At 35.7% G+C, this 59,051-nt stretch overlaps 3 protein-coding genes across 4 annotated transcripts in view; 1 reads left to right on the forward strand and 2 right to left on the reverse strand.

Moving 5' to 3' along the window:
• The window catches only part of LOC144446518 (uncharacterized), a 29,321-nt gene extending 14,441 nt beyond the window's left edge, over positions 1–14,880 (reverse strand). For both annotated transcript variants that reach the window (XM_078136297.1, XM_078136295.1), the window contains exons 1-12: positions 14,526–14,880; positions 10,874–10,981; positions 9,921–10,253; positions 8,698–9,033; positions 8,054–8,323; positions 7,632–7,673; positions 6,727–6,946; positions 3,623–3,891; positions 2,531–2,754; positions 2,187–2,310; positions 1,166–1,465; positions 241–526 (exon numbers count right to left, since the gene is read on the reverse strand). In XM_078136297.1, coding sequence (XP_077992423.1) covers positions 241–526; positions 1,166–1,465; positions 2,187–2,310; positions 2,531–2,754; positions 3,623–3,891; positions 6,727–6,946; positions 7,632–7,673; positions 8,054–8,323; positions 8,698–9,033; positions 9,921–10,253; positions 10,874–10,981; positions 14,526–14,799 — 2,786 coding nt within the window. In that variant the 5' untranslated portion in view covers positions 14,800–14,880. The remainder of the gene's footprint in view (positions 1–240; positions 527–1,165; positions 1,466–2,186; positions 2,311–2,530; positions 2,755–3,622; positions 3,892–6,726; positions 6,947–7,631; positions 7,674–8,053; positions 8,324–8,697; positions 9,034–9,920; positions 10,254–10,873; positions 10,982–14,525) is intronic.
• Positions 14,881–29,967: 15,087 nt separating this feature from the next.
• LOC144446192 (uncharacterized) lies at positions 29,968–40,345 on the forward strand. The gene is made up of 10 exons (XM_078135946.1): positions 29,968–30,065; positions 31,586–31,940; positions 32,766–33,037; positions 33,806–33,888; positions 34,713–34,761; positions 35,185–35,418; positions 36,080–36,304; positions 37,469–37,624; positions 38,348–38,530; positions 39,088–40,345. The coding sequence occupies exons 2-10, from the start codon at positions 31,640–31,642 to the stop codon at positions 39,214–39,216; spliced, it is 1,632 nt and encodes a 543-aa protein (XP_077992072.1). The 5' UTR covers positions 29,968–30,065; positions 31,586–31,639; the 3' UTR covers positions 39,217–40,345.
• A 2,762-nt stretch (positions 40,346–43,107) lies between these two features.
• Positions 43,108–58,646, reverse strand: LOC144446545 (ciliary microtubule inner protein 2B-like). Its single transcript, XM_078136331.1, has 7 exons — positions 58,459–58,646; positions 58,234–58,309; positions 56,705–56,879; positions 47,786–48,016; positions 46,603–46,786; positions 45,984–46,105; positions 43,108–45,518 (listed from the first exon to the last, which is right to left on the reverse strand). Exons 1-7 carry the CDS (start codon positions 58,548–58,550, stop codon positions 45,385–45,387), a joined length of 1,014 nt encoding a protein of 337 aa, XP_077992457.1. The 5' UTR covers positions 58,551–58,646; the 3' UTR covers positions 43,108–45,384.
• Between the last annotated feature and the right edge of the window lie 405 nt (positions 58,647–59,051).

Consider the following 59,051-nt stretch of genomic DNA (forward strand, 5'->3'; position numbering starts at 1 on the left):
AGAGAGAGAGAGAGAGATGGGGACACACTGAAATGCAGCCATGGATGGATGAGTGAGTGGTTGGGGATCTATGGTGGAATGGATGGACGGATGACGGACGGACAGACTACATTAACGGTTTTGTGGGTGGGTGGGTGGGTGGGTTGGTATGCGGGTGGGTGGATAGATGGATGGATGGATGGATGGATGGATGGAAGGATGGAAGGATGGGCGGACAGACAGATACCGGATTTAACCTACCGGAGTTGGAGACACCTTCCAGAGTTATTTGGTTCTCCCTCTGCCCATTGTTGTGTCGTTGGAAGTGGTCGATTGTCGTGGGTCTTCCATGTTGACCAGCCATTATTGTAGCCATTAATCCAGAAGTCAGTGCCTGCCAACCCAGCATTGACTATCTTAATAGTTGATACATAATTGAGTAAGTCGTCATTCAGTACTTTAACGAGGACTTTACCTTGACGTAGGCAAGAATCAACTGCCTCTTGCCAGGTAAGTTCGTCTTCAGAAATGTCAAGACCAAATTCATCTTTTGAGAAATAAAAGAATAGCAAGCTTGTGAAAGGTTTACTAATGATTATAGGCACACTGAACAGCTATTCATCTCTGTCTGTCTGTTTGTCTGTCTGCATGCTCGTCTGTCGGTCTGTCTGTCCGTGTGTGTGTCTCCCTCCCTCTCTCTCTCTCCATACATACACATTAATATATCCACATTAATTGACTATATGTGTAAAACGCACAGGGAGAATGAAGCATTTAATTTATGGGGAGATCAGCACGATTTCTTATACTTTTATGGTCAATGAAAAATAATATTTATTGCATTTTATTCCCAATGCTTGTCAATAATTGTCAAAGAGTACATATAAGATCTCAATTGTTCCACTTAACACATCTATTCCTTCTGTAAACAGTTTCGCCAGCTACCTTATTGTGAGAAGGTAACTATTAAAGCTAGACGGTGAATGTTTACTAAATGGAGAAATGTGTTGCACAGCAATTAACATCGTATGTATGTGTACACTTTGAGAAGAAGCCAATAGCACCTAAAGCAAGCATTAGGAATAAAAGGCACTCAACATTTATTGAACATAAAAGCAATAATCAATTCCGCAAATCTCCGCATATATGCCTCCTGCTCCCTGTGGTAAAAACCCCCTCCACATACCGTTTTCTTCTGCCTGGCGTTTTTGAATAGATGAACTAACTGGAAAGGGATTTAAAAAATTAGCATTTATAAAATCTATAAGAGATAGAATAGTCCCTCTTCCGGCACCTGCGTCAGCATCTTCTTCGGATTCTTCTGAATCACCCAGTATAAAGTGTGAAGGTAAAATATCCGGCATTCCTACTGTTATCAATTGGGGCGTAAGAGGACACCAGCCAAAGAAAGCTTCGTTGGAAGTACTAGTAAACGACAAAGATGAACAAGTGAAGCCAGCAAAATCAGCAAAAATGGTTGTTGTCGCTGAAAGACAATAGAAACAGACAACCGTGTTATTAATTATTATCATATATGGTTTATTTATACTATACATAGCAGCCTACTGTCAAAATTGTGATAATTGTACAGTTATTTATTTTACATCAATTTAAGAAGGGAAATCGTGAATTGATACATTAAAATATTAATAAAACTAGGGTACAGCAAAATGACTAGTGTAACGCAAGACGATGGTTTAAAATGCTTTACAGAAAGACTATTTGTGGTAAAATTTAAAAGCCAATTTATACTTCGCTAGGATCCTCATTCCATACTTTGATCATTGCACTTGTTAGCGTAATTTTTAGTGCGCACCCTTCTACATCTTATCATCTGACATGGCAAATATGCAACTAATTTATGTATGTCTAAAACAAATACACGTATTTTTAACTGGGATAATGGTAGCTCACGCAAAGCAATGTCGGTTATAATTTTGTCATATCATCCGATCAAAAGATCGAACCAGTGCTCAGTAAGATTTGTGTTGAACCAGACGATAAAATTTAACGATGTTAATGAATTTTTTTGTTGAGTCGAATGGCGCTAAATGCTTCAAGTCAGCTTCCATTGTGGTATGTTCAAGTATTCACCCAACAAACTCACGTTCGCTATTAACTACATGCAAGTCCACGCGCTGCAAACGACGATTTGCTATTAAAATCTTCACAAAGTAACATTTTCTTGACATGGACTTTCCACATACTTGGTAAAAGAAGTCTTGTGTTACAGTGTTCGTTCCCACCAAGCGTCCCCTTCTTAGCACATATCGTATCAGGGCACCAATTACATTCAAATGAAGTGACTACACTCTCCATTTTGATTTCAACCTTCGGAAAGAAAACAACACATACAGAAAGTTGAATAACCTTATTATAATAATGACAACTAATTTCTCCATTAAAAACACGACATGCTGCAGTTTGTAAAAATGTCTGATAATTTGTGTATCAAGGCATACAAAAAAACATATATAGTTCTATGGCAAGGAGATAATTTGCATAATATACAGAAAGTTGCATGTTAAGTGGCTCATTTGCATAATATTACCTGTGTAAGAGTAATTTCAATTCCAATCTGTCCAGTAATTTTCAAAGCTGTGACAAATCCAACGTTTCTTTTTGATACAATAAACGACTGGGTGCCTTCAGTAACAAAGAGATTGATAGCTGGGGTAACGTTGGAAGTTCCAATGATAATCAGGGAAATGTATAGTCCACTGGTAGCTCCTTTTATGTCAGCAACATTCAGGGTAATTGTATATTTTTTGTATGCTAAAAAGGCAAAGGAGAAAAAACATAGAAATAGTATGAATACGGGAACACCACGAACATCTCTACCGACATGTAAACCGAATCCGACGTGTACAGTTTACATCATTCTTTTGACATAAACGTGTACATAGCAAATAAATATACCACACTAATATTAAAAACATATTCAACGAAATCATTATTTTACACATATCCGACTTAACCTTTCTAAAGTGATGAAATGGCTAGACTATAGAATTCGTTGAATTTCTCAATCAGCTGTACAAACTGCTAGACAAAACTTAGTTCTCGCAATACAAAATAATGTCGGGGGAAAAATAATAAAATCGCGAAAATTGTGTGAAGTCTGGCAAGAAATAGTGGATGCCAAAATTGACATCAACTTAAAAAGACAATATAAAACCGTTCTTCCAATCTGTAATTGCTGTATATCTGATGAGAAGAAACTAATAACACAGAGACCATATGGAAAACAACGGAAAACATAACTACCTGAACTAGACACTCAAATATGAAAAACAAATCTCAGAACATACAATTTTTTGTTAGACCTTGCAGTAGAGAGTTTGGAGTACATCCCACAGGCTTTATCACTAAGATTTTGTTGTTAAAATGTGTTCATGGTTACACCTGAAAGTCGATATTGTAAGCAGCATTGACAGAAAACAGAAAGTAATTCCAAAAATACATACTGGGTTCATCTATCATGTAGGGACAGGTAAAATATGGTTTCACATCCCACAGTGATTTTATTATTATCTGCGACCATATTGTCGGCTTTTTTCTACCTCTAAAATCTTGTAGTTCTAGCTTGGCCTTCATTAAACAAGTTACGTGGATATTATTGTTACATGTAAAGAATCTTTACTTGAATCTCTAATAACCAGATTGTTATCAAGGTCCACGTCCTGCCACTGTTCTCTAGGGTTTCTTGGGTCGTCTGCCGGCCAACATCCCCATGACAGGGTGTACTCATCGTCTGGAATGGTCTGGGACAAGTATTTGGTCCAGGTATCCGCATTCTCTATCCTCACTGCTTTGTCCATCTGACTGAATAATGTGCACACTCTTCTATCTGTTTCGTTTGCGAACACGTTGTATCCATTTGTCGAATAAGTAAACGCTTCACATTCTGAGCTGCAAGAGATACAAAGTTTGAGACAAGTGATAAATATATTGTACTTCATGAATGGAATAGGAGGGAAATGGTTCAAAGGGTATTGAAAGAAACAAAAAACTTGTATTATTGTCTGTCGTGACAAGACCCCTTAGGACACTCGTATTTTCCATGGCTGAATGAAGAAATATTGTGGAATAATTGTAGAACATATTGTAATGTGGTTTCTTTGTTGTACTGTATTGTATTGCATTGTATTCAGCTATTACTTTGTAGTATTGTGCAGCATAGTGTAGTGCAGTACAATGCAGTGTAGATGAGTACAGTGCAGTGTAGTGTATAGCAGTACATTGTAGTGCAGTGCAGCGCAGTGCAATGCAATACAATGCATTGCAGTGTGGCGCGGTGCAGTGAAGTGTAGTGCAGTGCAATGTAGTGCAGTGTTGATTTCACTAGTGTAGTGTAGTGTAGTGTAGTGTAGTGTAGTGTAGTGTAGTGTAGTGTAGTGTAGAGTAGAGTAGAGTAGTGTAGTGTAGAAAGTTTCAAAGCAAAGGAATGCTTCCTGGTTTAATGCTGTTCGCAATGAACTCAGAGAAGCAAAGCAACAACGCCGTCGAGCAGAAAGGCAGTGGCTGAAAACTGGACTTGAAATTCATAAACAGATATACAACCATGCAAAGAGAACTGTGACAAACTTAGTTCATTCAGCAAAGACCAATTATTACTCTAAACAAATTAGTGAAAGCAGATCAGCAAAGCAACTGTTCAGTATCACAAATCGGTTGCTTGGGAGTAAGAAAGCTTCTCCCACCCCAACAATATTTCCAGCAATTGAACAACCTGAGCGTTTTGTTGACTTCTTCAATGATAAAGTTAAAGCTATACGATCTAATCTTGACACCCAAAATGCCCATCAACCTATGTGTACTGAACATTGCTTTCAGGGTCAACCTCTCGGTTGTTTCAAACCTGTTGATGCAGAAGTTGTGAAGAAGGTCATCTTGGGTTCTGTTGCTAAGACATGTGATCTTGATCCTATGCCAACTAACCTGTTAATTGAATGCTTAGATGTCCTGTTACCACACATTACATTAGTTATCAATCATTCTCTTTCATCTGGTACATTTCCAGCTATCTTCAAAACTGCTCTTGTAAAACCATTGTTGAAGAAACCATCTCTTGATCATAACGATTTGAAAAACTATCGTCCTGTTTCTAACCTTCCATTTCTCTCTAAAGTAATTGAACGAATAGTTCTCTTACAGTTAAATGAGCACCTCCTTTCTAATAATCTCCTTAATCCTCTCCAATCTGCTTACAGGCCTTACCACAGCACTGAAACCGCTCTTCTCAAAATCATAAACGATCTTTTAACTGCCATTGACAACGGTAAAATCACTCTTCTTACTCTCTTAGACCTGTCTGCTGCATTTGACACCATTGATCATAATATTCTCCTTAAACGACTTCAACACACTTTTGGTATCACAGAATCTGCCCTATCCTAGTTTAACTATTATCTTTCTGAAAGAACTCTAATAGTCACGATAAATGGTTTCCAGTCAAATGCATCACCCCTCTCCTTTGGTGTTCCCCAAGGCTCAGTCCTTGGTCCTGTCTTATTCGTTCTTTACACCGAGCCTCTTTTCAATCTTGTCAAGAAGCACTTAATTCATCATCATGCTTTTGCTTTGATGATAACCAACTTTATAAAGACACTAATCCGCATAACATAAACCAAACTATTGAAGATATGCAAAACTGCATTACTGACGTCAAAATGTGGATGACTGCAAATAAGCTTCAATTAAATGACTGTAAGACAGAAGTCATACTAATCTCATCTCCTAGACTTTCCACTAAACTTGCTCTTCCCCCTTCCATGCATGTCGGAAACTCAGACATACTTTTACAAGTGTAAAAAATCTTGGAGTCACACTTGATTGCAATCTCAATATGGCCGAGCATGTGCAACGCACATGCAAGGCCGCCTACATTCAACTGAGACAAATCAGCTCTATTCGTCACTTTCTCACTTCTAGTGCCACTCAAACACTTGTCTCCACACTCATCCTGTCTCGCTTAGACTATTGTAATGCTCTTCTCTCTGGTTGTCCTAAACACCTCACTGACAGACTACAGCATGTACAAAATGCTGCAGCTCGGCTTGTCTTCAAAGCTAAAAAGTTCGATCATGTACAACCTCTTCTTAGAAATCTTCATTGGCTGCCTATCACTTCACGTATTCAATACAAAATTTCATCCATTTGTTTCAAGTCAGTTGTAGGTATTGGCCCACAATATCTCACGGATCTTCTACATCAATACATTCCTCGAAGACCACTTCGCTCGTCTTCTGATTCTCGTCTTCTCTGTGTTCCAAGGGTGTCAACCAAAACATTTGGTGAAAGATCCTTCTCTTACATTGGCCCTACTTCATGGAACCACCTCCCTTTTGATCTCCGCCATTCCAAATCTTTGTCAACCTTCAGACATTCTCTCAAAACTCACCTCTTCAACTGCCAATAACTGTTTTTTATTTAATACACATTACCTTGAATTCACATTTCCATTAACTATTTCTGTATCCACTCTTCCTCTGAGCTTCGAGCTCTTCGGAGATGAGGCGCATTACAAATCATCTAATTATTATTAGTATTATTATAGTGTAGTGCAGTGCAGTGTAGTGTAGTGTAGTCTAGTCTAGTCTAGTGTAGTCTAGTGTAGTCTAGTGTAGTGTAGTGTAGTCTATCCCGTCGAATCTTATCACATTGCATTATGTATGATGAAAGTGAGCTTTCTTCATGTAATTTACGTTTATCACTATCCTACAATGCACTCAGTAGCTTATTTACCTACGTATGCATTCTTCGTAACATACATCAACATCCATGTTGTATACATTTTCTACCAACAGTTTCTCTTTCATTCCAACTGCATGTGCGCATGCTCTCGTCCAACCAACAAACGAATGGGGTGTAATGTATACCCCATTCGATCCCCTAAGAGCACAAGTACAGACTTCACCATCGGTTAATGGAACCTTCTTGTGTGTCAAACAGACGTCGTCTGGAACTAGAGTAAAAAGTCGAACATTTCATGAATACCATTCAGATAAACTGTGGATAATTTGCTCTCGGGAAAATAAATGTTTCGTTCAATGACTAAACTTTGTAGTGTCACGTATATGCCACAGTATGTGGGCCACCGTAACTTTATACATCATTCTATGACTTCAATCGAAATTTAAAATTCATTTGGGTGTTTTCCTCAATTTTAATAGTATAATTTGACTTTACTCACAGTTGTGTTTATGGGTATACAAGTGGTAGTATTCTGGATCTCGTAATTCATACATTATTTCTTTTAATCTCAAGTGTGGTCACTCGTCAGTATCACGTGACATTGAGATACATCACGATGACTAGTCTGACATCCAACACAGAAACCACGTGACGTACGAGTTGTAGATTTCGGAATCGAAGGTAAAATGTTCTCGAGTTGAGGTGGGTCGTACTCATTGTCACACTTTTTGTCAAAGTATTTGTCGCTATTTGTCACAATGTTTGACACTATTTGTCACTGCTTGTCACTTTTGTCACACTATTCTGTCACATGATGTCACGCGTTTTGTCACATTATTTGTCACAAGTTCCTCACTAGTTGTAACACTATTGGCCACAATATTTGCCAAACTATCTGTCACACTATCTGTCACACTATTTGTCACGGTGTTGAAACACGGTAAGACTGTACATACCACAATCCCCTGTATCAGACAGCCGTTGTCCATGAATGCAGGCTGTTAGGGATAAAATAATGGAAAAGGTGAATGACGGGTTTACAATAAGTTTTCGCCCAAAGTGAAAAAAAATTCGTACGGTAAGCTTAAATCTTGCTTGAATCTCAAAATGAAATGTATTATTTGAAATATTTCATGTAGTTGATCAAGAAGTGCATTCTCAACTGCAAGGATCATACAGTCACGCTGCATCCGGGGTATAGGCTTTTCTTTTGACTGATGCTTCATAGGTCTGGATAAGAACTCATAATATCCCCAGCGAATATTGGACTATCTACTGATTTTATTTTGTAATTTCTGTCTCAATTATAAAAAAAAAAAATATTGCTACATATTCTAAAAATATCTAATGAGTTAAATATGTGATGGTGGTCACCTACTTCGATGGCAGCTGTCTGTAGGCTGACCAATGTCACATTCATCCCATGGAACATCCGGGTCAGTTGTATAACACCAAGCAGTTTTGCGACTATTTGGATTACGACAAAAGTTATGGTACCCTAACCCGTAGCCTGGTCTTTCCTCTGGTGTAAGCCCGTCTTTTTGTGCGTCATTGCCGGTCCAGTTTTGACACTCTTTCATACGTTTTGTGCTTGCCTTGGTTCCACGATAGTCACTGCCATCATCTTTGCTATAACATTCCAACATAACTAGAAAAAAAAATGCGTAACTTTTTTAGTATATACAAACCAAGATGGCGGGATGATGGAGTTTCGTACGGTCTTTTTGGAAAATGAAGACTTGGGTATTACTCATTACTCTTACCGTTTCATGAGAAATAATAAAGAATTGTCATCGATGCACTAAAGTACTCGTGCTTCGCACTCGCTGGGCGACTCTTCTGATCACCCTCTGCTAGTGGTGAACTTAGCAACAGCGCCAGCAACTGTGGACCCCTGTGTGTCTATACGCTCTCCCTTCAAGAAATCAGATTAAGAAGGCAAGACTAATCAAATATTGGAGTCGCGTCTTCTTACCTTGCACTATTAATAGACTTTGCAATGGATAATGATGATCCACTTACTTGCTCTACTCGGCAATATTGCGGCTTTCTCGGCTGACCATTTTCCTATTCCCAACCTATTTCTTGCTGCGATTCTAAACCGATAGAGGGAGCCATTTGTCATATCGTCTACGCTGATGATGTTGTCGTCGAACTTGGCATCAGCATATGTAAACCAAGGGTCAATACCACCCGTTTCATCGCCAAGCTCCTGGTAGTATTGGATGACATAACCAATAATGTCTTGGCCGACGTCAGTGTCTTCGTCTTCCAAGTCGAGCGGTGGACTCCATCGAATCGAAATAGAGTTGCCCTGGATAGCGTAGATGGTCAATTTTGATGGTTCGTCAGGAGTGCCTTCGAACATACAAAAAGTTAACTTAATATCTTACAGACTGATGCGCCGTCCGAAACGACATTTAGTTGGAATTGTGTAGCTTGACCAGCCAGCTTGTATAGACGAACAGGCACAAGGTTTCGTGGTCATATGACTAAAGCCGGAAGCATGCATTAGGTTGGCTAGTTTCTTGCTGCGATTCTAAACGGATAGAGGGGGCCATTTGCTAGTTTTATTTTAGCTCATTTGTATAACATTACGTATATTACAAAACAAAATGTAAAAAGAGAAGAAAAATCAAATATTTCATAGAAAAATTTAACTATTGTAAGCCATACATTGTATCTTTATCCCAAGATCTGACTTCAGTCGAAGGGTATCGTATGTAGCAACATGCAAGGTATATGATGTTCAGTATTATATATACTTCGGGTAATTGTATCAATTGTAAAGGCCAGGATTTCAATCCCAGTTTTTCGTATTAATCCTATGTTATCACTGAAGCCATAACGTTTACAACATTCTTTTATTCTGCACCAACTTTTTTCTATAGCTTTGTCAGACAACGGTTTTTACATCTAATTTGTTACACTAATATCTGAACTGGGCCTTTGAATTAAGTGGGCATATGGACGAGAATTGGGTATTCATATTTTGTGGGCCTTTAATTGATAAAGCGTACGTGTGCAACTCTAATATAATGTTTTCATTCTGTATAAAACAATGTGATACAACATATACTCGGTCCTTTTTTTGTAACTCATTAATTAAAATTGCAAACAGTACTAGTATAGTTAAAGCAAAACCTTGTATTTTAAGTTATTTTAAAATTGAAAATCCAAAATAAATACCCGTCTGTCATCTGTACGGCCAGTACTTTAATAATGCGAAAATCAGCAATACTTACCAGGGACTTTTATAGGACCTGTGGCTATACCAGTTGTAGTGCCTGCCCGATTGAAGTAATTCACTCGGAATTTATACCTCGACACTTCATCGCCGTTGTAACTGCAGGGGTAATCATAGTACGTCTCGTTGGCTTGGATGTCAGTGGCGGTTTGGGTCCATTCTGTGTACGAGGGCGCCCCCGCTCGGGAAACTTTGTACTCGATCTGATACCCAGTAATTGGGTCGGATGGCTGCAAAAGATGTTTCCACGAAAGCAGGATGTAGTCTGGCAGTAGACTGATCTTTGGAGGAGGAAGATTTTCATAAAGTTGGTCTTCGATATAAGATCGTTCTGTAGATGATCAAAGAAAAACAGTTTAATTCAGTGATGTTTTTTCATCTAACATTCTTCATCAATGTAGTATTTATGTAAACAACTGTAATATTACACTAGTCTCGGTTACCCAGACTTCGCCGCTGGGGGGCTTAGCCTACGAGACCTCCCCAAGCGTCTAGGTGGTCTCATAGAAGAGCCCCCTGGGTAACCGAGACTAATATTACAGTCGATTTCGCCTAACCTAGCCGAAACTCGTAGTGTGCGTCACACGTGTGTTTTTATCTTGGTTCGTGCAGTGTTGGTAGATAATGAGAAAATTTCAGATATGCCGACTCATTTACATATGAAAACAAAATACAAGTAATTGTAAGTCATTGCCATTGTAGATTATATGTCTGAAGTGTTTGTCCTTATCTACAAATATTGTTTGAACCAAGATAAAAAATACATTTCTGACACATTCTATTTCGGCGAGGTTAGGTGAAATTGGCTTTAAAGCAAAAAAACACCAACGCAGAAGGGAGATAAGCGGGAATGATGCATGATGTGTACGACACTTTGAGCTCATTGCCTTCTGGTGACGACTGAACATAAAGCCCAAATGCCACTCGAATAATTTTCAAAGATACACTCACCGATCAATTCACAACGTCCGCCGGACATGAAATCGTCGTCACTATTACAGTGACATTCACCGTCGCCATGGATACCATCATCACATGGTTGCAGGCCACAATTGCATTCTAAAACATGTGAGAAAGATTATGGATTGGGTAGCTGTAAATATATTTGAAACTGTAAAAAGAAGTATAATCTTCGCGGAAGACACAATAATGGGTGAACTTGAATGTGTAAATGGCTGTAAAGTATATTACCCTGGCAACCTCTATATGTTCGTACGTGTGTAAAATTTCAAACTACATGTATACACATTATTGAACGCTAGAATACTTGAAAATTGTTTTCAATACCCTTCAAGAGATTAAAGCATACACAAACACATTCTCTGGTAGTCACCAGCCTCATGATAATTTAATATAGTTTTAAGAAATCATTGCGGCAAAGCCGCAAGAAATTTTGCAAATGTACTTGGTAAACGACAGCTACTGAAGTTAGATTTGGTTCAAATCATGAGTAAAACATTACATGACCCCTATCAGACCATCAGAACAGACCCCCCCCCCTCTCGCACCCCAATTGTTTTGTGGCCCCAAAAATCTCCTCAGCCTCCCCCGCCGTAAATACAGCTTCTAAATATGCAGCTTGTATCTCTTTAACCATATATTCGAAAGTTATCATTCAAAATCAAAACATGCAATCTTCATTATCAGTTTGTAACTATGTAACACTTTTTCTCAAATGAAAGGCAACTTCGTCTGGAAAATGGTTTCATATCACGTGTCTTTGCCATGCGTAATTTACGTACGATATATTCCATAAATTAGACATTATAGTAATCACTACACTAAAACAGTGATTTACGTCGCCCGCGATTACTATTAGAGCGCCCTCAACGATATATATATCAGGTTTGTAACCTCAGAATCTCGAACTGGGTGTGCTGTATTCGTGGTATTCATTTCATATCTCAAAATCTTATATCCTAGCTAATCAGAGCATGTGTCAAATATCAGTTTTAAGGAGGGCAAGTACCCCTTTCCATACGAAGACGCCTACGTTCTGTCAGCTAGGGAAGTTTTTGGCGTAAAAGTATTAACTGACAATCTATCAAAAGATTGATTTCATACATTATAATTACATAAACATTTTATGGAATGAGGTCCAAGTTAAAAAAAAAAACACAAGCATAAATATTAGTGGCTCGTCGACGAATGTTGGTCCACTTTTGTTTAAAGGGACAGTCGATAACTTTGTAGTCTTTGGTGGTTATTTTTCTTTAAATGGGGGGGGGGGGGCAGTCTGGAACGTATGGTCTTTAAATTAGCGGGCAATTCCTCAGTTTAAAGAGACACGTACAGTCAATAACTTTGTGGATTTTGGTAGTGAACTTCGTGGTCTTTGGTGGTTGCTTTAGTTTAAAGGGACACGGTCTGTAACTTTATGATCTTTGGTGGTTGCTTTTTTCTTTAAAGGGACACAGTCTGTAACTTTATGGTCTTTGGTGGTTGCTTTAGTTTAAAGGGACACAGTCTGTAACTTTATGATCTTTGGTGGCTGTTTTTTTCTTTAAAGAGACACAGTCTGTAACTTTATGGTCTTTGGTGGTTGCTTTAATTTAAAGGGACACAGTCTGTAACTTTATGATCTTTGGTGGTTGCTTTTTTCTTTAAAAGGACACAGTCTGTAACTTTATGGTCTTTGGTGGTTGCTTTAGTTTAAAGGGACACAGTCTGTAACTTTATGGTCATAGACAAAGTATAGTGCATGACAAAATCACTCTGGTATTTGCATATAACCTCACGTAAGTTCACGTAAACATTTGATCTCAATGAGCAACGTGAATGATTTCAGAGCTACGATTTACTCAGACGCTTAATTCTTGCGGAGGAATCATTTCCGCATCGAAACAATGCATAAATCATTAAATATCTTCTCCTGTATTATGATATTATTTTAAAAATCGAGTTTCTCATCAAGTCGTTAAAAAGTTAAGTGATAGTCGAAACAAGGCGTTAGATTACTGTTTCACAATATTATGAAAGCGATCTAGATTTGTATGAATATGATAACGAATCCTACCACTATGTGTCAAGTACGTATCACTGACTGCAGATCAGTTTTCTAAAGTAAGGCTTTTATAGTACTCTTATTCCGGTTGCAAACATTCTGGGTGTTTGTAAGTTCGAAATGGGCAGACTTTTAGGATTTTAGAAACATTGCAAGGGTAGCAGTAAAGATTTCTATAAAGTCGAAAATGTATCATTTTTTATAAAGACTTCCAGACACATGAAAATAAGTTGTTAAATACAAACCATGGCCTATTCATTCTTCGCAGAAACCTAAGTTTGTTTTCGCAAAACGCTGTGTCCTTCAGTTAAAGATAAAGACATCCAACCCTAAGCTTAGCCTTATTCGCGTTCCAATTCAAAATTTATATATTCTGTTAACCTTTTTGTTATATATCCCATGATTGTTTGCGCTTATGTAGTATTTAAAACTTTGGAAGACAAGTACTATTCATCTACGTTAAACCCTTATAGTGGTAGTATGGTCTTTTATACTGTACATCCAAGGCCATCGGCCCAAAATACAATTGTAGTTGCTTGATCTTTGAAGAGAGTATTAGCTACGAAAAAATTTAGTGGAAATGTTACAAATGAAATTATGATAAATTTACATAAATCTCTCTACTTAATTTCATAGCATGAAATGTAAATACAGCAAGGAGTTGAAGAATATGTACATTATCTGATGAAAGTAAATTGATGAATTTATCAGTAGTTGGAGGTTCAAAGTAAAAACTTGGCAAATACTTAGTTCTCACAACACAAACTAACAGAAAATGATATTCATCCTCTACCTCATTTGAATCACATAGCTGGCATAACCTCATATATCTTTCAATACCATGTTTTCTATCTGTTTCTACTCGCAAATAGTGCGAAGAGCAACGAAGTCTTGCAAGCATTTGCATATGAAGGGTGGTTGTAACTGAAAATACATATCTTGCAGGATCCAGAGTAAACTTAAATCTGCGATACCAATTTAACTTTTCAAAAGTACAAACATCACTATACCATTCAGAAAACAAAAATCTCTTGAATCTTTCGGTAAAGGTATCAACAAAATCATTTACATTGTTTACTGCTTGGTAATTCCAAATATCCTGTAAATTACACACAAATAAAAGATTGTTTACATCACGAACCCATGTTTTCCTAGATCTAACTCCAGATTCTTCTATTTTATATAACATATTATAACATTTCCTGGGGTATCTATATGTTGACATATTAATAATTTTTGCCCAGTACTTTACACACCGTTTTGCAGTATAAAGAAATATTGGGTAGCGGCCACACTCTCCAAGAACTGACACGTTTGGTGCGTTTTCGGAGACGCCTAAAAATGATCTACATGCCAAGACTTTTATACGTTTCAAACCCCAAAGTACCCAAAAACCCATAAGTAAGTATAGGTAAAATCATAGCATCGAAGATTTTAAAAAATGCTTCAAACGATAGCCCAACGAATACACAATAGAATTTTCCACGCTTCCTAGAAATGTATTTTTTACGTTAAACCCTCTTAGGTTTATAAGAATGCTGTATTAAAACTTGTTAGTGTTTATGTGACCTTAAGTATGCAAAAATTTCCAAAACTTACCGAATTCGCACATACGGCCATATCGGTTCGGAGGACACGCTGCGCACGGCTGATGTTCGTTGTTGGTACATGTTAAACAGTCGTCGAACAGCGAACAGCCATACTGCCGTACCTTGTTACTACTATCCAAGGTACGGACAGTTCGATCTGCACAAAGACAAGTTATAGGTCCATAGGCTGAACCATATCCGGCATTTACAATTTTAAAGTTCTGCAGCTGGACAAGAACGCAAAAGCCGCAGATGAGTAGCGTCCAACCTCCGAGGGTCTCCATCTTCTCCCGTTCACGTTCTCAATCTGAGGCAAAACTGCGACAACTTGACTCAACCTGCATGAAACAACTTCTCTCATCAAGGCGGGACTATATGTGTACTGTACAAACTTTAAAAAAGAGAAGTGACCACAAAGTCGGTCAACCGATCTCAATGATGGAAGGCAAGTTTCGACTCGGCGATGATTTACGAGTTGGTTTATGGAAGTATGTATAAAAAAAACGATTAAAAACGAGATCCATTTCAACAGACAAGTTAATATCATATCATTGAAAAAATCAACAGCCCTAAACGTTCTATACAGAATTCAAGTTCGTGACCTCTAAACTTAGAGTTGATGACAAATGGCGAAGATGAAATTATAGATATGCAATATAGACGTGTGGAAGATTAGACAAATAATCAGACAGATTTTTAATTCGAGGGTATACAAATAATTAAGGGTTGTTATGTGATGACAAAATAAAGTAAAGCAAATCTAAATAAAAGTTATACTTTTTTCAACAAACTATCACAAGTGAAGGTAACATCTATATTGTTGTTGAGGACGAGTGTCATTTTATATTGTTTTGCCCCTTTTAATTTAACGACCATAGACTAGATTTCATTCCTCAAAGATTTAGAAATAACCTCACGAAAGAAAAATATTTTTAACACTTTATTGAGTTACAAGACTTCTTTGTTGTTCAACTTCTGACTGCAATAAAAATTTTGTTAAATGCAAAAAAAACCACAGGCTTGGTCTATGTTCTTTCACCTTAACTTTTCACGTTGATTTTTCTAGTAAGACGCCAAATTCGATAAAATGGTTTTATAAATTCAAACAAAGCACCTAATCCTCATCCGATTTGTAGAAGTTATCTATACCCATCAATTAAATGTCAAGTACATTTCGTGGGTTATATTTAAAATATGTTCAGTTTGAGTAAAAAAAATGTCTTTACACCAGTTGGGATACATTTTCGTACGCCAGAGCGTACTTTGGTTCCGCTGACTCAACGCGGTGCCACGGTGTTTTCTAGCTGCGACGTAAAAGGGGCTTATGCTTTCATGTTGAGATATTGTCATCACCTATATACAGTAGACGCCAGCTCGAAGTTTATATACGAACTAGTATCACTAACCAATATTCAATATTCAGTCTTTCGACAGTTTCATCCCCTTGCCTAAGAAAAATATTAAACTCACTTCTAAAATTGAGCTACTTAACAAATAGTTTTAATCGTGGTTCTAATAGGTTGACTGACGAGAAAACTAGGCGTTGGCATAGTGTGGTCAGTTGAGTGTAAAAATAATCTTGTCACCAAATATATTAATGAACGCATATGGCCTCAGCGTTTACGATTTCTCATGACTATTTTAAAGTGGGTTAGAATTCTGTTGACGATCTTGTTTTAAGTTAATTATGATTATAACTGGCCCGATGACGTCATCTTTTACTTGACTTATACAATCACTATGACTTCATTGACTATTAAAGAGTTCATACACAAGTTCTCTTCTTTCACTTTTGATTGAGAAAAGACATGTTTCAAACAAATCACTTGTCCTTCCTCAGTGTCTAACTGGATCTGATAGAATGCGAATGATCCAAATTCTGCTGGAGGTGTTAAGTAACCAGAGGTTTGAAAAGGTTAGCTTCAATATATGTAAATTCAGGTGTGAAAGTACTTTTTCGTTTTGTACATCTAACTGTCCACCTTCTGTGATTTCTGTAAAGTAATAGTCGTTAAAATAAAGGCCAGAATGAACTGGGTTGGTTGATATAAGGTAACATCTGAATCTGGGAAGTAAACTGGCCTACCATACTTTTTCGGTCAGTTAAGCTATTCCAGGGTGATTGTGTGTTCTCTTGATACGAGACTGACTTTGGTGTCTTTGAGTGTACTCTGTACATGCAGTTGTGTGGACGTTCTTTACGTCGCTTGAACTTTGTTATACAAAGAACGACTTACGACTCAGTACTTCGTCATAACGAACACTTCCCGCCAGAGGGCGTTCGTTTGAAGAGAAAAATAATGAAGAATTTCAAATCAACTCTTTTATGGGTGTCAACTTAAGGACACGCTCTATAAATACACAGATCGTAAATACGGTATTACATTCAACAGCCAAATTTGATTGCATAGCTTCCTACTATACGAGACTTGATTTACTCGTAACTGTTGTCTTGGTTCCGTTTAATTTTCAATAGCCCTGCCTATAAACCTCGTATTTCTTTAGTTAGAGAAACTACATAACCGACACTTTGGGGTAAGAGTATCACTTGCGAATTTACTATAAATCAAAATGAAAGTATATCACATCCTGATAAAATACCAATAACTTATATCTTGGGCAAGTCTCTTGATTCCATGTCCAATATTACGAATGCTAACGTCAAAAATCTTCTCCTAATGTCCGAGTAATATATGTAAAGATCCAGTATCAAGTACACCAAAGTACGGATAAAACTTTGGCCTTTAAAATTTGCTAGAAGTAGTCTTAAGTACACTTATGTAAGCATGGAGCCAGTTTTTTGAAGTTGCTACGAAACTCTTTCGAAATACGTAAACGAGAAATAAAGATTTACCAACAATAACAATGTTTAATTTAGGCCTCGGAGGATTGTTTGGAAGAGTCAATCACTCATGGAATGAGATAATCGAAAACAAACGACAGCATACGAAGGAAATAGAGGACATAAATAAAAGGATCGTGTCGTGTTCCTACGTCAGATTTTAATCGGAGTGGTACCAGTTCAAGAGTTTGGGTTGTCACTCTACTGTGTTTTTAGTTAACATATAGAAAGTAATTCCATTTTATGTCACGAAGTTTTACGAATCGAACATAATGGTTTCCTGCCCTTAGAGCAGAGGGTGTCATTCCAATATTGTATCATGGTATATATGGTGTCGTTCATTTTATTTAAGAGAATCTCATGACGATGTTATTTGACTTTATTTTGATAGTATAGGATGTCATTCCATTTATTTCAGAGCGTGTAGGATGATGGCAACACCACCACCACCACCACAACCATCACCACAACCACAATCACCATAACATCATCCCTAATTCTTTGGCAGAGAGGGGATATTTGCAACCCCTCACACACACACACACACACACACACACACACACACACACACACACACATACGCAGACACACAAACGCACGTACGTACGTACGTACGCACGCACATACACACACCGCCGCCACCACCATCACCATCACCAGCAGCAGCAGCAGTAGTAGTAGTAGTAGTAGTAGTAGTAGTAGTAGTAGTAGTAGTAGTAGTAGCACCACTACCACCACCACCACCAGCAACAGCACCACCACCACCGACAACCATCTCCTCCTCCTCCTAATTTTGAAAGTATGGAATATCCCACCATACCACTTCGTTTGTGTGTGTGTGTTTGAACAGTAAAACCTGTTACTCATTTTCAAAAAGTGCATGTTATTCGATTTTTTTGTCACTGTACTTGACCCACTGAGAAGGCTTTGTTTTTTATTATAGCTACGCGTTCGAAGCTTAGCGGTGTGCCATGAGTTACTCTCGTAAAATCGTTTGGAAAGGATCGGAACTTTTCGTTGAAGTGATATGCAAGCTCACCGCACGTTTGCTGTCGGCTTAACGCCGTAAATCAGCGGATTGTAATAACCACTCTGTTGCCACTTTCCACACGAGAGAAGTCGTAACCTTTTTGTGTTGTCACTGTTAAAACTTGACGGCAAAAATATTTCCAAGTGTTGTCCTAGAGATCCAATAACGCATGGAATTAATAATCAAAGATTAAACTCTTTCGAAACAAAATCATTCCGTGGAATGGTAGAACATGATAATGTAACATTCCTCAAGGACGACTAACTTCACAGACAAGGCTTTGTCTGAAGTAATTATAAAACAATAAAGCAAAGGGAAATACTTGTAAAAAAAATATATTATTATATTGTTGAAGTAATCAACAGAATTTTGTCAAAAGTGAATTTTTATTTTGTTACAACGTTACAGCAATACTAACAAATCATTATGGGTCTGCCTCTGTGTGTGTGTCTCAAATGCGTTGATCAGAGATCACTTTTCCCAAGTCCAACTTGAGAGAGAGAGTTTCGCACCTTCCATTTAATTCTCCCTCTAAGCTTCCTCTGTACCTACCTCCCATCTCTCTCTCTCTCTCTCTCTCTCTCTCTCTCTCTCTCTCTCTCTCTCTCTCTCTCTCTCTCTCTCTCTCTCTCTCTCTCTCTCTCTCTCTCTCTCTCTCTCTCTCTCTCTCTCTCTCTCTCTCTCTCTCAATCCAAGGTTTGAAGATACCCATCTTTATATGTATCATATATAAGTATCCATTTTGTGAAATCGGATCGCTTAGAATGAAAGTTATGACAACATCATTGCCGCAAGGGGCATATCAACGTCATAATTTACTCCAAGTCGTGAAAATGCAATTACCTTGGGCGTTTAGTCGTTTCCGTTTTTAACAAAGTGATGTTTGGAAATGTGACACTTTGACGTCGAAAACGCTACATGCTATTTTCATTCTCGTTTGCCATTAGGATATGACAAGTTCATCACATTAATGGATGAAGAATACACGAACGTCAGGAGATTGATTTCTTTGTATCGATAATAATGAACGTGAATGTACATGATTCCCGATGGATGTAAAATTGACGTTTATGAAACATGTAGCTTATAACTCTTTAATAGAAGAAGCATAATGGGCATAGAGATATGTTACGTTGATTGGTATTTGATATATCCTGGTAATACTTAGAACGTGTGTATGTATGTATGTATGTATGTTTGTATGTATGTATGTATGTATGTATGTATGTATGTATGTATGTGTGTGTGTGTGTACGTACGTATGTATGTATGTGTGTGTATGTATGTATGTATGTATGTATGTATGTATGTATGTGTGTGTATGCATGTATGTATGTATGTATGTATGTATGTATGTATGTATGTATGTATGTATGTGTATGCATGTATGTATGTATGTATGTATGTATGTATGTATGTTTGTATGTATGTATGTATGTATGTATGTATGCATGTATGTATGTATGTATGTATGTATGTATGCATGCATGTTTTTTTATAACAAGAAACTACACGTCACAGTACATGCGCGTTAAAACACGTGTTTTAATAATCACAAAACATATTTTTATACGAACCAGCAAGAACAAAGTTTTTCATATTTATACCTATGATTACATACATGTATAATGTAAATAAATAATAAAAAATATCAAATTGAAAAAAAAAGTTTGTTCCACCTCGATAGATGCAGCTGATAGTGAAGTTACAAATATACCAATTTAACTGCTGTAGAAGAAGAAGGTACATTCAGCCTTGATTTTTTGTTAAAGTGGCCATATGGATGAGGATTAGGGATTTATTTTGGATTTTTAATTTATAAGACAATTTTATCATGGCTTCCTACTTGAAAAATCAATGTGAAAACAACATATACCAAGTCCTTGATTGTAACTCAGTAAATGGCAAAAGATTGATAAATGTGTTAAATGTTTTGTTATTGTACGTACAATAACAAACTTATTACACATTTCTGAGCTTTTTGCAATGTATAGTAATGAATTACAAAGACAGACTTGGTCGATGTTGTTTCACATTGATTTTTTCAAATAGGACGCCATGATAAAATTGTTTTATAAATTAATAATTAAAAAAAAAATATCCATTCTTCATCCATATGACCACTTTAAATCGGGATTTAAAAAAAATGTACTCAAAGTACAATGACATATACGACGTGAACACTGAACCCAAATGTCTGTTATTATGTATGTTTTTTTCTGCTGGTATCGTGCGGTCCAATTATATGGTATAATATAGTCAGAAAGGCCAATTTGTGTACATATAATGTTTATAGCTTCTAAATATGAAGGCCTCACTTTTGTTTGCAGTTGTGAATAGTTGTGTACATTTTACAAAGAGTATTCCATGGTTTTGATATGGAACATACAATGAAAATAATATGATTATACCCAAATATTATTCATAAAAAAATCCATATTTTGTAAGATAACGTAGAACTACGTATACGTTGTGTATATTACAGGTATCTCAATGAAATTGTCTACACATGTAAATTATCAAAGATTATCATTCTGGTAGTATTATTTGATTTCAACTTTTACCTTGACCTCTAGGATAAATGCTAAAATTACGTCATTTCAAAGGTTATACCGTACACGGCGTACCGTCTAATTGAGAGCAGGACTGTACAATACCTCTTCGTCGTTTCAATATTCATGTTCTATAAGCAAAAAGTTTATAATTAAAAGTCTGATTTAAGGTTAATTTTGAATCTGAAATAACTCAGCAAATCATCATATCTACTTATAGTTCTGGAATTGTATCTTCCACACAGACTTGTTAGTCTTGGATTTGAGTCTTGACGTCTGTGAGATGCATGGCAAGTCCTCTTCTTTTCTTTCTGTTTTTGGCAGATACCCGGATTTACTGTAGGTGTTTATCTTGAAATGACGCTGACTCGAATGTGCTGAACCTCCGTGGTAAATGTGGTCTTTGGCGTGCAACAGTAACATAACATCTTGCGTATTTCTCGTCGAAATTGCGGGATACGGTAAGAATACAACATTGGGTTTATGGCTGCACTAATGGCCACAAACGTCAAGGAGAAGTGTTTTAACGACATTATGAGGGAATGGTCGACATCAATGTCACGGCAGACCGAGAATACTTGGCCGCGTAACTCGACCTGTGAACAGTACAGAAGTATGTGACTTATTGTCATATTTGGTATCCACGTTATCGTGAAGATGGCTACTATGATGAACATGGTTTTGGCGATCGTCACACTGTGGTTAACTTTCTTTTTGAACTCTTTAACCGCCATGTCGCCAATCCGTCTATGCAGTTGAACCCTAACTACAATGTAAATAACAGCGTAGTGCACGAGTATAGTTACGAACGAAACTGTAAAAATACCGTACTGGAATAAGTTAATGTATGGTTTGCCGTACGTGAAGCGTCCGCCGCACATGACAATCCACGATGTGGCTTCTGACTTGATGATGCCGGGGATGTAGCCATAGATGTACGAAAACAACCAAACACTGGCCACCAGTATCTTGGCTCTGCCGCGTGTGATTACCGCACGATGTCGTAACGGTCGCACGACAGCGACGAATCGATCAATAGTGATAAGGAGAAGACTGAGGAGTTCCGTACAATACATGACGATTAGTCGTAGACCGTTGAACATAATACACCATGCTGGGTAATCGGCTAACCAGGGCATAGAATAAGTGGAAATGCCGAGGAGTGTTACAATCGTATTTGTACTGAAATCCGAAAGTGTTAAGTTGAAGATAAACCAGTTACTAGCTGTACGAAGTCGACGACATCGAACGAAAGCGATTATTACCAAAAGATTAAAAAAGAATCCGACGATACTTGCCGCGCAGCTTATAATAATGTGATACTTCTGTACCGTAAAGATAAAACTAGTATCGTAGGGAATGGCTATAGTTGTCGTGTTATTATCTTCATCGCTGACGACGTTCGAGACGCCTTGCATCGACGTCGGAGTGGTCATATCTTCGCGCTCAATGCAAAGATCCACGAATGTGTTGTAACTGTAAACGTCGTTGGTCCTTGTTGAATTTCTAACAGTAGCCTCTCCCCCGCCTCGATAAACGTCGCCGTCTGAAGTCGACAGGAAAAAAGATGTAGTCACAAGAATCGTCTATTTACATGTATATCTTCATCGCTGTCTTCAATTGAAGCGAATAGAGACGACCTGTCTGTCTTTCTGGTGCAACACGATGCAATTAAGTCAAAGTATTGTTAGTCAAACATCAGTTTTATACCTAGTACGTACATGTATGTGTGATAAACGTTAACTATTAACAGACTGGGATAACATTATATTGAATGTGGGGATACTGAATATGGAAATAAGGTGATACAAAGTAAATGCGTGTGTAGTTTCGTCACATATCTGTTTAACCGGCAGATTTTGTTTTTAAACGTCAGTATAACAAGCAACCTTTTGAAAGGTTCGATCTGATTGGTTTAAAATAATTAGCAAATGGCATTTAATTTCTACTATTTAGGTACGCTTTTAGTACCGACTGGATAAAAGCGATATCCAAATTTAAGGGAAATTTGAAGAATGGGGAGAAAGTCAACTTTATAATCTAATATAAATACTACGGTGATACATAGTTTTGTGTCTTCAAGATGCAATAATTAAAATATTATTATTCACAAGGTTATATACATAATTTCTTATTCATCAAAGGTTAAACTCCAATCATATATGATAACAGAAGTACGCATTGATGATCGTGTTCTTCAATAAACCGCTCTAATTTACGTTTTTTGTGTGAAAACTATACTAGCTGTAACTGTAATATCATTTTTCAATCAGACAACCCAAAATATATTCACTGAAAATTTTTTAAATACCGATAATTAGATACCATACATGTTAGCTAGAGATCAATTTATTCATAAGTAATACAGTGAAATTTGAAGTTGTGATTGCACGGGGCGCTGATTTTAGGGTGCGGACACCAAAATGCGTTTGCTTGGCTTTGTATTGTACCCCCCCCCCCTGTCTTCCTTGTCTGTGCCCGTGTGTACAGACACAAATACATTTACCGACAGGTGATTCAATACTGTTCAGGATGTGCGATATTACGAGTAAAGTATTTACATGTGACAAAACAGTTAATTTGTTGTTGTTGTTTTTTGCTAAAAAAATAAAAAACGTTTGACTAGCAGCTTTAAGATGAAAACTAGATTTCTCTGATATCCGCCTAACTATGGTGGGTAGCAGTTTTATGACTCTACTTGATACGTCATCATGGGCTTTGTATATCGTAACTATGGTAACTTATATGGTAACTATGGTAACAGACCACATGCATTGATAGCTTTACTTTTAATTAGGTTTCTCGCTTTACCTGAGTTTATTTTTTTACACCCAGCTTTAACCTTACTAAAGGGAATCCACTGATGTACAACTATTGTTTAAACCTTCATAGTTAAATGACAGTTATATATATGGCCAAACATGATGTATTACCAATTGTACAAAATCAAGTCAATGTGTGAGTAGGCTGGCTAAACGATGCTTATGTCAGTGACTGAACTCACTAAAGTACACGAATTTTACTTGGCGCCAAAATGACATGATACCGTAGAGGGTGCCCTTTGGAAATGAAAAGTCCTTTCACGGTGAATTTATGGGTAACTATAAATCGGTTGCCGTTTGTTTTATAACGTTAATATTTTATTGAACACGGTGACATTATTGCCAATACTGAATGGAAAAGTACTGATCATACCTTTAATAATTATCTTCCACACTAGATCTCTGTCGCATTGTCAAGTTACACCCGCTTTCAAAACAGCCATCGAAGTCATTTGTATATCTTTTGGATCGCGTCGAATTCTATTGGTCAAAAGTTTCTCGTTCGTTCTCACGTGGCTACTCAACGGAACTCTGTTACTAGGCAACACGCGTGGTTGTGTTTACATTGCAAATGCATTCTATGTAAAGCAAAGAGTCTACTCGTTCTGCTCATAGAAAACTAAGTTGTTCAAGTTGTTGTACAAGACAAGATACTTGAGGTTTACTCAAAACATGCGTAACAATATGTCTAGAAGTTCAACAACCGTCTCAGTCGAAGGAATTTATAAAAACCGAGTAGATATGACAGGGTAAGTATACGGTGTTATTGACACGAAAGACAATTCGAAAGATGGCGGATAACTGCTGTATATGTATCTGTACATTGGTCATTGTATACGTGGAGTGACTTTAATCTCAGCATCATTAAAAGTAGAATTGAAATGATCTTTCCATTCTACATATGCTATTGTTCATACAAACTATCTTTTTCGATTGCAGGAATAACTGGACTTTGGATTTATTCCAAATAGCGTTTGATGACGTCATTTTACGTATTAGAGAACTGCAAACGCAGAATTCCCGTCTTTGCAAACGTTCTCGTTCCTGGGGTTTTCGAAGACAACGAAAAGTTCAAAAAAGCGATGATAGCCATGAGGAAGAAATACATCAACTTGGCGCCATGTTTAGCAGCATGATGGAATGGATAAGAAGTGTCGTAGTGGCAAAGGGTGACACTCGATCATCATGCAGCACATCACAAAATGCTGACAGTCCTCATATCACAAGTCAGCAATTCAACATGGTAGTAGAAGAAAACATGAAACTGAAAGCCAATATAATCGCTTTGGAGAGAAAACGGAACGAGTTGTATCAGACCATTCAGGAAGTAACAGAGAATACAGAGAGAATGAACAAAGAACTATCCGAAATGAAGAATACTTTGAGGCAATTCAAAGAACAAGCTAAGTATAGTATCACAGGACACAGTGCTCACCAGAGCAGTCGCTGTGTGGAAACGTCTCTGAACTGTGAGGTGATATCACCGAACTTTGCTGAGACGTCACAGAACTGCCTCAAGAACGTCAAATCCGATAGCAGTGATTGCAAGGAACTCTTGTTGGACGTTTTCTCATTAATGAGAAAGAACAGACGTCTTGAGAAGTCACTTGCTACCATCATTGAATACATAGACAATGACTGCAAAGACAATATAAATAGTCTTGGCCAGTATCGCTATCAGAATGAAGCCAAGGAAAAAGAAATGAAGAGAAAGCCAGTCATAGTAGAAAGACTTGTTTGAATTGAGTAACAGTAATTTAAACCCATTATATATAGGTGAACTGTCTGTCTAGATCTAACCGTGTGCCATGTGGTATACAATGTTTTGTTGGGGCTAGCAGACATATTTCACCGACTAAGAATTCAACAGTTTATTTCCAGAAATCTTTATTTTATCATTCAATTTTTACAGTATTCGTTGTATATAAACAGAATATATTACTAGTTGATTGATAGGGTATTCTTTATTACTTGAATGTATGAGTGTTGCTAGCCGTAGTTCCTTGTTTAATCTGTGCTGTTTACTCGCAAGTTTGTTTCTTGTGAACAGAACAACAATTTATAAGCCTGGGTACCCTGTGTGTATACAAATGCCATGTAGACATGTCAGACGGATGAGCGCCCTCAACCTTTTCCTCGTCCCCACTCACAATTAAAAAGCAAAAACGAATGTTCAAAAAGCAAAAAAAAAAATAAAACAAAAAAAAACACTTTTAAAACAAAAACATTAAACAAAAGACATACATTTGTTAACAAAGATAGTTAATTCCAAGCCCCTCTGGTTAATCTATGGAACGAAAAAAGCACACAACCAAGGAAACCCTCAAAACTTAAGAAACGGTAAAAATTATCTTTGTTTTTTGTACAAAAACGAGGGAAAACCTCAAAATCAAACAAATGATATATTGCAACTAAAAAGTCGACCCACTCCCGGGGACGGGGGTGTACTTCGTATCCATAGAAAGGTATAGGAGTATGTGTTTCTCAAATGTTTCACTTTAGACCTACACAAAAATCCCTAATAAACTAAGATTTTATGCCGACTTTTCTGAAAATACCCTATAAATCATGGGGTATTACATGTAAACATGGGAAACTCACTCGCATCAATACATCCATGGAAATCACAGTCGCTTGTAAACTGTTATTCCTTTCCTAAATGGTTTTATTCTTGTCTATGACGGTCCTAATACAGAACAATGACGTTATTATAGGGATTGGCGATATTCTTATAAAATCGGTAGCGATGTCATACCCCCCCCCCCCTACACACATACTCAGCTCACCTGCACTGCATATTAGAATAAAGATAATTGATTCCGTCCAAATTTTCCCACCCAAAGTTAGGGGAATACAGACTCCAGGTATATAACTACCCCCCCCCCCCATCCACCTCCACCCACCAACATGGCACCTATCCGTATCCGTACAACACAGGCCGAAACCCTAGCCTTTAAGAACCCGGATGTGAATATTTACTCACAGGGGATCGACACTTAAATAAGAATTTAAAATATACGCGGCTGGGTCTGTCAGACTCGCATTGGATTCCTAAAGATTGGAAAAGTGGCACAAACTGAGATATTTTACTCGAGTGAAAATACTTACATAAAACATAAATAAGACTAAATTAGTATATGTTAAATTACTGCCGATGTATGCATTCTATGACGTATAAAATTGTCTTCTAGCATTGCTAGAATGATTGATTGCACTAAGTAGAGATTTCCTCAACATTTTCATATACGTTAAATGAATGACGTCATCGAACCATTTATAAGTATAAGTCTATCTTAATTACAGGTTTGAGTTCATTAAATTGAAAGTGATGGTTAGTATGCATCAGTAAGTAGGATACTAAGAGTACCTTTGATATATTTAATATACACACGCAAAAAACTATAAATTCAGTCTGTGCCCATTTAAGAAAAGGGAAATAATTGAACTTTTGAAAGACACCACATCACTCACGTCTGTCTGTATTTCTAATCAATTTCATATCTTTCCAACAATTTCAGTGGTCTGGGGAGTCAGCTCTATAAACACACGTGTTAAAGGGTTATTTCCAAAACTTCATCTAGATATTTTTTCAAAAACTCGAGAGGGCGCCCTTTGTAAGTAACAACCTCGCAAAGCGTCGAAATCGCAGGTCGCGATTCGGTATGCATTTCTTCAGGATGCCTTTATTGAACCATATACGGCTGTAATTAGGAATAAAGAAATTATTGCCAAATACTAAGTCGGACTGTAGTGATCAAACTTTAATAATTGTCTTCCGTACCAAATCTCTTTCATACCTGTCTACGAAGTCATTTGTATATCTTTTGGATCGCGTCGAATTCTATTGGCCAAAAGTTTCTCGTTCGCTCTCACGTGGCTACTCAACGGAACTCTGTTACTAGGCAACACGCGTGGTTGTGTTTACATTGCAAATACATTCTATGTAAAGCAAAGAGTCTACTCGTTCTGCTCATAGAAAACTAAGTTGTTCAAGTTGTTGTACAAGACAAGATACTTGAGGTCTACTCAAAACATGCGTCACAATATGTCTAGAAGTTCAACAACCGTCTCAGTCGAAGGAATTTACCAAAACCGAGTAGATATGACGGGGTAAGTATATAATGTTATTGACATGAAAGACAGTTTAAAAGATGGCGGATAACTGCTGTATGTATCTGTACATTGGTCATTGCATATGCGGAATGACTTTAACCACTGCATCATCAAAAATATAATTGAAATGATCTTTCCATTCTACATATGCTATGGTTCATACAAACTATCTTTTTCGATTGCAGAAATAACTGGAGTTTGGATTTATTCCAAATAGCGTTTGATGACGTCATTTTACGTATCAGAGAACTGCAAACGCAGAATTCCCGTCTTTGCAAACGTTCTCGTTCCTGGGGTTTTCGAAGACAACGGAAAGTTGAAAAAAGCGATGATAGCCATGAGGAAGAAATACATCAACTTGGAGCCATGTTTAACAGCATGATGAAATGGATAAGAAGTGTCGTAGTAGCAAAGCATGACACTCGATCATTATGCAGCACATCACAAAATGCTGACAGTCCTCATATCACAAGTCAGCAATTCAACATGGTAGTAGAAGAAAACATGAAACTGAAAGCCAATATAATCGCTTTGGGGAGAAAACGGAACGAGTTGTATCAGACCATCCAGGAAGTAACAGAGAATACAGAAAGAATGAACAAAGAACTATCCGAAATGAAGAATACTTTGAGGCAATTCAAAGAACAAGCTAAGGATAGTATCACAGGACACAGTGCTCACCAGAGCAGTCGCTGTGTGGAAACGTCCCCGGACTATGTGGTGATATCACCGAACTTTGCTGAGACGTCACAGAACTGCCTCAAGAACGTCAAATCCGATAGCAGTGATTGCAAGGAACTCTTGTTGGACGTTTTCTCATTAATGAGAAAGAACAGACGTCTTGAGAAGTCACTTGCTACCATCATTGAATACATAGACACTGACTGCAAAGATAATATGAATAGTCTTGGCCAGTATCGCTCTCAGAATGAAGCCAAGGAAAAAGAAATGAAGAGAAAGCCAGTCATAGTAGAAAGACTTGTTTGAATTGAGTAACAGTAATTTAAACCCATTATATATAGGTGAACTGTCTGTCTAGATCTAACCGTATGCCATGTGGTATATAATGTTTTGTTGGGGCTAGCAGACATATTTCACCGACTAAGAATTCAACAGTTTATTTCCAGAAATGTTTATTTTATCATTCAATTTTTACAGTATTCGTTGTATATAAACAGAATATATTACTAGTTGATTGACAGGGTATTCTTTATTACTTGAATGTATGAGTGTTGCTAGCCGTAGTTCCTTGTTTGAATCTCTGTTGTTTACTCGCAAGTTTGTTTCTTCTGAACAGAACAACAATTTAAGCCTGGGTACCCTGTGTGTATACAAATGCCATGTAGACATGTCAGACGGATGAGCGCCCTCAACCTCTTCCTCGTCCCCACTCACAAAAAGCAAAAACGAATGTTCAAAAAGCAAAACAAAAAACAAAACAAAAAACTTTTAAAACAAAACCATTAAACAAAAGACATACATTTGTTAACAAAGATAGTTAATTCCAAGCCCCTCTGGTTAATCTATGGAACGAAAAAAAGCACAAAACCAAGGAAACCCTCAAAACTTAAGAAACGGTAAAAATTATCTTTGTTTTTTGTACAAAAACGAGGGAAAACCTCAAAATCAAACAAATGATATATTGCAACTAAAAAGTCGACCCACACCCGGGGGCGGGGTGTACTTCGGACCCATAGAAAGGCATAGAAGTATGTGTTTCTCAAATGTTTCACTTTTAGACCTACACAAAAATCCCTAATAAACTAAGATTTTATGCCGACTTTCCTGAAAATACCCATAAATCATGGGGTATTACATGTAAACATGGGAAACTCACCCGCATCAATACATCCATGGAAATACACTTAGCTCACTGCATATTAGAATAAAGATAATTGACGTCTGAATTTTCCCGCCCAAAGTTTGGGGAATACTTCAGGTATAGACCCCCCCCCCCCCTAGACCTCCCCCTTCCCCTCTAGCTCTACCCACCAACCTGGCACCTATCCGTATCCGTACAGCACAGACCGAAACCCTAGCCTTTAAGAACCCGGAAGTAAACAGGAAGTGACGTCGTGACCCATACATGTAACAAAGATGACTGCGCCCTTTGCATGAGATGAATCCGGGTTAATTGTATGTAATCCAGGCATGTTATATTCTGATGCTCTTGGGCAAGCAATTTAGTCCGGTAAGATATTATCGAGCGATTTTACAGTGTAGGGTCTCAAAAAGAAGGTACTATTGTTTCATGTACAACATACATGTGTCATCTAAATTTTCTGATCGATCGAGTTCCACGCCCATGATTTGTTTATTTATTTGTGTTACATGTCATTCATTGTGAGTGCTTTACCGATGACGCACTATCCTAAACATAGACAGTGATATACCAGATATAAAGTCAATTCAAAGAACGGTCAAACAGGTTAGTGTGGACTAAGCAAAGGTGAGTAACAAACACTGCGAACGAACGCTTGTGAAATGACATGATTCTGTTTTCACTGTCCACATTTGTCATGTTTGTCATACCCTCGATCATGGAACCTCGATGCAGTGCAGACTTGATACACTGCTTCAATGATTGCCTCGTCATGGTACTAACTCACCACGGTGGTTGGTTTTATGTTCTCGCGTGAAAATACGAATTTTAATTTATATCTCCGTGGCGTATACTATGTTATGTATGTTTCTCTTGTTTTGCTCCACAACGTCTTAGCTATTTCTTGATTTCTTAGGATATAAATTTATGTATAATGCGGCATAATGGTATATTTTATCATTTTTTACAGCTTATAAATATCCACTTTTTTTATTTGTGCTCATCTCATGTCTTATCTCATCTCGTCTAATCACTTAAACATTAAATCTAATCAAATCTAAACTTGTTGAGATTATTCTGTGGTTGAAATAATTGCGAGTCTGTTCCTGAAAATCTCATGTGTGAACACTAGTGGTCATTTAGGATAAATGTAAGCACTGGTCTCACAGCTGTCACCATTAAAGGGGCACAAGCTGAGATTATGCATACTTTGGCATAGTTTTTACTGCATATTTAAAAGGTACTCACAGTATTCTACTTACTGCAAAGCACACTTAGCCACCACTTGCAATTGACTGAACTCAAACCTGGTGTTAAGATATAACTCATAAATGATCTGATGAGGTCATTGATGATAGTATCAAAAATAGTTCAGGAATCCTACTCTACACTTACCTGTTCTAACAATGCCAGAATCCACTCGGTAATGTTATAGAAGGACTTACATTGACATTAAACAAAAAACAATTTGACATTTGCGATTATTTATGATCCATTTTCTGACTCTGTTAGTAGGAGTATTAGACAAAAAATATAAATAACTGTGTTTTCCAATAACATGGTGTCAGAAAATAGAGTAGGTAGGTCGGGATTTTATTTTATTGTATTTTATTGTACCTTTATTTTGCTTCAACCAAAAAAAACCACGCAAATATCCTTCAAATACTGAATACCCCTACTGAAATAGTTTGATGAAATATGTACAGACATTGCATGCTGGGAAAACAAAACGGATATGCATGAAGGCAAAGACTTTCTTATCGTTTTGTTTTAAATGTTTAGGAAATGTTTAGGGTCGGAGGCCTAAACTAGAGTCGGTCAAGTTATCAAAAACTGACAATTTTTTTTCATTTGCCCTAATATGTTGTACATGTTTGATTTATCTGTAGGTTTACCAACAGTCCACGATTTACATACAGCATTGATGCACCAGAGTACAAAACATGGCCAAGAAGCTATCTGACGTCTGTTTAGAATGCATTGCCAACAACCTGCATACTATCAGTCAAGTGGGAAACTATCTACCAACAGTCCATAAAGAGATTCTCCTTGAAAGACTCGCAAACCATGACAATCTCACACAGGAATACCTTCCGTATGTCAGCTATCATTTATTTTCGCCGTCGCTGACTAAAATTTCCTTCTACAAATGTTACCAAGTGACCGATTCACTTCTGAAGAGTATAGCAGCAGTGGGGTGTAAACTTCAATCTATAACCATTCATGGTTGTACTGAGATAACTGGTAAGTTGTAATTTTTGTTCTTGGTAAAAGTAAGTTGATACTTTTCTACTGATAACTGTTGCAAATCAGGGCAGGACACAAGAATTGGTCAAATGTAAAATGATACAAATGTAGTTTAACCTCTATTAGATACTTTATCTATCTATATCTATCTGCCAGTGATGTAATTTTTGGGGGGTGGGGGAGGGGTAGACGTTTCCATTTCTGCTATTCATTTTATAATATTTAGCAACTGCAACTGATTGTGATGTTGTTACCTGAAGAGCTTGGAGAAACCGATGATATTGAACTGAAGATACTACTATGGAAAACAGGCTATCGACAAACTTAAGATACAGACTAGAACTATTGTTGATATACTACTATGGAAATCAGGCTATCGACAAACTAAAGATACTGACTAGGACTATTGTTGATATACTACTATGGAAATCAGGCTATCGACAAACTTAAGATACAGACTAGCACTATTGTTGATATACTACTATGGAAATCAGGCTATCGACAAACTAAAGATACTGACTAGAACTATTGTTGATATACTACTATGGAAATCAGGCTATCGACAAACTAAAGATACTGACTAGAACTATCGTTGATATACTACTATGGAAATCAGGCTATCGACAAACTATAGATCTTGCACATTCCTCTGTCTTTCACGTTTGTGTTCTGAACGGGTAACTGAGCACAACTTTGTGTGCGTCATTATGTGTATGCCTGCACGATAATGTTCCCATACATGTACAAATTCTAACATGTATCTAAACCTTCTCAATTTGTTGTACCGAGTGTAACACATAGACGATGTTGTATTTTTTCTAGATGCCGGCATTAAAGCCATAGTGTCCAACCAAGATGAACTCCACACTTTAATTCTCAGAAAACTTCCTCAGTTGACGTGCCAAGGTCTCCAACATGTGTCGTCACCAGTTCTACAACACGTGGATCTGCGACAGTGCTCAAAGATCGAGAACCGATGTGTGCAGACATTGGCAGCTAACAATCCTAGTATATCGACGCTCCTCATTCCATTCTGTGGTAAACTTAGTGATCAAGTAGCGGCTCAAGTTGCACAAGCACTTGGACCAAATCTTGTAAGTCATTTGATATTGAAAGGGTATTGCTGTTACAACCAGTGACAGACAAGCATTAACAAGCAGAACCTGTTAAAACCAGGGAACTAAACAAATTCATTGGATTAGTAACACTTTGCACCGCATGTCGGTAGTACACAAATTTGCATTACATTTCATGGTTTAATAAGAACAGTTTTATGGCCTCTTTACTGTACATAAAATAAGGGAACTTGAAATTTGTTTGTGAATGTGAACTATTATGTAAGGAGGACATACACAACTGTTCATATCAAATGATGGAATGTAATACAAGTCTCTGTACTTCCAACATGCTGTGCCAAGTGTTATCCTGTTTATAACAAGTTCTGCTTGTTACTGCTTGCCTGTCACTGGTTGTATGTAAGTACATTAGGGACATTGTGTTATGTGGCACCAAAACAGCCAAAAATATCCATTGCACAACAGGAAAAAATGTAGAAGCATTAGTAAGTAAATACAATCAACAATTTCAGCGTAATTTTGAAGATATAATAATGACCTAAAATTTACTGAATATGCCATATTTTGGTTGTTACCTAGCAGTCATTTTCAAAAGAAGTGACTTATGAGGGTTCTCCCACATCAGAAAAATGCAGGTGAAAATCACATAGTGGCATAGAAAATTACACTGTCTGAAACAAAGTTAGAGTTAGTTTGACTGTGTGAGAATAAATACTGATGTTTTTGAAATTAAAAACTTTGCAAAGTTATTATAATTTCAGAATTTATCTTTTTTTTTGTTCCAAGGAAGAACTTGACATTGGTGGTTTGTATGACCTGAGTGATGCAAGTATTACAACATTGGCAGAAAATTGTAATAATTTGAAAAGGTAAGTCCGGATATAGATAATCTCAAAATCTCAAATTTTCAGGGAAATTCTAACATGGATATAATAGCCATGTGTGTTCTTTAATTGCCAGTAGAGTGGCAAAACTGGTAGAAACAGCACTTCAGGCCAAAAAAGAGAAATGAATTGATTCTGGGCAGCATGCACATCACTTAAATACCCTCACGTTGGTCCTTTTGTGTGTGTGTTTGTCTAGAGGGAAACACAAAATTAACCCTCTCTACTTCAGTGAAGACAACTGCAGAGCCAATCGTGAACAAGCATCTGTCCCACATACACACTTGCTCTAAAATACTAAATAAAAAGAGCAATAACTGCCATAAATAGTAGACTTAGTTACAGGTTTATTGAGAATAATTTTTTTTTTTTAAATCATGTCGCACCATTTTAGACAAATTGTCCTGACCAGAAACAATTCTTTTTTTTTGGCCTAAAAGTCATTGCTTTGTTCATTGTTTTTGTTGGGGCCTTTGGTGCCATTAAAAAAATAGCAGTTCTGGTCACCAAGTCTCTTTACAGTGTTCTCCCCAGGGCTTCCCTAGGCCAATGCTTGTTTTCTCTGTCCAGGACCTTTGCTCTGTTGTTATGTTGTGTCCGGTGACTTTCAGATATTCCCCTACTGCTGTGAGAGAGCCTTTTTGCCTTTGATGTTCTTTGAGGCAAATTCCAAATGAACTGGCTGTCTCTCCAATATACTCTGCAGCACAGGCCGCACATTTGAGGATGTAAATCACTCCACATTTTTTGGCGAGTGGATTTTGGTTTTGATTTTAATGTTATTATTCTATTTTTTCCCAAAAAATTAGGTTAAACCTACATGGATGTACAAGGATTACAAAAGATGGCCTGAAAAAGGTAAGACTATAAATAATCAGAAAATTACCATGACAACAGTACATAATAATGAGATGACAATAAAAGAGTCTTAAAAGTTTTGTTTAATACAAGTTTTAACTTCAAAATAGAGGAAATGTTTGCTCCACATCTGTCATTTGGGACACATAAGACACAGTAGAATTGTTACCACAAGATTGGTTGAACAATGAAAATTGACAGATTGTGTGTGTGTGTGTGTGTGTGTGTGTGTGTGTGTGTGTGTGTGTATGTGCGTGTGTGTGTGTGTGTGTGTGTGTACATGTGTGTACATGCTTATGTGCATGTGTGTCTGTCTACCTGCCTGTCTGTCTTGTCTGTCTACCTGTCTCTCTGTCTCTGTCAGTCTCTCTGTTTTTCTGTCTGTGTACTACTCACTAACGTTCACAATGATTTATGTTTTAGATTGGTGACCATTGCAGACAGCTAAAACAGTTAGACCTATCGTATTGCTATAAAGTATCATCGTCATCAGACAGCGAAGGTTTATTACACTTACCAAGCAGTTTACAAGACTTATCACTGTGTGGCACTCAAGTCAACGGTGAAACTTTACCTGATGCTTTCTGTAGACTTATACACCTGGATAGCATGAAACTATGTGGTGTCAGCTCCTTGACAACAACCAACATGGAACAGGTACAAATAGAGAATTAGACTCATTCTTTGAAGAGCACCCTCTACAGACAATGTTATCTGCTTTCTTTTGTTTTTAAAACCAGACCTCTGTAGTAGAATTCATTAAATATTGGTAACACAGTCCTGTTAATATTAGCTAGGATGCACCAGATGTAAATATAAAAAAATTACAATGCATGAGGAGAAGATGCATATTTAATGAGGTTCTTTTTGTAGTTTGGTCAGTTACTATGGTTACCTGTTTGATATTAGCATAGTATTATGTTTGAATTTCTCTCCAATTTGATTGAAATCCAATTTAGTGGTTGGCTTTTTGTTCTCTATAATACTTTCGTATTTTGCCCCACTTGTCCTTTGTATTGCATGTTCACATTTTGGTCTTGGTTACCCATACTTCTAATGTATTTCACTTCATTAATGATACATTTGTATGCATACCAGATTTTCGAAAATACATATCCTTGGCAAATTGGGAAATTCTGGGCTACAAATAAGAGGATAGATGGTTGCCCAGGGTGGGATATTTGGCAGAATGCCCATGAGCAACCTCTCTGATGGGCATACATATTTTCAGAAAAATCTAGTATATAAATGTATTATTTTTGTAATGAACAACTGTATGAAATCCTAAACCTAGTCGTTTGTATCTTTACCATTGCAGACATTCAGTGCGATTGGTCATCAGCTGGAACTCGTTGATTTCAATGGTTGTGGGGGCGTGGTCACTGATGATATTCTAAGTTCAGTTGTCAAACACTGTACAAAGCTGGAATCTCTAGCCTTGTCATTCTGTACACAAGTCACAGGATCAACTCTGTATCCATTGCTGGAAGACAAGAAGAGGGCTGCCAACATACGTTCGTTAATCTGCAGTGGCTGTAGATCGGTGAGTGTTTATGACTTGTTGTTCAGGTCATTTGTTCGGTTTTTTTTTAAAAAAGTGATTCAATGAAAGATGGATTTATACAAAAAAATGTTGTTATGGCAATACTTGAGTTAGCCCAGAGACTTGCTAATCTGACTTGACATATTGGCTTACTGGACCACATTTTTGAGCCAGATACCCAAGTCTCAGCAATGCTTGAAATATAAGAACCATGACTTCATCAAAAGTGTGATAATTTCCTGTCACATAGGGGGCCTCAATGATCATCTCGATAATTTCCTGTCACATAGGGGGCCTCAATGATCATCTCCTAAGAGCCTCGTGTTAACTGTAATGTAACCTGTGGGCCAACTCTACTGTAAATAAGATGTAAAGACCTAAGTGTCTTAAAATAGATATAGGCTAAATATAATGATATCTCAGAGAACATCAAATAAGAAAATCAAACATATATTGGGAATGATGGCTAACATGCAGAAGCTGCATGAGAGTCAAGTATGTTTAGAGACGACAGTCTCATGTTACACATAGTGTAAACATACATATTTTCACTACTATAAAATTTTGCAGTTTAGAATCTTTTTAGCTGCAGATCAGCTAATTTGGAAAATTACCAGACTGGTACATTATTTTCATGTACAAGACGGCATTTTAGTCACTACATACTTTTGCGTCTTTGTTTTTCAACAAATTAAGCAAAAATAAGTTTTTAGCGAAAATTTCCAAGTTTACAGTATTATTGTCTTGTCTTGTATATAAGGACTTCTACACTTCAACGAATAGAAAGACTTTGGCATGAAAATCAACGCATGCTAAAATGTCTAAGGGATTGTCCTGCAATGGAACCAAAACGACTGCAAGTTCACCTCTTATATGTTCTCAGTGTATAACTGAATTCCTTCTGTCACTGTTCACAGCTAGGACATTTGTAATCTATCCTTTGCTAGTAATTCAGTGTGCCCTCTAATGATAACCAAATTTTGTTGTTGAAAGTCAAAATGAGAAAAATTTGCATTTCTTGTAAGTCACCACATAGTAAGAGATAGGGGATCACCAAATTTTGGTGCGTCACTAGAAATTGTGTGCATCAGAGGTGCGTCAAATTGATGTAGAGGGCGCACTGGCTAGTATATATAACTCAATTGATCCTTTCACTTTTTACAGCTAACGCATGAAGTCTTACAAGCCATAGCAGAATCCTGTGTTAATTTAGAATGGTTAGCATTAGCTGGTGTTGCTTGTGTCAATGATGAAGTCCTTCTAACACTTGCAACACACTGTCATAAACTGAAAACCATCAACTTTAAAACCTGTAAAGAGGTAAGTAAAGATGGCACATTAAAAGGTCCATGATTCAGTCCCTAGTTCTTGAGTTAGTGCTCTCTTATCAGTGCAGCCATACTGATTGGATATGATCATTCTTTGGTTCAGGACCAACATTTTCACACCCAAATTTTGATCCAACTCTTACAGCACATTAAAGGCCTGTGGTTCAATCCCAAGTTCTTGCGTTAGTGCTCTCTAGCAGCAGAGTTATAAGGACTACACAGGATTATCCTTTTGTTCATGGCCAACTTTTCCACACCAAAATTGTGATCCAAATCTTACTTGGCATATTAAAGGCCTGGGATTCAATATCAGGTTCTCACATACTTTATCTGTGGAGCCATAAGGATTACATAGGATTATTCTTTTATCCATGGCCAAAATTTTCATCCCGAAATTGTGATCCTAATCTTAGATAGCTCAGTAAAGGCCCAGGATTCAATCCCAAGTTTTAACATTAGTGCTGTCTTATCAGTTGAGCTATAATGATCGATATCTTTCTTGTGTGCAAGACCAACTTTTTCATACCAAAATTTTATACCCATTAGCCATGACATTCTTGCAACGTGAATATTTTGTCATACCTCGGCTTTGACTCACAATTAAAAGGCCCCTTATGTAACTCTTTAATAGTCTTTAGAATGCAGATATTACTGAAACACTCGGTACTTAATTATTTTTTGCAGTATTAAAAGTGTTTTAATTTTTTTTTTATAGATTACAGATACTGGTGTATGTGCCCTGGCTAGGAATTGTCCATTGGAGGATGTAGTGTTATCGGGAATTCATGGACTTACCGATAAGTCTATTCTTGCCATTGCCAATAGCTGTCCACAACTTGACAGTATTTATCTCTCTGGGTGTGCTCTCATTACACAGGCAGCAATCAGATATTTACAGGTATGTAATTTACCTATCATGATAATAGTATGGTCCTATGAGAGATTTACAGGTATTGAACTTACCTATCATGATAATAGTAAGGTCCTATCAGATATTAAGAGGTATGGTACTTACCTCTATGACAATAATAGTATGGTCCTATCAGATATTTGCTGGTATAGCACTTACCTATGACATTTATAGTAGAGTCCAGAATATGTAAAATGTTCATTCATAATCTGCCACTGAGGGCGCCCTTCCCATAATGATGGTATCAGAACTTGTAGGCACTTTTTGTTGTATATTTTAAATATTCCTATTTTGCCCATCATATCTATCACTTTGATGGCACTCTCACTGGAAATTTAGATCTGATAAATTATGGACATCAGAGGAATATGGCATACTATACCACTGGGCTCATGCTAGACACTTGCCTAAATTTAGGAAAAAGGGTGCTCAGATTATGAACAGAATTTCACTGGGTTGTAAAATATAATCAGCCATTTTCTTTTTCGAGTCATGAGAACTGTTGTCATAATATATTTGAACTCACTCCTTTCTTTGTATTTCAGGATGTATGCATCAAAAGAATATTTTTGGAACATCGAACACCCAACGCCGATCCAAACACAGTCATGGCTAAGAACTTGGATACTGGTGAATACAGTAGAGTTGACTATTCTAAGTTTACACACCTCTGAGATGAACCACCTTACCCTTTAATTAGAATGGATTGACTCTTTAACAAATAATTGGAACAAACTATTGCGAGTTATGAGGGGTGGATAGTATAGCAGTGAGGGACAATAAATGAGAGTTTCAAATATTACCTGGAAAGTCCTATAGTTAGAGTTGCATGCCAAGATGTATTTTACTCCAACAAGTGCTTCAGTTTTAAGTGAAATCTTAAAGGAAAAGGTTCGCAGGTGAAAAGTGATTGCAAGTATTATTCATTTCTGTGTGCTTTCATGCAAAAATTCACATATCTGTACAAAGCAGGCTTGAACAGGAAGTGACATCATAACAAGGTTGTGATGTCATATCATCCCTGTGTCAACTACTTTAGAAACACATTGGGCGTTAATGAATGAGAAAAACTGAACAAAGTTGAATAGTCTGAACAAAATATATCATGTGTTGTCGTATGTGGGTTTTAATATCTATAATGTTGGTATCCCATAGAAAGTGCTAGCTGTTTCCAGAGACTGCAAGAAAGGAACAGATCCTTGCATTTGCAGCTATTTCACATAAACACTGGTGAATTTTAAATCATGTATTAGAGATAGGATCAGCAACAAGCTTTCATGCTGGTTTTAGCCTCACTTTTACCATTTGTTTCTGCATGGCTAAAGTCCTTGTGCAAAATGTGAACCACGACGATGTCCTTCTCAACCCAGCTATATCATAAGAAACCTGGTAGGATAGAGTTTGCTATGTGAAGGATGTAATCCTATGCACTTAGAGAGGCTGCAATGGGTTGTATGCTCTCTAGAGATTTGAAGTATAAAAGGCAGTCGCTGTCAACGCTGTAAACACACTGGGGAGGGGTAATATAGAAATTTTAAAAATATAATTGAGTGAACGTAGCGAGTGTCCATCCATGTTTTCCAAAATAGATCTGTATAATCCTTAAACAATTAATGACTGTCCACATACATGTAGTGATGCATTGTAGATATTGTTGTATAATGTTGAAGGTTCTTTGTAAAATACCTTATGTGTCTAGTGATTCTGTGTGAAGTTTTATGTATAAATTGTTACAAATACAGACAAGATAGATATTAAAATAACACCTGTAGAAATTAAATATTTCATGCTGCTAAATTGTTTTATCCAACAAATCAAAAACATTCCGTTTTTTTTTTAAAGTTTATTTTTCATTATTGTACACATGTATATATTTACTTGCAAATATATTTTGTACAAAGGCAATGTTATACTTTTGTTGTTTTTATCAAAAATTGACCATTTGTAATCAATACCAAAATGTAAAAACGTAATACAAATGCTGATTTTTTGTCCTCTTTTTTATTGTAACATATTTTGTTTTATTCGGCTTTTTGTTTTTATCTGAGAGCACCATCATTTTTGTTTGTCAATGCGAGATGAATAAATGATTCTGATTCTAATTCTGATTCTAATTCTGATTCTGATTCTGATTCAGATATTGATTCGGTTTCGGATTTGGACTCAGGTTCTGATGCTTATGCTGATTCTGATTCTTTCCTGTTTATAGAACTAAAAATTGTCAAATTTCAAATTTCTTGTGTTGTCTATTCACATGATAGTGTCTTAAGTGCATGTACCATGGGGTTGTATACCAACTGTACTCTATAAAGAAGTCACCATAGTAGGTTGGGAAGTTGACGTGGCAAGCATGCTCCCCACACAGCCTGCAAATTTGGTATTGAAAACTCAGTAATTTTGACCACGCCTCTATCTGCAACCTTTGACCCATGAGGAGAAATCACCATGAAATTAACATATCGCATATTGATGTTCAAGGTGATTTGTACAAAGGTCATATTTCTGTTTTCAGCCAATTACCTCCCATCCAGGTAATTTGACACAATCAACATTTAAATATATGTATCATGTGACATATTCAACCAATCAGCTTCTACGAATGGTATCAATGAAAATTAATAAAGCTTCATTACTGAGGTCACAGGCTGTGGGGAAGGACCACTTGCCAAACCAAGTATACATCCTACAGAGATAGTATATATATAAGGTTGTTATATATGTGTGTCTTATAAGTGCTACATTGTATCAACTAGTACATGCGAGAGGGCCTACATATCATAAGTTATATCTGGCCATGGATGTTTGTAGTTTCTCACTATATATCTATCCATTATCTGTCATAGCCTGTTAACATTAGTAGCTTATATATCCAATGTATGTGTTGCAGATTTCTAGAACCATGTATTGGTCCTGTGCTGTTCAATTAGAAATCTTCTCACAGTAATGGGCTAATAAAATTTTGGCATTTGAACAAATATAGAATCTAAGTCTGATTTATTTTTTATTTTTTATTTTTTTTTTTTTATTGCATGACAGTACAAAATTGTGTATTATATGAGAGTATATGTATGTATGTATGTATGTATGTATGTATGTATGTATGTATGTATGTACATATGTATGTATGTATGTATGTATGTATGTATGTATGTATGTATGTATGTGTGTATGCATGTATGTATGTATGTATGTATGTATTTATGTACGTATGTATGTATGTATGTATGTATGTATGTATGTGTGTATGCATGTATGTATGTATGTATGTATGTATGTATGTATATATGTATGTATGTATGTATGTATGTATGTGTGTATGCATGTATGTGTGTATGTATGTATGTATGTATGTATGTATGTATATATGTATGTATGTATGTATGTATATTATATGTATGTACATGTATGTATGTGTGTATGTATGTATGTTTGTATGTATGTATGTATGTATGTATGTATGTATGTATGTATGTATGTATGTATGTATGCATGTACGTACGTACGTACGTACGTACATATGTATATATGTGTATGTATTTATGTATGTATGTATTTATTTATTTATGTATGTATATTATATGTATGTACATGTATGTATGTATGTATGTATGTATGTATGTATGTACATATGTATATATGTGTATGTATTTATGTATATATGTATATTATATTTAGTACATGTATGTATGTATGTATATATGTATGTATGTATGTATGTATGTATGTATGTATGTATGTATGCATGTATATATGTATGTATGTACAGTATGTATGTATGTATGTATGTATGTACATGTATGCATGTATGTATATACCGTATGTACATGTATGTATGTATGTATGTATGTATGTACATATGTATATATGTGTATGTATTTATGTATATATGTATATTATATTTAGTACATGTATGTATGTATGTATATATGTATGTATGTATGTATGTATGTATGTATGTATGTATGCATGTATATATGTATGTATGTACAGTATGTATGTATGTATGTATGTAAGTATGTACATGTATGCATGTATGTATATACCGTATGTACATGTATGTATGTATGTATGTATGTATGCATGTACATATGTACATGTATGTATGAATGTATGTAGGTACGTACATACATACGTGTGGGTATGTGTATGTATGTATGTGTGTATGTATATAAGTAATAAATGCCATCCGGGTCAATACACTCCAAATGTAGGAGACGTGAATTGCCGGATGGCATTTGTCTTGTACTCCAGCTAGTGTCATATTCTTCCCATGAAGAACTTCATGCACTTATCAACTATGTTTTGATTTTCAAAACAACACCCTGACCTCCAATTGAAGTGAACACATGTCAACAAACTGTATACACGCCCATTCAATGTCAATTACGAAAATAGCAATTCCATTACAATGGACGCATGCATGTGTGTCTGTATGTATATCTTTGTATACAAACTGTATATGTAACATTCCCACTCTCCAATGCTGATCAAAATAAATCACAAAGTATCATTTATAACAACTAACAGTGTTTATTTCAAATCAATCAATCAACTAATCCATCCATATTCATGTACTAAATACAAAAAAAAAACCTACTTCATTCATCAAAATCTCAAATTATAAATCAAAATGATTATTAAACATCAAATTATCGACATAAAATGAAATGTTAATTTTCCCAAAATAAAAGCTGTTGCACATAATACTGAAACACTGCACTACTCTTACAAAAAAAAATTAATACTTTTGAAAATCGCAATCTTATCAATCATGTAAATATTAACATACTTGCTAGCCAGAACCTCCCGCACTTGGGCATGCCGGACAAGATATTGTATATTATAGGTACTTCGATATGTATTGTTTAATCGTCAAAACTACAGTTTAATATGTTACAGAACATCTTTGCTTATATTGTATTGAAAATAGATTAATCATTGCAATAGATACCCTATTGGGCATTTCTGTTGCAAAGATAGGCAGGAAGGTTGAAATTGTGATAAGGGAGAGTCTGATATTTTACTGTCAATTTCACCTAACCTCGCCAAAACAAATGTATTTTGACTTGGTTCATACGTCTAGTCCACTATCTACCGGTACATACAATAGTGGTAGATAAAGGACAACACTGCAGACACACCGACTCTTTATGAATCAAAACAATTACAAAAAATTGTGATAAACCGAAGTCAGACTTCAGTTACTACAGTGGTAAGAATGTGTTACAATACACTTGTATATTGTTTTCATTTGTAAGAGTCAGTGTGTCTGCAGTGTTGTCTTTATCTGTCAATATATGAACCAAGCTAAAAGAGCTTTGTGACACACACTGTTTTGGTGAGGTTAGGCAAAATTCCGTAGTAGGTTTGACTAACTTTCTATTAATTTCATCCATGTAGGAAAAAAGAGGGAAAATATTAGAATTCACTTTATTATCTCCTTGTCAGTTTTAAGAACAGTTATAAATACTGCCACTAATTTTCACAAGATAGAGTATATTTTTTCCGCTGGCACAGCAAAAAAAATTAGCTGGCGGTGAGTTTTGGACGGTGTCGTAAATAGGCACGAGTAGTTGTACCATGCTGAAATACTAGCTATTACATCTATTCTTGAATCTATAACCAGCCTATAATACTGTCAAAAGAAATACCGCTTGAACATGAAATAAAATTACAGTTTTGCAATGTTTTGGAAAATAATATAACCAGCTCAATACATGACAAATTATTTAAAATGTGTAAATCGCTTGACTTTCCTTCTTAAAATAGTCCTACAAACCCAAGTGAAACAAAATATGGACCAGTATTATCAGAATATGGTTTAGAGCACCAGGATCAAAGTTCAAAGTTCAAATTGACATATCATGATCAAAGTTAAAACTGGTAAGCACACTTTTTTATTTGACACATTAATTTCTACTGTATATTTCATTTGAAGCACATTTCTGCACAGCGTTCATTTCCTTGACATCAGTGACTGATATCTGATGAAAGCATTGTTATCTTTAACCATACATGTATTTTGATGAAAAAGAAAACACTTTCATGTTTACATTTCACGTTCAAATGTTTTGCTTCAAAAGTACATGACTTAATTTCCATGCAGCAGTTTTCATTAATTTCATGATTCATATTAAAACAACTTAAAAACCCTTAATGAGATTCATAAATATGGTGATTTCGTTGCTGGTTAATGTACTTAAAGAGGTGTATACGTAACTATGACATGCTACAATGTGCCAAGAATACGAAGAGAATCGTGCTACACAAAAAAAAAACGAAAATAAAAACTTAAAGTATTCAGCTATATAGGGTGCATAATATACACACAGTAAATTTAGTAAAACTGTTTTCTAACGGGTAGTTATATTATAATCAATATTGACGGTTTCTCTATGTTTTGGAGATTTCCTGGAATTTTTTTTATATATAATAAGTCCTGAGTATAGATTTAACTTTGGCATTGAAAAAATTTGTGAAGGTCACTATACACTATACCCAGGCATGACTTTGTAATTTATTATATTTAAATGTTACATATTTTGCTAGATGATATTTCTGTACCTTTGGCAAAGCGAATTCTGTGCTAAAGCTTTACCACCCTCTCTGCCTGATACAATAGTATGGCTTGTACCCTTTTTTTATGGATGGAATATACTATTATACATCAAAATAGGGAACAGAAGTCCATAAAGTGGTTCCAAGCCTGTTTTAAATTCACTGGGGGGGGGGGGGGGGTGTCTTCATCTTAAGATTTTTGTTATAAGAGTTTTGTAGGTTGTGTCTTGTTCAGGGCATTCCTTTATAGTTTATTCTCAGATGTTTATCTACGCTTCCCTGCTTTACCACGCAGGTAGGGCTGTCTGTGGTGTTCCATGTTTTGAAACGTATGCACCGTATGTTGATTCGTCATGGAAACAAACAGGTAAAGATCTGGATGTATCGGCATAGGTGTTTCCAAATCTGAAGCGCATTTCTACAGAAAAAGAAAAAAAACCAAAGGAATAAGTAACTTCATTTACTGTCATATTTTTAAAAATACCACAGCATGGAGCCATTGTTTTTGTTATACTGTACCATGCCAGTTAAGTTGTGTGTTTGTACTAATAAAATATAAATGTCATAACTGAGCTCTCAATTACCAAAAAAGATGCTATTGAAAGGGCATTCCTTAAAGCAAGATATTCTACCTATGACACTGACATATTTTGCAACCTTCAGAGATAAAAAATGTAAGTTGCCAACTAATTTACATAATAATTTGCATGAATTAACATATGACCATGATAGTGTCATCATGAGCAAATACTGATAGCACTTATTAAAGAAGTTCAATCAGTTTTTGCAGGATACCTGCAATTCTTGACTTTGTATCTGTATTCATACTCATTGTTCATAAGGAAGGGGGTAGTGTTATTGCTATATTTATTAGATGACTTACGTGGAAGATAGCCGGTGTATTTAGGCACCATTCCTATTTGTTTATACAATCTCCTACTAGTGGCATCGGGATGTTGGTTTGGTATCTCAACTCCAGTCACACCTGTTGCATCCTCTGCTTTGCTGTTAAAAGATAATTATGAATTATGAATATTATTTCGGTGATATGACCATAGTCCTGTCACACATGATATTTTTGAGAAATTAATAAGTAGCATAATTGTCCTTATGTCACTTTAGCTAAAGGTTTCAATGAATTCAGTATTACTTGTCAGAGATATGGCTTAATTTGATATGGAACAGACACATGTAAAGATGGACAGACAAACAGACAGACAGACAGACAGACAGACAGATGGAAGTCATTCCAATAGCCCCTACAGGCTGTGCCCTTGGTATTATGAAATATTGATTCTAATCAGGGTTTTGTCTCAAGAAAAGAATTGATAATTCTATCAACTTTTCTAACAAGAATGACTTGAACTTTCAATTAGTTTAGTTCACACCTCAGCTGGTTTTTTTCAGAAAGCCTGATTCAGTCAAAAAAACAACCGTGATATAAAGTATAAAAAAAAGAGCTAATTTTTAATAAAGTATTTGTGATATTAAAAGTGACTTACTGTGGTGGAATGACTGGTTTACCAATCTTTGAGGCATGTCTTCTTGTTTCATGGTCAAACACTTGAAGTGAATCTTTGCACACAGAGTGGTAACGACTTCCAAGGCCAAGTTCAGTGACACCGGCCCTTGGGATGAAGCCTCTATAACCAGGCATTGGTGCCTCTGTCAGTGGTCGTCTACTTTCTGTTAAATGAGAAGATAGTCAATTTAAATTAATTTAGAAGCATTTTATACTAGATACTAATTTATTTTCATGGGATACTTTGAGAAATGCTACAGATATTTTTCAAAGTACCTGGGCTTTGATTTTGGAGATAGTTCAAATTAATTTAGGATAATAGTATGGAAAAGTTGAATAAATCTACAAATATTTTTTAACTAAAAGCAAGGGCTTTGACTCTGTTAATCTACTCTGAATTGTTATAAATAAACTCAATGAGCAAGTGTTGTAGAGAACAGAAACTTTCATATTTTCCATCTCTTGACATGGTGATATACGTACCACTTGTCTATAGGGAGCTGTTCAGTGGAATTGTATGTCATTAGCATAATGCTCATTGATGTACACAAACAAGTTAGTATTTTCCCTGTCTACATTTCAAACAACGTAACTATTGATGATTGTTCAGCCAATTCATAGACTTGGAAAAAAGTAACTTAAAAATTGGGTATCAAACAAACATAATGTGTATCAAAAAAATACTATTTGAAGTTCCATCCTTATGAATCTGTTTATTGGGGAATTGTATATTTTTTAACATTGATGGTGCTCTTCAAAGGAGTGGTGTCTTTTCTTAGATGAAACATTCATGAGTTGTATATTTTATCAGGAGACCAACGTTATATATTAAATCATCCATCATTAAATTCATTAGAACTGGGAAGAACTGCTGACACTTCTCTACTGTCTATCTAGTTTGGTAGTACCTGACAATTCTCTATAGTCACTCTAGTTTGGTAGTACCTGACAATTCTCTATAGTCACTCTAGTTTGGTAGTACCTGTCAATTCTCTATAGTTTCTCTAGTTTGGTAGTACCTGACAATTCTCTATAGTTACTCTAGTTTGGTAGTACCTGACAATTCTCTATAGTCTCTCTAGTTAGGTAGTCCTTGTCAATTCTCTATAGTTTCTCTAGTTTGCTTGATAGTACCTGTCAATTCTCATAAACCAAATACTTACCCAGGAGAATTGGAGCAGTAGGATTTCTATCTCTGTAATGATTTAATTGTCTAGTTACTGAAGCGTCATCTTTATTGACGACATCTAGCGTAGGATAGCTATTGGTGGTTTGTTTCAGATTGGTGACTTTAGAATCGTGTCGTTTTGTGTTACTGAGGAAATCATCGATGCATACATCGCAGTCTTCTTTGTATGTGTTTCCAAACTTGAATGGCATGCGAGGAATGTAACCTGAGTAGGGAATGAAGAAACTGGATTGTTATTATTTTCTCAAAGACATTTCAGTTTTAGGCTGAAAAATTTATATTGAATATTGTACACAACATAAATTATGCATGGAGGGTAATTAATATGCGACATTATATCCATTTTTCGGTTCCTATGCCTCGGCATGTTACATGTTACAAATGCAGCTGAAAATTGCACTTGTATAAAATAGTACCCAATATGATAATATTTATCTGACCTAAGTCACCTTTAAAAAAATGACAACTTTTCCGTTATTGCCGACAAAAAATGTGGTGACATTCAATAGACTTATATACAATTAGTGAAAGAAAAAGAAAAAATCAAATTTATCCCTAAATGGCTGGGTTTGATTAAATTTACTACATTGTAAGTAAGAAGTGTCATTCAGTTTGACTCTACTGTACAATGCAGGTTTTCCCCAGGTACTCTGGTTTCCTCCTGCACTAACACTGGACCAAAGGAGCCTATAAATGGGACTAGCTCCCTTTGATTATCCGATAAATAAATAAATAAATAAATACTATTGAGAGGAAAAAAAACATTCCTCTGTATTTTATTTAATTGTACCATTTGGTAGTCACTTTTAAAATGTCAGTTTGAAATTAATGAATTACTCTATGCATGTTTCAGTGACGCACTTTTTGCTGATTAACTTTTGGACAGTATTGATAGAACTGAGTGTGTTTTTTTACCATCAGCTGTATAATACGACTACTGTCACAAAAATGTGAATAAACCATAAATAAAACCAAGTATATTATTTAAAATGCAAAAAAAAAATTCAACAGGTTGTATACATCTACAACCATTTTTAAACAAATAAACAATGTCATATATACATAACTAGGAAACACATAACAAGAAAACAAACTTAGTTAAAATCTGATGTGGGCTCCATTGTTTTATTTACCTCTAATTCTTTCATATATTGATTTTGATTTTGTTGTTCTGAGAGTGAGCACCTAAAAGTTGCACTAGCTGCAACTGGAATATTTTTTGAAACTATTTTGTTAGATAAAATGACTGTAATATCGTACACCTGAACAGTATTGAGTCACCTGTAGGTAAATGTATTTGTGTAGCAGTGTACATAGTTCATATGGTAAAATCAAGCCAATCAAATATATTTTTGGGTCTGCACCCAAAAATCAGTACCAAGAATCATGATTTCAACCTGTTACTGTACTACTTATGGATATAATCGACCTCTACAGTGTCTAATTATTGGTAATTGACCAATTTTCAGTTAAACATTTGTGATTGTGTGATCAACAAAATAATACTCAAGTTACAGCTAGTGCAGGTTTAAGTTCCTCACTACAGGTACTCACTACCGGAACAACGAACAATAATATACAAAGGAAACAGAGGTAAATAAAGCAATCAAAGAGTATTCCCACATCAGATTTTTAATAATCAGATTGACAAACACACCTGCTCATCAAAATGAACATGGTAACAAATTAAATTTTTTATGCACTCCTCATCAAAACAAATGAGAAATTATTCAATTTTGTCATCAAATCAAATCATACTTCTATATCTAAGCAACAATCAGTGGCAACAGTATTTATTTACTTTTCAATTTAAATTATTTCTTAACCTTTGATGCATAATTCTAATATATCTCAGTACTTTTTATTAATACAATGATGAATCTCACAATCAGTAATTCATATGTTTTTATTTCATCAATTTACTTACCAATTTTGTTTATATATGAATTCTCAAAACTGCCTTTTAAGTTTAATACAATGTAAGTCGTGACGAACTTTAATCAAAAAGTAGATGCAAATACTGATCATACAATTCTTGAATGTGTACATCAGATCAGATACATAATATTTTAATTCTTACAACAACAACAACCAGATCTAGATAGCTTGATAAAGCTTGTGGATCAATGATCCCAGAGACTTAGTGTTGTGGTTACTGTAAATAGAGTACCGTTTACATCATTCCGATGAAAGTGCATTACATCATGACAATTAAGTCTCTGGGCTGTGTTGACCAGAACTAGTCAAGAACCACAACTTACAGATTCATACCACTCTTGGTCATCAACCTTCCAGAATTGAAAAACCCATACATATTCAAACCTCAACTCTCTCCAACTGTATGACTCTCTACCATTCTATTCAATTTCAAGATACACCCCTTACTGTAGCTATGCAATAGTCCACTAAATAAAACCATTCACTCCATACAATAGCTACGCATGGCTAACCGTGTGATTCATTCACACTGGAATGTATTCACCACATAACATTGCTACCACCCCTAATACAGCTACCATGGTACAATGTCAACACTAATAACATCTAGAGAGTTATACAGCTTTCATTAAATCTCAACTAACCTACTAGACTCAATCTACTTATCACATAATCTTTTTATCCTGTCCATCTCTTTACTTTCAGAACTTTGTTTTCTAGCCCTGGGCAAGCTTATATTTTAGCTCCTGAGTTCTTAACCTGTGTTATGGTCCTTCACCCACAACTCATTAGTTGGTCTTGTCAAAGGATAGGACCAACTTGGATTATTTTGGGATAAATAAATTTCCGAAAAAGTTAATTGTTGGAAAGCAAGTGGAAAGCTAGGCAATGGTCTTGGAAAGTTTGCTATGCTTACAAATCTTCCCTGTTTAAACGTATAGTCTAATCTTATACTCTAGAATTAATATACCAGTTGAATTTTTCTAGCAAATTAGTAGCTTTATGAAATCTTTTGCTGGGTTGATCTTGACTGTGTCCTCTTTGTTGAGATGATCGAGAGGATCATCGTCAAGATATACCCAATGAAGATTAAAGCTTTAACATATTTATATTGTTTCAAAGTGTCATCATATGAAGTGCTGCCCAAGAATTCACTCCCTGCTTTGTTGCTATGGCAACATGTATAAATAATTACCTTTCCAATTAACAAATTAAGCCACATCCGCCATACCTTCAATTTCCATTAACAAAATATCAATTTTATGTTATTGTGAAGAAATCAAGTCTGTGCTCTCAAACACTGATGTACTTATGAACCCATTAGTGATAATATACCACACTTGAATGCAGATAAAGGTTGAATTTCAAACGGGGCAAGGTAGTGGACAACAAAACACAGACTAAACACTGTATATTTACTATGCTTTATCTCATTCAAGTGTTCAACTACAGTATTGCAGTAGAAAAAAGTGCAAACACTAAAGACAGAATTAGATCTTTAGAGATCTCTTATGTACATATGCAAATTATGTGTATTCTCCCCCACTGAGACCATGCTTGTGTGTTTGCGCATATATAATGAGGTAAAGTCTCACTTGACTGAGGAACTTTGTAGTGTTTGCTGGTTACCTGGAATTTCATGTTTCTGGGATTTATCCCACAGTAGAGGGCTTGATAATCATTCAAGGTATAATGTTTAGCTGTCGAAATCAATCAAATGCGTGTATGTTTGTCTACATTCGCATTGAGCTAACGATACCAATTGTTAGCGGCAACAAAAGAATGTTGTCTCAAGAACATGTCTTTTATAAGAAATCAATATAACTTGAAATCAATTTTGTTGTAATTTCCTTTCTTCCTCCACATTTCGATTATTATTCAAGGCAAGCTATTTGTTGTAACTGTTTTTAATGTTCTACAAAAGAATTACTTGACCCAGTACTAATGAGGTGCAATCAAAGTGACAGCTAGTTGTTGTCATAGCAACAGTGGTCTTGACAACGTTTTACATAACTGTACACATAACTTTGTTTTTAAGATCAAATTGATAATCATATTTCCCTTAGAAATACTAAATTTATACTTTTTTTTAATTGTTTGATGAAATGTCAATGTAAAAGTACTTATTTAAACTATTTAAGAATTAAGGATTATGTGCTATTGTCTACAACAATTCAAATTAGTTTGACAGAAAAGGTATTTGTAATTTGGAAACAATTTGATTTATAATTCACATTAAATTAATTTGAATTTCTAGCTCCTGAAATAAACTTATTCATTGTATTATACCATGTAAGTTTAACATTGCATCAAAAAAAATACTTTATTAAAAGTTACTAAAATCTTACTAGCATTGCTACATTTTATCATCTGGTCTGACAATTATCACTGTGTATAAGATTTTCGTTGAGCCAGATCATAAATTGTAGCAGTGTTAGTAAGATTTTTGTTGGGGCTGGTGATAAAGTGTAGCAATGTTGGTAAGATTTTTGTTGAGCCAGATGATAAAATGTAACACTGTTAGTAACATTTTTGTTGAGCCAGATGATAAAATGTAGCAATGTTAGTAAGATTTGTGTTGAGCCAGATAATAAAATGTAGCAATGTTAGTAAGATTTTTGTTGAGCCAGATAATAAAATGTAGCAATGTTAGTAAGATTTTTGTTGAGCCAGATAATAAAATGTAGCAATGTTAGTAAGATTTTTGTTGAGCCAGATAATAAAATGTAGCAATGTTAGTAAGATTTTTGTTGAGCCAGATGATAAAATGTAGCAGTGTTAGTAAGATTTTTGTTGAGCCAGATGATAAAATGTAGCAATGTTAGTAACATTTTTATTGAGCCAGATGATAAAATGTAGCAATGTTAGTAAGATTTTTGTTGAGCCAGATAATAAAATGTAGCAATGTTAGTAAGATTTTTGTTGAGCCAGATAATAAAATGTAGCAATGTTAGTAAGATTTTTGTTGAGCCAGATAATAAAATGTAGCAATGTTAGTAAGATTTTTGTTGAGCCAGATGATAAAATGTAGCAGTGTTAGTAAGATTTTTGTTGAGCCAGATGATAAAATGTAGCAATGTTAGTAAGATTTTTGTTGAGCCAGATGATAAAATGTAGTAATGTTAGTAACATTTTTGTTCAGCCAGATGATAAAATGTAGCAATGTTAGTAAGATTTTTGTTGTGTCAAATGAAATTTTATTTCAGGTTTTGTGATTTTAATTGTAATATATGTGTACAAAGAATCTCTCAAACCAACTAGTAGATACTTTACACATTCAAATTGTTGGTAACTTAGAAAGTGACTTAAAAATCGTTCAAGCGATAATAACAGAGTGATGTGGAGAAATTCAAGTTAATAAAGAAATAATCAACATTGTTTGTGTCATGCGTAAAACCTGAGTGAACATCACAATAACCGGTAGGAACTACATTTTTTAATATAAAACGAATTAGGAAAAGTAATGATTTTCTCTGGTCACACCATTCAATGCCAAAAATTACCATCAGTATAAAACATGCTTTATACACAGAGACTACGATAAAATGAACACCATGGGTTATTTTGGAAAACATGAAAACTTACATGTAACAATCACAAACTCATCAGAGATTTGCATGTTTATATATACTAGATCCCAGTTTTGTTGATGTCGATGCAATGTATTGCATTCAAGGGTTGCTATAGCCCAGGGGCTTGCCTACGTGACTCAACATACTGGCTTGGTACATACTTGTGAACAACATTTTCAAACCAGACAACCAAGTCACTGGGCAAATAAAGGGTGGCTACTTTATACAGAGATTTTGGTATAATAAAATGTTATGTCAAGAATTAATTAATTTGTGATTGATTATAAAAAGAAAATTATTTGCTTCTTTTAAACCCCAAATAAACACAGTGCAATCAGCGTGTGCTTCATTATAAAAAGATAACTTAATTTTTGAGACCCCAAGGGTAAACATTTTTCAGTCAGCAAAAAATATGAAAAAAATTAAAATATTTTTTTTTTTGCATACAAAACATTAATTCAGTTGAATTAACAAATGTCAATGTGACTGTTAGACCATAATGATGCATTATTTTGAAAATACCTACAAGATAGTCAACACTGACAGACTACTTTTTTGCAAATAACAAATTTCCAAGGATATGTTTGAGACATTACAGATGGAGTTTACAGGCTGTAAGAACCTGGAATATATAGCTTGTACATTGTGCTAATGTGTATACTACTCATATAGCTGTCATGAAAAGACGAGAGTATTGGAATCAGTCAGTCAGTCAGTCAGTCAGTCAGTCAGTTAGTTAGTTAGTTAGTCAGTCAGTCAATCAGTCAGTCAGCAAGCATCTTAAAAATGCTACACCTTTTTAAAAAATGAAATAAAAATCACGCAAAAAAATAGGTTGTTTTCCTGAGATATTCATGTATAAAATAAGTGGGTCCTGGCAAGCTATAAAGTACAACTTATATCACATATACAGTCACACCCTCTGCCACCCCCACCTCCCACCCCACCCCACCCTAAAATATGAACAAATAGAAATAAATAAATGCAAGTCTGGATGCATTGACCTCAGGAATGTAGTAAAATGGGACTGTACTGAGATAGATGCCTGAATACTAATAAAACAAACCGTTCCTACATATTTGTTTACATAATAATTTTTTGTGAGTTTTGATACATATAAAGTAAACATTACCATACACAAGGATATATCCAAGTGACATACTTTATGGTGAAACAAGGGTATTATGTCTGTGTAGTTTTATGGCAATCCTTACAGCTGACCTAGCAACCCAACATTGTTGGATTTCAAATCTGTCTAAGGTCATAGGGTCAACTTGTCAATGTTTGATTTTCACATTAAAATATGTTGATTTCAACTGTGGAGGTTACCAATCATCACCAACACCTATCTGGTTCAAAGGTTGTCTAGTTTTTTTTCAGTTTGTAGACAAGGGTGATTTATATATAATTGACTGTATCTCACATTTCTGTGACGGGTACTCCCCCTACCGTTGAATCTTTATCTTCAAATACTTGCCATTAAAATGTACATTGTTACTTATTTCATCCTGGTTCTGTACTTATATCTCCTACTTTGTTAGTTTGTATGGTTTACCTTTGTATGGTTTACCTTTATTTAATCAATGATTATTTATCAGTAATTCCATTATATAATGATACAACTTGGCATAGTTTAATACCATCACAGGCTCCTGAATTAATCTGCATGACAACTTTTTACTGTATAGTACGTAAGAAAGATTATACATTTAAAAAAAAAAAAAATTTCATACAGATTGATTCCAGTGCCTTTGGTTACCATGGAAACATGATATGGTGAAACACTCCTAGAATTAATACCGAATCAGAGACAGCAGAACAATAAGTACACCTCTGACATATTACATGTATATAACTGTCATAAAATATAATATATATTGTTACTAATACAAACAACTCTTTAAACCCCCCACCCCCACCCGTACAGTTCTTTTCACTGTTTCCTACATTCTACCCCCCCCCCCCCCCACCTCCACTGTCATGTTAACTCTAATGTCTAATCAGAGGACATATAAATAATTTATAATAATTCCCAGAGTAATTACTAAAAGTTACAAAGCATAAAATAAGACTTATTAAAATAAAGTATACATTAAGTAATAAAGATAAAAACAATTTTTAAAAGGTTTTAAAAAGTTACAATTAATAAAATAGTAATAATAATTCAAAAAAAATTAAATAAAAAAAATAAAAAAATAACAATTGCAATAATCTATTATAAAATTGAAACATATAAAACTGGGTTGATATTTTTTTAAGAGTAATTCTTGTTGTATATCAAAATGTACTTATGGTTCCCATTTACTGAAGTATATTAGTTATATCACTAGCAGAATTCAAACTGGGTATTTAGGGATTTGGCATAAATTATTCAGTATTATAATTTAGACCCTGTTATGATGTTATCTGTGCTATCAATGCCAGTAGTTGATTTTTATTAAAGCCATTTAGCTTACATCAACAATAATACAGGAAACCTAGCTATTTTCACTACTTCAAAGTTTTGTGATTTTACAGTCTTCAGCAACATCTCAAAGACTAATAATTTTCACTAATAACCAGACTGGTACATTGTGTTCATGTACAAGAGGGCATTTTAGTCACTACTTATTTTTACTAATTACCAGACTGGTACATTGTGTTCATGTACAAGAAGGCATTTTAGTCACTACTTATTTTTTGTTTTCCAGCAAAATTAGCAAAAAGAAGTCTTTAGCAAAACATTTGTATGTTTACAATATACTAGAATAGTTTGATCAAGGTTTTAAGTATTTACACCCAAATAAAACTGGTTATTTTGTAACACTTAAAAAATCTTCTTAGCCTGTCTCACTGTTTGTAAATCAAACCATACATTAATTCTGAAAGTTTATGTCCTTCGGTTTAAGCCTGTTGGCTAAGCTTTGCGTTTGTAAGAGTTCGTGTTTACAACAATTCATTTTAGGTATACAACTAGACTTTTAGAATTATTTTTGTGACAAAATAACATTCATCATACATTTGTTGGGTTGCACATGATATTTAGTCACTGAGTGATTTTATCTGAGAATTTGCATGTAAAGAATTAAGTCAGCTTCAATTGGAAACAGCTATCAAGACTTTTGAATATTTTCATTTTTAAAAAGACAGAACCTGCTCTCTTCACAGAAAATATGAAGCCAAATTATAAATTATATTTACTATACAAACAGTTATTTTCAAACACTTTCTTTAAAATTATGATTTTAAATTATTTTTGTAAAAAGACTGCACCTAAGCGTATAATTTACTGCTCTATTCAAAATACACAAACATTAATTTTTCAATAACTTTTTTTTTTTTTAATCTTATATCTTCAAAATTATGTGATTACAACTTTTAATGCAGAAATACAATAAACTCACCTGTATATCCGGGCACCATGCATTCTGTTAATTTGTTGTCACCTGTTGATTTTGGTAAATTGTGTTTTGGTATACCAGTAGAATCGGATATACTCGTACCAAGATACTTGGTGGTTGTTTCGAAATATGTGGTGGGGTCGACGGCTGACACGGGGTGGGATTTCCTACCTGGTCTCTACAGTGATAAATGAAATATGAACAAAAAAAGGGTTATAGTGGTGTCTTTATCAAACGTACTTTGTTGGTGTCACTTTGTTGTGACAATGCTTGACACCTTTAAAACGGGGTTGTTTTTTATGAGGCTGGATTTGTCTTTTGTACCGTCGTTTGTTTGTAGCACAAGATGGCAAATATGAGGGACTCCCTGTTGCCAAGTGTTGGTTGTTGTCAGTCAGGTGTTAAAAACGCGCGAATTACTGTCGTAGACAAACATTCTGTGGTAACGAAATGAAATATAGCCTAGTACAAACTGTCGCCAAGTTTCGTTCTTGTTTACGACAATATAGTTGTTGTCTCAACAAGGAAGGGGTCGTCAACTTTTGATGACAGTACACCCCCCCCCCCCCCCGTATCACTAACCGTCATCTTGAGACTCAAGTGCAATGCTTTGATTCGACACAAAAATGTACACCTTTATTGGGCTATTACCAATGACTTTACCCTAAAACAAAGTCCAAGATATGGCTATGATTGTAAATGGATTAAAAAGGATCTGATGTATTGCAAGAATTGTGAGATATCGCAGTAAAACATTCCTGGCTCGCCCCGATGAACAGGCAACGCGTCAGTCGAACTAATCCCAACGTAAACACAACAGCACAATTGCAAACAATAACCTTTACCGACAACAGACCAAAGAAACATAAATTTTCCATTAGCTGTGTTCAATCTGTCATTTCCACCCATTCTACTGTCGCCATAGTGTCAAATATGCCTAGTTGAAAATACAAGTACAAATTATACCCTAATAACGAGCTAGTTAGTGAATAACTACTGCAGAATTTTCCACATTTAGTTACGCTGTAGACAAAAGCAACAAACTTCGAAACGTGAGCCGTATACATTGCCAGACAGGCAAAACAGAAAACTTCCAGCTGGTATATCAAGTATTTCTTCCAACGTTTAACTCTTCAGAATGCACACCATTTATTTGTTTCCTGCTCTCCAAACTAATCCCACTAAACACGCCGTAACTGTCCGTTATATTCATAAACAACCGATTTTCATCACGAAGCCCTGCACACTGCAGTAGTAAGACGTGTCACCCAACGCGCCATTTAAAAACACGGAGGCTTGATACATTGAAATACAATGTATTACATCTTGACAACTACATTCGCTCTGGGCCTTTTAATTTGTCCGATTAACAGTCTAATAAATAAAGCTTCTAGCAATAAACCGATTAAAGATCTCTACGGTATTTCAGAAGCATGAAATGTTGGGTAAAATAGCGAGAGAGAAAAACGAAGACAAGATACGTGTATCATTTATGGCAGCCATGTTGTTCGAGGATTTTATTAGGTACAAACCTGTGAAAGCCTTTGGGTAGCATTACCGTAAGTGTCACCAACATGATATTTATACTGTTCAATGTATCCTCGATACCTGCATAAAAAGAAAGAGAACGTAAATGAAGCGAAGGCATAATCTAACGCGAGTTGCACGGTAATTTTACGGCAACGGTAATGACACGGAAGTAGCGAGTGATAACAACTCGTGTAGTTTGTCACAGTCGTCGGACTCCGGCCACTTACCCCGGTAATTGTGTTCCATTTTTCAGTGTACAGAAATCTCGCCGCCTCTTGATATTCCACGCTGTGGAGTTGGGGAGATCTGTGTTCATCATCTTGAGTAGACTTCAAGCTTACAAATCCACAGAGAAAGTAAAAAAGACACGGTGAATAAATCACCAATGGATCATGTGTTAACAATTGTTTTCGTAGCACTTGCCAACGCGAGCTCAGCTTACTTGTGCTGTGGTTGTCAGGGTCACGTTGTTAGCAACCCGATAATGAATTATTCATAAGTCTATCTGAGCAATTAGAAGACAGACTGCTATGATACGTACGATTATTGCATAGGTTGATTAGGTTTACATATCGCTTAGCCAAACATTGAAATAAGACATTATAATATTATATTATATATTTTGTATTGCTGATAAATTTCACTGCTGTATATTTTAGCATGACATTTGCATTGCCCTAACATTGTTACATGTAATCATATCGATCGTATATGATGTGAACTAAATGAACCCATGGCATCACTCAGTGAGCAGTAGAAGTGCGATATATGTCAACGATGCTGTTCGTGTAAAAAAAAAACTGTTTTTCAGTGAGGGAGA

The sequence above is a fragment of the Glandiceps talaboti genome, chromosome 15 (genome assembly GCF_964340395.1).
Source record: "Glandiceps talaboti chromosome 15, keGlaTala1.1, whole genome shotgun sequence".
In the NCBI taxonomy this organism is placed as follows: Eukaryota; Metazoa; Hemichordata; class Enteropneusta; family Spengelidae; genus Glandiceps; species Glandiceps talaboti.

Bases quoted from the DNA above. Each gene is read 5' to 3' on its own strand.
- LOC144446192 (XM_078135946.1), top strand. From the start codon at position 31,640: ATGGCCAAGAAGCTATCTGACGTCTGTTTAGAATGCATTGCCAACAAC. The intron at 36,305-37,468 runs GTGAGTGTTTAT...CACTTTTTACAG, and splicing joins TCTGCAGTGGCTGTAGATCG to CTAACGCATGAAGTCTTACA. The intron at 38,531-39,087 runs GTATGTAATTTA...TTTGTATTTCAG, and splicing joins CAGCAATCAGATATTTACAG to GATGTATGCATCAAAAGAAT.
- LOC144446545 (XM_078136331.1), bottom strand. From the start codon at position 58,550: ATGATGAACACAGATCTCCCCAACTCCACAGCGTGGAATATCAAGAGG. The intron at 58,310-58,458 runs GTAAGTGGCCGG...CTTTTTATGCAG, and splicing joins AATGGAACACAATTACCGGG to GTATCGAGGATACATTGAAC. The intron at 45,519-45,983 runs GTAAGTCATCTA...CTTTTTCTGTAG, and splicing joins ATACACCGGCTATCTTCCAC to AAATGCGCTTCAGATTTGGA.